The following is a 72,089-nucleotide window of genomic DNA, read 5'->3' on the forward strand; positions in this document are numbered from 1 at the left end:
AATGGTAAGATCCCATCACTACTAAAGGACCAGGTCCAGAAGGAGCTACATTTAACTTTATCCCCAAATTAAATATGGCACCCCAAATTCTCACTTCAGCCTTCAGTAGTCCAGGCAAAAGTCTTAAAACAGGATTTGGTATACATTTGGGCTTTTGAACAAAAGATCTTAAAAATCTGAATTAGATCACTTCTAAGAGAGGGAGATTAGAATAACAACCAAGTTGGGCTCTGTACAATAATTGAACAAGGGAAACCCTATCCAACTCTCTCCACTCTTTATGATACTCTGTGAGTCTTGGGTCACCAGGAGAGAATCAATAGCTCCTTCCTCATGATCAGACAGACAGTAGTGGGGTATGGCTTGGTCACTGCAGCTAATCAGTGTGCTGGGAGGCATGTTCTGTGTTGCCAAGCCTAGCTAGTTCTTTCTTTAATGAATATCCTGCTCCTGTTCTGGGGAGACTGATGAGGCAAGGATGAGAAACTTCCCCACAACTAACTGGATGTTGCTGACTCAGGAATGAAGTTTAAGTCAAAACAAGCCCAGGCTTTTTGGGGTCAAAACTAATCCTAACTCTACTACTGAATTGAGTATGGTCTTTGCACAACATACCACCATGACTGAATTAAGTGTGTAGTGAATTCAGCCATTATGTTGAACACTAGACCAGTCTTCCCTAACCCAGTATCCACCATCTGGGCTGGACTTCAACACCTACATTTGCTAGACAGTGGAAGCTGAAGTCCAAAATATCTGGAGAACATCAACTGGATGAACACTGGTTAAGATACCTTGGTGACTGGAATAGGTGTTTTCAGTCAGCAGCCATTTGTCTACACTTGTCTCCTGAGTCCCCATCACAGCATCATCTGTACCACTACCGGCTTGCAATTGCTATGAATTTTCTCAATGTCAGCACTGATTCATATCTAAGTGGAATAAATGAGATGATGAAGATGATATATTAAACTTGTACACTGCCCAATTCTCAATGACTCTGGGTGGCTCACAACAATCAAAGCAATTACAATAAAAGCAAAAAATAAAAAAATAAAGATATAAGATAGCTAGCATGATGAAGAGAAGGGTCTTGCTCTACCTCACTGAAGGCCTGGGTGAAGAGTCAGATCTTCACGGATCATCTAAATAACAGCAGAGTGGGGGCCATCCAGATCTTGGGGGGAACCTCATTCCAGAGGGCCAGGACTGCTACAGAGAAGGTGTGCTTCCAGGGTCCTGAGGGATGACATTCTTTCATCAAAGGAACCTGGAGCCTGCCAATCTTGCAGAATTGAATCAGCTGGGCAGAAGTTATGGGAGACAGGCAGCCCCTCAAGTAACCAGGCTCTATGCCATGAAGGGGTTTTATAGGTAACAACCAGCATCTTAAATTGCACCCAGAAGCAAACCAGCAACCAGTGCAGTTCATGAAGCGGAGGTGTTACCTGGACATACCAAGGCATGCCCATCACTGCCTGTGCGGCTGCATTCTGGACCAGTTGAAGCTTCCGGGTGGTCTTTAAGGACAGCCCCATGTAGAAAGCATTGCAGTAGTCAAGCTGCAAGGTGACTAGGAGATGAGTGACTGTCTGAAGGGCCCCCCAATCTAGGAAAGAGTGCAACTGGTACACCAGATGGAGTTGTGCAAAGGCCTTCCTAGCCACAGCTGATACCTACTCTTCAAGCATTAATCAAGCATTAAGATGTAAGTAAAAATCATGTGATATTACATGAAATATTCACACACAGATTTGGGGAACCTCAGAACAATGGGAAAAAACGGTGCATGGTCACTTAGTGAAATCATTTAACTGTTTTTCATGATCTATTTAAAAGACCACACAGGACAACTGTACATAATATTTTAAATACATTTCATGTTTTAATACATATTTATTAAAGATTAAAAGAGTTTAATTTAAAACACAGTACCAGCGGATAATTGGACACTAACCTGCTTTATCGTGGTAGCATTCAGCAAAAACAAGGTAAAGTTATATGCAATGTAAAGATGCCCTCTGCTGAAGTTAAACCTGAAAGAATTGGTCCCCTAGAAGTTCATCTTTGTATCTCTCTGGCTCTTCTTTCCATCAAACTCCAGCAAGTCATATCAACTGGAAGGAACCTATTACAGCATCATCTTCACTTCGTCATTTTTGCCACCATCAGCATCCGGAGTGGCAGTGTGTCTTCTACCCAAGTGTTGGGAGAGTTGATCATCCTTTCCCATAGGCTGGCTTCCTCTAATGTAGAGTCCATCCAGTCCACTGGAGTACCATAGCTTTTGCCTAAAAAAGTGTTTAAATAAATGAGATTAGCAGCACTTACTGATTTGTTATTTGCATGGTAATAATTTCAGAGAACTGATCAATAGCCTTCAGCAACATATAGTGGCTTTTGCATGGAAGTCCTGAACCGAGCCCCAGAATGAGGTTCAGTTGATATTACTGCAGCATCCTGTTTTTGGTTGTGTCTAGTCTGCTGTGATATTTTTGTAATATCTGTGATATTTTTTGTAATAAACTAGCAATTCTGCAGATTTTCATCCATCTTCATTGCAACCCAAGGAACACCTTGCATGTTGCTCCACAGTAGAAGCAGACACACTTCTGTCTTCCAGATACAATGAATTCTAATTTTCACATTTCCTGTCCAATGGCAATGCTGCCTACATTTTGTAGAAGGTGCCAACCAACACATCTGGTCCATGCTTATCCCCATGCTTATCACTATTCCAGAATATCCCCCAACCAGACACCAAAGTAACTGCAGGGGAAAGGATCCTTTTTCTACCAGGATTGCCCCATAAGCAGGAGTCCACTCACAGAAATCTTGACATAATCCTGTGTTAATTAACTAGGAGACTACTCAATGAATACATACATTGACAATAGATGCAGTAAAGCATGTAAGACAGGGAGAGCACAGAATATGTTTTTTAGTTGCATTAAAGGAATGCATCCTTTGTTTTTCAAAACCACAGGCTCTTCCTGATTCTTTCTGGAATACCCATCCTGTAGTCCTAAAGATAGAAGGGGAAAGGGGAAAGATAGAGAGAGAAAGCCAAAGAAGCTTTCATGCCCCTGCAAATACCTGTTCCAAGTCCTATTCTAAGTCCTCCCAGGAAGTGATTGGCAAGTTTATTATGATCCCAGACAGTAAGTTCTACACATGCTTCTTTCAAGTCTTCAGGCCTGAAGCCATCGTAAACCATGGTATGGTTGAAGACTGGATTCGTTGTCTTCGAAACAGCTCTTGTTTTCTGACGGCTCTTTCTACTTGTATCTGGAAGAACGGTACTTTGGACAACAGGAACAAAAGAAATGATACCAAGCACACTTTAGATGGTACCCTTTGCAGCAATACCAGACAAGACTTGTAAAGCAAGGAGAGAAATTACTACTTCTTGTATCTAAGAGGAAAAAAATTGGACAGACACAAACAATAAAATGCTCCTGTAAAATCTTTGTTGCTAGGGGGCTGGCTGAATTTTTACTTTTCAAAATCCCTTTTGTCCTCTGCTGCTATGCCAGTATTGCTACCTATTTTATTTGGTTTTATTATGCTTTATAATTTGCCACAAAATCCTGGGATTACTGGAATGCATGGTCTTTAATTATTTATTTATGTACTGTCACATCCCAGAACAACTCTCACAGATGGACAATAGCAATAAAAGTAATAAAACAGAAAGAAACTCAACAGAAATCCCCACTCCAATTGGTGATTTTTCAACTGTCCCACTGCGGTATGTCATGACTGAAAACCTATGTTGAGCCACCTTATGTGGAGAATTTCCAGCCACGCCCAAAACACCGCTGCCAAACTAGGCCATCCTGTGTATACTGACTGTACTTACCACTTCACAAAGGAGTTGAGCTTCGGGCCTCTAAGGACCGGGAGATCATTGCATTCTTTTACCCAAATGTGAACTTCCCCAGTGGCTGGAGTCTTTTTGCCTTTGAAACAGAGACACATATACCACCAGAATAAATCAAGAGGCATAATACTGGTACACTGTTCAAAGAATACAGATTCACGATTAATAAGGCAGTGCCATTAGGATATCATAACATTACTTTTTTTTAATCCTGTTTTATCTCTTGGGAGTTAAGGGCAGTGCATTTTTTAAGAAAAGTTAGAAATATTTAAGTTTTCTTTCTGCCTCTCAGGTCAGGGGATGCCTTATTCATTTATTTGTTTGATAGATTTGCAGCTCACCTTTCCTCCAGCATCTTAAGGTATGGTTCACAGTAGGCTCTCATACCACTTTTAGTGGATTAGACTAAGAGTAAGTGATACACCCCAAATCACCCAGTGAGCTTCCATGGCTGGAGACAGAACCTGGGCTCCCATGGTCCTGGTCCAGCATCTTAACTACCACCCAATATTGAATCGCTAGCCTCAGAAAGAAGGTGGACATACTGTACAGAACACTAGTATCTTAGGAACACTAGGATGTTCCTAGCTCCTAATAAGGCACCTTAAAAAATTCTTCTAAGCCATGCCTCTTAACTTTGAGACCTCCTCGTTTTATTATTAAGGAGGCTAGCTAGAGCAGAAGCAGCAGTTTTTTGAGTAAGCAGGCCTCATGCAATTTAATGCAATGATGCAGGTGCCATAAATAAAAAAAGAAAAAAGGGTCACAGTCTCATGAGATTCACTTCAGAAGGTCAACATCTGATAAGATCTCATGCCCAAACTTTTTAAATCTTGTGATATCTGGCAATCTGGTGAGATCCGAGGCACATTTAAGTTTTAAGAAACTCTTTCTGCAGACTTCTGCAGACATTATGGAGCTCGGTCTGTCTGGGTATGTGTGTGCACTATTTCTGAACTTTGAACCAGAAGGACAAAACAGTAACTGAAGTAAATTAAAAAACACATATGACTGCAATACTTACCTCCAGCAGGCTGTGGGACATACTGGAGAGCTATCTTTATATCCCCTCTGTTTTCAATTTCTAGTCCTGTTAAGGGGGTCTTCACCATTTGGAAAAACAAATGAAGAAATAAAACAAAAACAGTCAATGTCTATTAAAAGCCTAAAGCTCGTCACTATCCCCACTTTTATAACTGTACATACTTATCTTTTCTGAAACAGCATGCCCCAAATGGGTACAATCACTTGCAGTATGAAGGGGCCACTGAAGCCATCGAAGTCAACTACTACTTAGTGCAGGAATCCAAATGGAAATATGCCTGACAGCTGTCGATCTTCAACACATCCAATGAAAAAGCACCCTCCATCTCTAGGTCAGTGTTTTTCCACCTTGGCAGCCAGTTGGGGAACTCTGGGAGTTGAGGTCCACACATCTTAAAGTTGCCAAGGTTGAAAAACTCTGCTCTAGGTAACTGGTTCCCCCTTCAAAATGGTTCTACTGTTAGGAAATTCTGCTTAACATTCAGGCAGAATCTGCCTTCCTGTATCTTAATCCATTTTTCCATGTCTTGCACTGTGGACATTCCCTCCTTTTTGAAGACAGGGATTTTTATCATGTCCTTTGGCATTCTCCAGACTACCTCAGAGATAACATATAAAGATTTGGCCAGACTATAAGAACGTTTAAATACATGAAGTCTCTTGTGATCATACCATGATGCCATTCCATTTCACACCCTTGTATGCATTCATGCTCATCCGCTGACTGTGCTTCTAAGCAAGGCAATATAAAAGCACAACTTAATATACCAGATCTGAACCAATTTGTCCATAATATAAAATAATAATTCTGAAAAGAAAAATAATTCCTCTTTCTAAGAGATCCACAATAATTTCTGCTCAGAATAGGCTTTTGTTCCTAACCCAAACTGGAGATGTAACTTCTAACACTATAGGTTCCTAGAAGCTACCTATGGTTTTGTTAAGTCCTTTCATTTGAAATAATGAATATTAACAAAAATATTGCTCATGTAAATTCAGGTATCTTCACTGAGCAAAATATTTTTTTTACTTAAGCTACAACATGTAGCAAAGCTCATACATATCTTAATTTCCAAAACAGTAATTCTCTATCACAATGCAAAGATATTTGCTTAAGTCTTAATAGCAATATGCTTTACAAAGGCAGCAGTCACAGATGCTTTGTATTGCAGAATATAAAACATGATTTAGATGACATCTTTATATTCCTTATAATATTTTGGAAGATTGTAACGTGAAGAAGTGGGGGCAAAGGGACATGAAGGAAATTTGGCTCAGATGACACACTTGGAAAATCAAAAGCCATGAACTCACCCTCGGTTTCAATGGGTACCATATCATTTGTTTGTTCTGACTGTCATTCCAGTCCCAGTTTGCCAAGTCCAGCTCCACTTCACCCAGGAAGCTATTGCGCCCAAAAGTATCATGATGCCAAACTGAGATATTCAGTCTTTGAGTCTCCAAAACAGCCTTGTCTACTTTATACTGTAGATACACAAACAGACATTAAACCTAGTCAAGATGATGTCTCCTTTGATGAAGCTTGACTCCTGTGATTCATAGATACATCCCTGTAATTTTCATGGCAGCATTAGCATCCTGTCATCAACAGTAGCTGGTCAGAGGTTTCTGGAAGCTCATGAGCAAAATAGGGCAGTGTTAGAAATTTCCTACTGTTTTATTTTGCTTCTGAGTTCCTAACTCTATTGCTTTGGAATACATAACTTTTCATTTAGCTATTGTAGATAGTTGTGCCTGGCAGACTTATTCACCATCTTCTAATCAGCTTCATTCAATGATTTCAGTAATTCCAGCCCATGAATAATTTTATGATCCTCTGTCATTTCAAGATCTGGGTGCCCTCCCTATGAATAAAATTGCCTGAAATCTGATGATATAGCTAAATCTTTCAAGATTTTAAAAAATATTCCCCCAAGATCTCATGTGACCCAAATTTCACAATACTGCACACAGTACTTTAAGCTGCTGAAACGTCACAAGATTTCAGGTGTTTCAACCAGTGGATGCCTATTCATCATAGTTTTAATTTTATTGTTGATCCAGGATTCTGTCAGTTTTGATTTATTATATTTACTACTTTGTTGCTGTGTTATGATTTTAATTGTGCACCTCCATTACTCTTTGTGAAATACAACAGGATTAAAATATGGGAAATAAAAATAAAGCATTTTATTTAAATTAAAACAACTCAGAGAGTTTGTAGGTATTGTCCTTGTGGTTGATGGGCACTATAGTATTGATTGACTTTGTGCCACAAGTTGGTGTCAATCTTGATCAACCACACAGACTTTCTACATGATAAGCATGTTATTGATTCCCACTATATTACACTGGTTCTTAGTTATAATTCTTCTAAAGTTGAAAAAAGCTTTCTTCAGAGAGAATGGTGTTGTGATCAACTGCTTGGTTCAGCTGCCCAGCTTCCTGCACTTTGTACAGTTTTATTTACTTATATTTATATAATTTAGGAGCCACCTGGCTCCAAACGACTCCAGATGATTGAAAAGCAAGAAGCAATAAAAATTGAGGAACATACCAGCATCTGGAAGAGAAAACCATATACAACAATGAAAGAAAAACTGACGGGCTCACTGGCTACACTACCTCAAGGCCTGTGAGAATAGCCAGTTTTTCAGGGACTTTTGGAACACTGTCAGCATGGGAGCCATGTGGATCACTGGGGAGATGCTATTCCAGAGGGCAGGCGATATAAATCTGCAGTATCTACCTTAGATGGGACAAGCAGAAATGTACAGCCACCCCATCAGAAACAAGGAGAAAGATGCAAGTTACCCGTAATATCTCATTGTAGACAGGATTCAATGTTTTCTTCTTCACAGATGTCTTCCTTTTGCCCAGTTTATATTTTTCTGGTAGCAGGTAACTCTTCACATATCTGAAAATGTTGCATCACCAAATATGAGAAGACAGAGTCTTAATATGACTTCCAATGAAACCCAACACCAACATAAAAGTGTTTGGTAGAATATATTTAAGCTTCTCTTCAAATGAAATAAATCAATTTCATTCCAGACATTTCAAAAGAGAATCTATGATTTCTTTACAAGCTTCTTCTAAAATCTGAAATGGGAATATTTCTTATTAATATTTTTTTTCTCTGCAAATTCTTTTCAGCCCTGTTTGGGTTTGCATATTTATTGCATTTTGGTTCCACTTTGAAACATTTTCATCCCCCTTGCAATCCCAAAATCTTACATTTGACTATGGCAAACGAACCACAAGGTGGTAAAAATTCTGCTTTCGAAATTTACGTTCAAATGACCATTATGTAAAATGTACTTAAAATATTTTTATTCCACTTTTCTACTTAAAAGGCAGCTGTGAAACATGGGCCATTGTTTATAATTAATCCAAGAAAACACCACTAAATAACACTGGATCAGTCTATGTATCACTTTGTATGTCACTTTATATATATCACTTATTCCCTACTCACAACAGGAGTACAGCAAAGGAATTGATGTGGAACGTCTGTTCCTGCTCCACGTAAGATACAACATAGTTCCTTCTTTCTTAAGAAATGAATGTTTCAGGTTCTCTCCTCCAGTTTCACTTACGGATCTGAACGTTGCTTTTTAACGTCTGCAATAGCCAAATCCTTGCCCTGGGCAATAAAAATATGGAACTCCTTCAACTGCTCCACATAGTCAATGGCAAACTGGAGGTTCCCCTTAACATCCACATTGCCAAAATCTCCACTATAAACGCTCATCACACTGGTGCTCACCTGCAGATGTCAAAAAGCAAGAGAATAAATACTTTTAAAATGGGTGGCTTTGTAGGTGCTTCAGCCCAGCAAAGAGATTTGAAGTGCAGGAGAGAAATCCATGTCTGAATGGGTTGGAAGTAGGGAAGAACAATTTAGAAACCCTTCACAGATATTATTCAGTGGGAAATACAATCCACATCCAAATAATGCATGCTTGTTTTTTAGTAAGTAAAAATCATTAACAGTACACATGCAAAGAATAATTTTATAAAGTGGACCCAACAGAAAATATTTTGTCTGCTCCTCTCTTTAAGCTCTACCAACTGGTTTTGCCTTTGACTTTCCCATCGGTACTCAAAACTACATTATTTGGAGGTTTCTGTCCAGAACTATTGCATAATTATCCATTGGTCACATTTAGCATTTTGGGTTAGCATTTATTTGACAATCTTCAACTGTCTTGTTCTCCAAACAATGCAGTGAAAAAGGCAATATAAGACCTATTTTATAGATATTTGAGGTTGGGTCAATCTGCCCTGCAAGTTCAAGATTGAGAAGATGATTTAAAATTCTGCTTCAAAAAGCAAGTGCAAAACTTTTTTTTTACTTCATTACCATGCCTCTGGGTGAACTTCATCACCATTTGCTAAGAAAAGAATTCTACATCAAGACTAAGTTCAAAAACTTCAACACGTCTTCATGGTGCAGCAGCCACCAGAGACATTAATTCACAAATTCAGACGTTCTGTCACCAACATGGATTCCCATTTTGGTTTTCTGGCCAGTCACAGCAAACCAGAATGAATTCCCCTGTGGCTTTGCCCATCATCCTCACTGAGCCACATGAGAACTGAAATTAATTATGGCTTGTTTTCACAGTACTTAAGAACACTGCTGCCAACAAGCACTTTGAAGGGGCCTAATGAAAGGGCTGAAATATCTCAGATGAGAAAACAAAAGATTTTGAAAAAGGGGCAAAAACGTAGAGATACTCTCTAACCAAGCTGAGATTCTGGGCACTAAATCCTGGACATCACAATGCAGTTTTCTTGGCAACATTACAGAAGCCGCTTCTGCTTCTTCTGGAATGTTGTTTGAACTTCCACCCTGGGATCCTGCGTTGTCCACCGTGCAGTTACTTAGACAGGCCTGACTTTCCTTACTTTTCCACCTCAAAGTTCTCCAGATGCTGTCCCCAGACAACATGTTTTAAAACAGAGAGGCGTAATAATTAATCAACATCATTTATAAGCATTGCTCCTGAGGAAGTTAGAGACCTAAGAAGATTAGTAAAAGCAGCATTATTAACCAGAGCTTTTGTTTACATACAGAAGACAAGGACGCCAAGCCAGAAGAGCCACTAAGATTGGTTAGCGAACTTGGGCTCTTCGTGATTCTCCCATGTGGGTAACCGCTCTCTGATGCTGTATCTGTCTCTCTGTCATCGCTCTACAAGATATTATACAAAGGGAGAGAAAGAAAAGTCTGCACAGATGTTTGAAAAGTGAAGATAACAATCAGCTCTGCCAAGGTCTGAAGGCCTGAGATCCAGCCTTGTCAGGTTAATGAGGCATGCATAATTTGCATGCAAGAATTTAAGCAGCACTTAATAAAAACAACAGGAAGAAATTAGATAGTGCACTCAGAATATACAGCATTCCCTCTTCGAACAAACTTCAATCAATTTTAAGGAAAAGGAGATCAGCTGCCCTTTTTCACTGGCTAATGCAGCAGATAAGACAAGTGATGTGGTGCCTTTTTTTCCCTCAAGAATCAAGAATTTCCTTGATTCCATTCTGGGCCTATAAAAAGAGGCCATCTGTCCATGAGACAAAGAAACCAGTGTTGCAGTCCTCACAAGGTCTATAAAGTTTTGTTAAATCTGATCCTGTGAAGAAAGGAAATCATTTCTAATTCCAGAGTTCCAGAAGTCTTGCTTTTATGTTCCATGTTATCTAGGAACTAATGCATCTGGATTCGGACGACACATTGTGGCTTGCTTGGGGTCTGTCTTAGTGTATTCTGTGAATCCAACCCATTGGCATATTCCCAGCACTCCCACTACTGGACCTCATCCACTTCATTGACCAATATTGTCCTAACAGTCAGAAATCACACTGAAATGAGGAGTAGGTCTCTAGTGTTTATTACTGCTACATTAAACAGAATCCTAACAAACTGAAGAAGCGTGGGAAAAACCCAGACAGATAAACCCCGAAAGTTAAGGCGGGTCTGATCTGTGTCTCTTTGGATGGCTGCTTAATTCCTCAGTACTACGCATGCGTTTTCTCCCCTGGATAGAGGCCCCCTCCTGCTCGCCATCAGTACTCATGACAGATATATACATATACATATGCATATGCATATGCATATACATATTCATAATATGAGCTATGATTATTTGATCAAGAGATGATTGGCTAATTGATTCAGAATTTCAGTTTCTTCATTCATTTTGAGATTTAGATTTCTGTTAAGAGTTGAAGACATTTAGAATGGACTGAAGATAGTGGAAGGGCTTAGAATTTGTTCTAGCAATTGCAATGATTATAAAAAGCTTATTCCAAAACAAGAGATAGACACAGAGGCAAATAATGACAATGAACAAAGAGGGAAATCTATTGTTGAGCTACATGGAGGTACAGGACTGTCAACTGCTTTTTCCAACATGCTTTATTTATTGTGCCAATCAAGATGATAAGCTGTATATTCACAATTCCACATCCCTTGAAATCTGGAAGAGTGCTCTCCAGATCCTACCCCTTTCATGGGGTGCCATCTATAGGGAACTTGGGGTGAGCCCTTCTCAATTGCTTCCTCCCTTATGGCCTTCTGCAAAGCCATAAAGCCTTGACTTTTTAAGCGGGACTGTTGTATTTTACACCCTCCTTGTGGGTGAATCTCTTCTAACTGTGGGTTATTCCTCAGTGCTGAAAAGCTTGATAAACATTGATACAATTGCATATCAATGTAACCTTATTATTGGTTATTCGTTTGTAAGCCACTCTAAGTCAGTTTGAACTAGGAACTAAATAAATAATTAAAGAAATAATTGGGTACGTAATATAATTTGAAAAGCAATCAGAGGACTGCTTTGCCTTGCACTCAAATACACATTTTTATAATATGAATTACAATTTTAATTTGTCTTGTCAAAAAACTGCATGGCCATCCCTTTAGAGGAAAAAAAAATGTGGGCTATGAAACAATTAGGTGATTGATCAAGCAGTTTTTCAACCAGTCCAGATGCATAAGGTGTTATGAACCACTAAGAACAAAGTGCTGCTTCCTGGCAGAATTCTCCAGGACTTTATTACCTTTCTTACAATATTCAGACTTATTGAAATAAATGGAAATCTGCAAGCCTCATTTTTTACATTCCTGTTTTCTGGCTGAATTCACCAGATATTCTTACATATTTTACTAAAACAGCACGACCTTAAAGCAAATCATCATTTTTTTGTTTTGTTTTTTTTAAACAGAAGTAAAAACTTGCCTCATCCTGAAGAAATGCTGGGACCGATTTGCTCATCATCTTGATTTTTTCCGGACGTGAGAACTGACTGTCAGAGAAAGAAGGTGCTGTGGAGACTAAAAAGCAGCAATTCACATTGAGAATGCTAATTAGATTCTAGTCCTGGTAAAAAGATTGACTCATAAAGTGTTCTTGGGGGGAAAAAAATGAGCATGCTTAAGAAACATGCACATGCAAGTGGTGCTTAATGAAATCAGCAAGGCTTGCTGCAAAGAAGCACCAAGAACTAACACAGTTCATGATCTATACAAGTCCTTTCCAGTTTTTCAAATCTCTTCTAAAGTAAAGGATTTTCACCCCTCTTACACTTGTACTCCTACAACAATACAGGCTTGCAAAAATTTGCAAAGGTATGTGATGCCAGTGCTTAGATATACTTTATACCAGAACTTACATTTTAAATAAATCAAGAATTTGTGGCAAGCCTGGTTTATAAATAAATTTACCAATTGGTTATTAAATTTATTTATCCATTTATTAAACTGTTATCAACGTCTCTCTGTATGATAAAAGCCTGTATCCAATTGTATATAATCAAGGGATGATCTGAATTCTAGTCTCCCTAGTCCAGGTTCAACACACTTCCTAAATCAGGAGTGGATAACTTTTTGGAGGTAGTGGATTCAACTTACAGAGTTGACAAAAAGTTGAGGGCCATACTGGGTGAGAATGATCAAGCAAAGGAGGTATGGAGGAAGATACAACTCGGGTTTTCAGACATTTATTATTATTTTTTAACCACATTAAGTCTTTTTAAGACTTTTTTTTTAATCCGTTCAATCATGTTCTATTCTTGGAGACTGCCTAGACAAGTCCCTGTGATTTTCTTGGCAAAGTTTTTCAGAAGTGGTTTGCCATTGTCCCCTTCCTAGGGCTGAGAAAGTGACTGGCCCAAGGTCACCCAGCTGGCTTTGTGCCTAAGGCAGGACTAGAACTCATGGTCTCCCGGTTTCTAGCCTGATGCCTTAACTACTACACCATATGGGCTCTCTTTTAAGATCTACATTTTTATTATTTCCTGCTTCAAAACAGCAGGAAACTGGGATGCTAATTTTCATCAATCATGACTTGTTGAAGATCCACTCCTGTTATAAATGTTTGTATTCCAGGTAGTATATTATAAATATCCGTTCTTGGTAATGGAGTCTCCATACCGCATTACACTAAATTCTATTTAATGTTTGAAGAAGCCAGACATTGTAACACAGAACTGCACACTACAACCCTTACTCATAATCTTACATACTCCCTCCCATAATACAAACTAAAAAAGAAGGGAGAAGAAAGAGGAAGGGTTTTTTTTTCATAAACTGAATGTTCATCATCCCTTCTGGCAGATGAAGAGTGGGAATAGGAAAAAAAATAACAATAAAGCTCAACACTGGTACAATTATTCAGTGGACACAATGTTTTCTACAAACGAAAACCAAGCCCCATATCTAGCAAGAACACAGAAATCCCCAAATTCTGCCCTGATCCTTCTCTGGATTGAATGCCGTATAGATCTCTTTTTCCCTCCCAAAATACAGGAAGATTTTGTAACTGAGCTATCAATTCTTCATGATCAGGTTATTCCCTTCTTCTGCACTTAGCATCCCCTTCTCATGCTTTCTACCATTTGGTTCTTTCTGGTTGCTGGATGTTGCCTTCAGATGACAAATGGAATCATGCCTTGCGTTAAACACGCCAGAAGCTCTCAGCAATGCAAAATTAGTTGTTATTTTATAAGATACAAACAATTAACAGAACAAGAACAGACTCCAAATGCATTAGTGGTTAGTCAGTACTGTAAAATAAAATAGCAAGAAGCTGCAAAATGTTATGTTCAGGAAGGACCTTATTACTCACTTCCTGTTGTGTTGTCATTTGGCTCAGCTGGGTGATCTGATCAAAAATGGCAACCACAAATAACGTACTGTTATACTTAACAATAGAGTTAACAAGAGTACTCTAATTACAACTGTGCTGCAATAAACCTACAGAATCTATTATCTCACGATGGCTAATGATTTGGATGGCTTTAAAAGGAGACTGGCAAAATTCAGAGAGGGATGGTTATCAAGGAGTATTAGTCCTGAAGTCTCAATGCTGCCTCCAGATTGAAGGCACCAGGCCTCTAAATTCTACCCACAGAAGGGAGGCTGGGTACTGTGAAAAACAACAAACTGGATCAAGTCTTTGGTTTGATCCAGCAAGGCCATTTTCAATTCTTACAGATAAACCAGGTTCTCCTGCTCCTTGCTTCAGAATCTTTACCTACTCTATTTTCAAGCTATTCTGTAAAATTTCATTTATATTTCAACATAGGATATGGCTAAGACAGGCTGCCAGATGTTAAAGTGAGAGAAAATCTCTTGAAGAAGTGGTAGAGTACAAGGCCTAATTTCATTTCCACTATTTAAAAAATACAGAAAAAAAATTCAAATCCTGGGTGGGTGGCCTGAGGTAAAATTTTTAAACTGGTTAAAGGTATTCTTTTAACAGCACTTAGCATAGCTAATGAGTTCATTTGTTTTTAGGACAACAGGGAACGTTTTCCACAGCAATCAATCGTGGAAATAAAAAATTAAGCTAAAATGAAATCAGAACTGGTCAGTTAATCATGGTCAAATATTCTAGGAAGCTGAGAATGTTGTGTCCATTTTAATTTCAATTATGGTAGTATGTCATTGAGGGACGCGGTGGCGCTGCGGGTTAAACCGCTGAGCTGCCGATCGGAAGGTCGGCGGTTCGAAACCGTGCGGCGGGGTGAGCTCTCGTTGCTCATCCCAGCTCCTGCTCACCTAGCAGTTCGAAAACATGCAAATGTGAGTAGATCAATAGGTACCGCTTCGGCGGGAAGGTAACGGCGTTCCGTGTCGTCATGCTGGCCACATGACCCGCAAGTGTCCTATGGACAACGCCGGCTCTTTGGCTTTGAAACGGAGATGAGCACCGCCCCCTAGAGTCGGACACGACTGGACTTTACGTCAAGGGAAACCTTTACCTTTACCTTTAGTATGTCATAGCTTATGTAATATTTGGCACACATTTTATACGTACAGTACTTTGAGTCCTTATGAAGTCTGTGGGTTCAAACCTGAGCAACTTAAGCTGGACTGCAATCTATATTTCTGATAGGGCCTTCTTCATATACGACATTAAACAAAAATCACAGACTAACCAAAAGCCTAAATCGTGCAATATTTAAGTACTTCAAAGCCTAGCTATTAGCTATCACAGAAGACGCAGTATACTTAATGCACACATTTTACTAAAGCAGAACATTAAATTCATGCAGCTACATATAAAATAATTACCATCTTCAGCACTAAGCACTAAGTCTTCCCTGGCAAGGTTTATTTTTTCTTTATCTGCGCAAGAGGAAAAAACGGTGACACAATTAGATAATTCAGCTGTTCAGGATATCCTTGTGGGCTGAAGCCTCTAGAGATGGGAGGGAAGCAAAATGAAACTTGAAGCAAAGTCAGGTTCAAATGCCCCAAAAAAGCTTCTTTTCAAACCACGTGAACTCTCCAACAGGAGGAGAAGGATCCATATCAACATTTCTATTACAGTTTACCCTGCAAGCTATTAATGTTGCCAGATGAAGGGAAGAGCAGGATTTGAAAATGTCAACATGCCATTCACAAGAACTACTTTTTTGTAAAAAATATGAGAGTAGGACAGGATGATAAGCACCCTTTAAAATCAGCCTGTTGGAAGCTGCGCTTAGAATATATGTCCGATGCATGAATTCTGACAAGAGCATACTTCCAGAACATTGAATGCTGGATCAAGAGCTGCTTTCATCAGCCCATCATTTTTCCAAGGTGCTGGACTTCCCAGATGGCCAGGAAGTCTTTTCCATCTTAAAAGTCTGCCAAACCTATTCACCAAGGGTAAAAGTAGGATGACTATACAACTGATGGCTATACAACCAAATAGACATTTATTACTGAAATTTCGACACTGGGCAAAAAAGTGAAGAGCTATTATGAGTCTCGGGCTCTTGTTTACCCATTGATCAACCCATTTAATTTAGCCTCTTCCTCTGGTTTTTCTAATTGAACCCAAAAAACAAGATTTTATCAAATTTGTACACCATCTGACTCCCAATGATTTAATGACAATTAAGCCATCACCTGATAAGGCCTTACTCCCAGCATTATCCACCATGTGGGATAATGCAAATAAAATGCAGATACAGGTAGTCCTCATCTAGTGACTGCCTCATTTAGTGACCATTCTCAGTTACAATGGTGATGAAAAAGTTACTTTGCAGCCAATCCTTGCATTTATGACCTTCACAGGTCTGTAAAGCAAAGGAACGCTGAAGTAAGATCATAAGCACAGTCGCAATTTCACTTAGTGACCGCTTCACTTAATGACTGAGTTGCTGGTCCCAACTGTGGTTACTAAACGAGGACTACCTGTAATAAGAACTGGGATGAGGCATCGTGGATTTGGGTCCACAAACAGCTACAATGTGTATAAGCCACGTACATGCCACATTGCAATTTCTGAAACAGCCCCAGCAAACAAATTTTATTTGCTTTCCCAATCCCTACTGTAGATATTAAAGTTGTAGATGTATTTGCTTGTTGAAAACCTTTTAAGATATTTACTCCTTCCAAATGTAACACAGAACTACATCTTGCCAACGGTGGGCAGATTGGGACAAAAAGAAATGTGAAGGGCATGGAAAATGTCAGGCAAATGTTTTGCTCACTTGATGTGGCTGTTGGTATGTCCTCTAGACTTTTGGAAGGAATTTGCCTATTTGAATTCCTTTTCAGAGCCTTCATAACAGGGTTCAACTCTTCCTCCGAACCTGTTTCAAAACAAAAAACATGAGCACTGCACAACGCATAGACTTACGTCCCAACCACGATAACCAATCTTTATCTGTGTTAATTCATCCAAGTTTTAAAAATAAAAACCAAAGATTACAAGAATCATGCCAGCCCTTGTCTCCATCCCTCCTCATGGTGATCTGAAGTTACTTCACTATTCATTTTCTTACCTTTCCCCTTCCCTAACTGAAGTTGACAAGGAGTGCCACTGAATAAGACAATCCCGTGTTTCTTGTAATATGTAGCTCCACCCTTATAATGAAAGGTAAAATCATGTGCCTTCTAGACAACCATTTCTACAGTATATCAAGAAATATTTTTATCTGTTTGGCCATGTTTTCTAATGCTGTCACTTCATGAGTCGTTTCTGTGTCAGGTTATCACGCAAATGAGTAACTCAAAAACTCGGCTTTCTTCTTGCGGACTTAGTTGTGGTTGCCTTAGTTACTGTTGCTATGGGAAGGAAACTTTGAGTTGATAAGATTTTGTAAAAATTGAATGAGGGAGATCACTTTGTGATACTTGGGGCTGGGTGGAAGAGGATCAAAGCCAAAGGCTGGAGAGAGAATAAACCTTTGAATCTTGAAGAATGATGCTATTGGAAGACCCAAAGAAGACAGCAGGTCTAAGCTAAGCAAAGCAGGAAGCCGTACTGAAGTCATAGTGAATCTTCAAGCAGGCAGCAGCATCCAGTACCAGACAGGCCTCAAGCAACTCCTTCTGACTAGGAGGAATTTCTGCGAGCCATCTCGGTTGTTCAGATATATTAAGAAAGCAGATGCAGGAGGAAGAGCTTAACAAAGAAGAAAAGATTATATTGCACTCGTTTCTGGCTGTGCAAGATGGCTTGGAATAAAACAAAAAAATCTATCCCAAGTTTATTTTGCTGGGCACCATCCTCTTAACAACCATAACTGAATATGTTGATGAAGATTCTCAGTCATCCAGGTGGAAACGTTTCTACCAAAAAGGAAGAAACCCAGTTGCCATGACTCAACCTACAGACATAACTGAATATATTTAAGTCAAAACTGTTCACTCAAGCAAACTCGTCCAACTGTTTGAAAAGCAATGTTCTGCCATGGCAATTAAATAATTCATGAATAAACCCTTTGCTTTTCTTCATCTTGTGAAGTTGTCTCTAGGGGGCACATTTCTATCACTCCGGGAGCTAACATGAGCTTTGAGAAAGGTACTAAGTAGACATTCCATCCATGTATGCTGTCAGAGTGAAGGGGCTGTCTCCAATATTGATCATTCCTCTCTGCCAATCTAAGGCAGGAAACTAATCTTGTAGGAGGATGATCCAAGCTTATAACTGGCATAAAGTAATTCTTAAAATAGAATCATCCAGAACGTATGGTACCATCCCTGACTTCTAACTGATTGGACAAAAGGAAGATGTTAGGAGGCCAACGTAAATTAGGTTACTGTACAGCTGCAAAGATTTTTGCCCAATGTTCTGGAGTTTACTGAAAGAATGCCTAGGCATATTTCATCTCAGAGCAACATGCACCCCCATTTAAAACCTGATGAAGAACCCTATGCCCCATGACTCCTAACTCTGGAAATCTTTGCTTTAGGGGGAAAAAAATGAGTGGGTATCATCCAGGTGGCTTTCTAACAATCTTTATAAAACAGACCCAGATAAGAATAAAATAAGCAGTGTTTCTCAGCCTTGGCAACTTTAAGATGTGTGGACTTCAACTCCCAGAATTCCCCAGCCAACAAGGCTGGCTGGGGAAATCTGGGAGTTGAAGTCCACATGTCTTAAAGTTGCCAAGGCTGAGAAACATTGAAAATAATTTTTAAATGCTCACATATTGGACTTCTTTGGATTCCCAGACAGGATTTATTTTCATCTGAAAAATCTGACTCAAAATTCCTGGCATCTCCATCATCATCATTGTCATCACCAGTATGAGGGGCAGCAAGCTGAAGCTCAACTTCCCTTGTTTGGAGAGGACTTCCAGAGAGTGGGGTGCTTGACCTTTGCAATCCATGCCCCACACTCAGGCTTTTGTGGACATCAACTAACGAAGCATTGGCCATGGAAAGTTCTGTTTCTTCCTCTTCTATACCTTTCTTCTCTTTCTTATTGGCTGTGGAAGGAGAACCCTCCTGTTTTTCCAGACATGGGGTTTCTGAAGATGCTAGGTTAAGATGGATAATTTTTTGGAAAACCATATTCTCTGAAATGTTTGCTCCTTCTTCAATTTGTTTATCATGTCTGGAGGCCTTCACTGTAAGTGGGATTTTAAGTTCACTACGGTGATCACTCGACACCGTCTCTGTCAATGTTGGCATTTTTACAGGTGAGCTTTGTTCATCTAAATCAGGTGTTGAATGACAGGTAACTTTCTTGCAGTTGACTGTGGGAGGCTGAAAGGCAGCATCAGAACTTTCCCAAATTAACTTTTCTAAGTTAGACTTCAATGAACCAACATCTTTTGCTGGAGCAACAGATTTCATTACAGTTTCTTCTTGGGAAAGGCTTAAATATTCTGGGTGAGAAGGTGGTCTTTGAGCAGCTTCCTTAAGTAATTTCTGTAAGCTAGAATTAAATTCACTTTGCTGAAATCTGGAGGGTGCACTATTCTTGTTTACAGTTTCATTAATTTCTTGACCACCGTCTATTTCCTGTTGATTGATAAAGCCTATGTTCTGAGTAGACTTTCTGTTTATTTGTGCCTCGCTGCTACTCTCTGTATTGTTCTGGCTATGTGGTAAGATTTCAGAGTTTTCCATGAGTAATGTTTGGAAACGGGCTTTGAATTCAGCATGTCTAGAATTAGAAGGAACAGTAGCTTTTTCTATTGCTTCAGTTACTTCCTGAGTATCCAATGCATCTTTGGCATAAACTGAGCTCACAGACTGATTGGGCTGTAATGTGGTTCGTGTTACTTTAGGAATTTCTATGTCCCCAACTAACATTGTCACGTCTTCATTAAGTTTTTTTAAATTAGCTCTAAATGCTGCATGATCACGTGTCTTTGGTTTAATAGTTTTCACAACTGTTTCCATCACTTCCTCAGGTTGCTCATCAACTAATTCTCCCTGAATTCTCTCTTTATGGTTTGCACATTGTTTAATTGCTTCTGATGCGTCATCTTGCACTACAATCAGCATGTTGTCATCTTTCTTTGCATCTTTGCTTCCCACAAGTGTCTCACTCATTGTCTCTCTCAAATGACTGGACATTTGGGGTGAAGCAAACTCTTTCTCCTCAGTCATTTGTTCACAGGGCTTTTGCTGACCCTCTTTAGGAATACTATCAAGTGGTGTTTCCAAAATATTCTCAGCAGTGGGCAATTTTGCCGATTCTTTCAACAGACTGATGAGTTTAGCATTCAAATCGCTGCATGCTGTGTTTGGTGGGACATTATTTTTAAACACCATCTCAAGAATCTCTTTCTCAGGAGAGTCTGTTCTGTTCTGAACAGCACCACTGGAATCAGGTCGTATCAACTCTGCTGATGGAATCGGCAAGCTTTCTTCCCGAGCAGATGATCTAGGCAAACTTCCCGTGCTAAATTTAAATTCAGCAGGCTGAGTTTGGCATAAGTCATGTTTTTCAACAGTTCCTTCTCTTTGAGATTCCATCCTGCTCTCTTTTTGATCACTGGAATAAGAATGATGGCTGCGCTCCATCACCCTATTGAAAAAATTCCTTTTCTCTGACATAGGAGCTGCTGGTTCAGAAACATCCACTATTATATGATGACTGGAAGAGGCTTGTGCATCAGAAGTTTCCTTTAGCAACTTCTCCAAACTCTTATTTAAAGCATCATCATCAGCTTTTGGTGGGACTGAAGCCCTATTTACAGTTTCTACAACCTCACTTGCCTTAAGTACAGCTCTTCTATTTGTGTCTGCAGGGACAAAACTAGGTTCTTGAATCTGGTCACTGTAAGGCATTTGACCCTTTGCTACCAACTCCACCCGTGGAATCCCTTTCTCAGGAATTGGTGGATAACATGACTCCTGCGACTCTTCAACCGGCAGTTTCTGAAAACCACTGTTAACAACACTATGCTGTATTTCTGGTGAAACAATTTTTATTTCTGCATGTTCTTTTACTGGAAGCACATGGGAAGACTCATTGTCCCTTGTCAGGACATAATCTAAATGCATGGGTACAGTCACTGCTGATGGGGAAAGCATGGGTTCTCCCACATGCTTTGAAATCACAATTCTTTCCACTAAAGGTCTTTGGTGTGAAATCTTAACAGGGGGTGTTTTCATTCTCTCTTCCTGAAGAGGAAAACCAGACCTCCCACCTTCCAAAACTGCCTGGCTAGTTCCGATTCCTTCTTGTAACTCTTTCATGTAACTTCCAGTATTACTCTTACTCCTCTGTGGGATGGTCTCATCAGTCCTGCTCTGTAGTTTAGTCCCCGCATCCCAAAAGCTTCTCAGGCTCTGAAACTGGGAAGGGTTGAGCATCTGAGACTTGGATTCTTCATCTATTTTTTCTTTCAGTGAATGAATCTTAAAATGAGGCTTTGGTTGCAGAGTGGGTGGAATATTCCCTTTTTCTAAAGCAGTGGCCTCTGGTCTTTCATCCTCTTTAGAAAATGGCATCGCTTTGTGACTTGGTTGCAAATTGCCATCATCCAGCAATCCTGCACAGTCAGTATTTTTCTGGTCACTTGAAAGTACTTCATTAGATATATCAATGACTCGACTTCCTGTTGATTGATGCACCTGGATTGGCCCTCTGGTTCCTGAAAACAACTTGACACCATCATCTTCCATTTCAGAGTCCTCCTCACTTAGCTCAACTTTTCTGAAGGTAACTAAATTATATTTGCTTTGCTCATTGTCAGATTCACTTGTTACATATCCAGAAGATCCACCCATTGGTCTTATCCCACTGTATTCCTTTGTGTAGCTAGACATATTTTCATTTGTAAGATCTTCCTTATTTGCAGGCTTTGGAGTCACCTTCCCACCTTCCCAGAAAGCCCTAATATCCTTGATTCTTTTCTTATCTCCTATCACTGATGATTGTTTTAAATCATGTTGTTGCAAGACCAGGTTACCCCTATTGTTGGCATGGGGCATGCTTTCTGTGTCTAGAAAATTACAGTCCTTTCCTTTAGGTTCTTTCAGAGTTTCTCCAGATTTAGGCTCAACGTTTTCTTCTTCCAAGAAAGATTTAACATCTCTCTCTCCATCAGTGCATACCTGTGGGCTAGTTTTCATTTCTCCTCCAAAAGGAGCTTCAGTGCTTTTCAAGCCCATATGTGCTTTATCTTCAAAAGCTTTTAGTCTTCTGCACAAAGCATCTTCAGGTATGTCTTTCACACTGCTTTTATCCATCTTGTTCTCACTCTGATCAAAGGTCTGGAGATGTGTTTTCTTAGCGATATGAATATTCTGCCCTTGGCTGCTAGAAGCTGTATTCTGTTTTTCTCTGCTTTGATTCAAACTAGCTTGCTCTCCTAGAAACACATTGCTTGGACTTTCATTTTCCAAAAACGATAATTGTCCTGGTTGCTTTAGGACATCACCGAGCCTCAAGACTTCGCTCGCTGGCTCGCCTCTTTCATTCAGAGAGGGATTCAGATTTAATGTATCTGTATTTGGCCCATTATCTTCTCCCGTTACAGACAATTCCATCGGCTTTGGGGTGTCCATCTCTTCTGCAAATGCCCTTCCTTGAGGGGTTATCAAAACTGTTTCTTTATCGGCGGTACCGGAACTTCTTTTGAACCAGTCTAGCACTTTGGATATGGATTCATCAGTTGCCTTCAAATTCTCAGCAGCATGTTTGTCAACACTGTGACCCTCAACAAGTGCAGGCTTACCTTGTTCAAGGTCTGCGTGGCCAGTTTTTGGCATCTCAGGTTCTTCTGTCTCAGCCAAAGGCAACTCCTGGCCTACAAGAGACACAGCCAATTTTTCTTGTGAAACAAAGAAATTGTAGCCTACTCAGTTAATGGTATCAGTTCATTTCAAGCTGCATAAATCTGCCTATGAGTAAATACCTTCAAAGAAAAATGTACTTCACTTTTATATGGTGCATTTTGAATTAGAAGAGTAGCTGTCTTCAACAGCAGTTTTCCAATCTGTGAGAAGGAAATACTTCCTCAAAAATTGCCTGAGCTCTGAAATGCTTGTATTTTTAAAACTAATTTTAAAATGCGTTGTCCAACTTATAAGATTTTACATCAGTCAATTAAAATTTGTGGTCTTCATTATTATATAGGCTGTCCAACCGCATAATCAGGTTTTTTAAAAAAGTAATGATAGTCACATGCTATTTAATTATTACTTTATACATTCTATGTCCTGCATTTTCATTTTTTTAAACCATCTCCCTGAACATTAGGATTGTTAGAAATTTTTCCCTATACAAATTCTTCAAACATATATAAATGTTAGTATCCAGCAGAAGTCTTGAACAACCTAATATGTTTTGAAAATGCAGCTATTAGTGCATTTAGTAGAAGCAGTGTTTCTCAACTTTGACAACTTTAAGATGGGTGGACTTCAACTCCCAGAATTCCCCAGCCAGCATGGCTGGCTGGGGAATTCTGGGAGTTGAAGTCCACCCATCTTAAAGTTGCTAGGTTGAGAAATATTGAGTAGAAGAATCATAAAATCATAGGGTTTGAAGGGACCTTGGAGGTCTTCTAGCCAAGTCCCTGCCCAGGACAGGCATCTTCCTCATTCCATCCTAGACAAATGGCTGTCCAGCTTTTGCTGGAAAACCTCCAGTGATGGAGCCCCCAGGATTCCAAGAGACAAGCTGTCCCACTGCTTCATAGCTCTCAGATTGGGAAATTTCTCCTTATTTCATGTCTGGGTCTCCCTCTATAAAGCTTCCACCTACTGATTCTTGTCCTACTCTCAGGAAGTCTGGAGACTAAATCCACACCCACTTCTTGGTGACAGCTCTTTAAGCACTTGAAAAAATGCTATCGTGTCTCCCTTTAGCCTTCTCTTCTTCAAGCTAAACATAACCAGTTCCTTCATATTTTAGATGGAAGTTTTTAAATGCTTGGCCAATTTTTAAATTGAAATTTCTTAACACAAAAGCTTGGAAAACACCAACCAGCTGCTCTGATTCTCTTGCAATGGTAGTGATTACACCAGTTGGGCCACTAACTAGGGGAGCAAGTCAGTTTGTCCACACTGAACAATGGTTTCCCCAAAATTAGGAAACGAGAGCCAGGATTGGAATAAGGAAGGATTTTTCTGTTTAATTCAGATTATGCAATCCTAACTTGTACATCTCAACAAAAATAGCAGGATTCAAAGTCTTTCTTGTTACTTACCAGCTATATGAAAAGTCAACTGAGCCTTAAGTATAAATAACTTGCTAGTCCTAATTCTGTTTGGACTGTGTTGCAGCTACTTCCATCATTGTTTAATGCATTCTGAACAAAATAATTAGCAATTACACAACAATATGGTAGTGGTGAATTAACAAAGTGGCTAAGACATTAAAAGTACTAGCATACTCCCAAAAAGAAGATTGAACGTAGGATTACACAAGAGTGACAATCTCACTAGACGTTACCTCATTGGCTGTATTTCTTACCAGTGCTGCTTTGTGGGGTGGCACTTGGCTCAGGACTCAGCTGCTCAGTTTTGGTCTGAGACTGAACTGGAACAGTTTGCTTGTCCACAGTGCTGGGAACAATCTTTCTGGATGGTTCCACAGGAAGTACAGCTTCTACGGGAGAACTTTTTACCAACAATGGCAGATCTGAGTCATTAAAACTGTAGGAACCTGGAGGTGCTTCTCCTTCTTGAGATACTTGTCCATCTTTCACATTACCATTTAAAGCTGGTGAATAGGATCGTGGTGGCTTTGATGGACAAGATGCCCTGTTTTGATGTGTATCTAAATAATTTACTTTATCATTAGTCTTAATACAGTCGGAGTCTAACAAACTGAACTCCCCAGGTTCTTTGCCCTCATGCAACTCAAGATTTGGTGGACATTCATTTCTATTTATACTGGAAGAGAACTTGACTTGCTTTAGTCTTTCCAGTGAGTTTTGCGAGTAGTCTTCTCCTGAGGGAGGGCTCTTCTCTGCAACATCTTCAAGGATGGTGGAGGTTGGTAATCCACTTTTACTAGATGGTTCCAAGGTTTGACTAAGACGCAACACTTCAGAATCTGTGGAACTTGAACTTGAGCTTCGTTTGAGGATGCTCTTGGGTGGCCTCCCTTGGCTATTGATCTGCTTGATCCTTTTAGGCACTTTGGGTAAGGAATCTTTACTCTGCAAGGTGACATCTGAGGTCTTGTGGGCATTTTTCCTAGCTTTTGGTATAGGCATTTTTCCTGTCTGCCCTGGTTCTATAGAAGGTTTTTGTGATCCTTCTATTTTGCTGTAATTCAATAAATTTGCTCTGGATTGGTTTTCTACTGAAGGTGAATGAGTGACTGCAAAAGAAGACACATACACAAAGAAAGGGGTATAAGCACACTGCAAATATGAACCCCTTAGCAGTTTAGAGCAACAACATGCAACTAAAGACAGCATTATGGTATGTCTGGAAAAGAGATTATGTTAACATGCTTGTCAATCACCTTCTAAGGGTGCAAAGTAATGTGGCTTAAGATTTAACCTTAACCTATAGTAATAGCAAAATCAGAATTACTTTAGCATATTACATGGTGAAGAGAGAAGCAATTTTAAAGTGATACTTTGAATAAAACATATTCCCAGCAAATTACGGAAAATAGCCTAAGATGCTACTTATTTTGCTAGTTTTCCAAATGCAGGTGAGCAATCCCAAGTGTAATTTCTTCAATACGGTCCAACTCCATCCATCTGATTTTGCTGCATGCTAAGACTAGGCCTCAGATCAAGAAAAAAAATCGGATTAAGGTCAGAGAGAAAAAGATTTTTTAATATAATATTAAATTTATAATAAGTGCAATGTGTCTGGTTTTATGAGTTTTTAATGTTTATGATCAGAGCTCGATTTTATTGTAAACCGCCCAGAGTCCCTCTCTTGGGGGAGATGGGTGGTAATTAAATTTGAATAACAAATAAATAAAATAAATAATAAAATATAGGAAACACGGGCACACTTTAAGTAGTTATCATTTCTTTGGCATGCTTGTAAAGTATGGTGAGTTAACTGGCACATGGAGAGCCAGTTTGGTGCAGTGGTTAAGGCATCAGGCTTGAAACCAGGAGACCGTGAGTTCTAGTCCCGCCTTAGGCACAAAGCCAGCTGGGTGACCTTGGGCCAGTCTCTCTCTCTCAGTCCTAGGAAGGAGGCAATGGCAAACCACTTTTGAAAAACTTTGTCAAGAAAACTGCGGGGACTAGTACAAGCAGTTGCCAGAGTCAACATTGACTTGAAGGCAAAGAAAGAAGGGAAGGGAAGGGAAGGGAAGGGAAGGGAAGGGAAGGGAAGGGAAGGGAAGTCATACATCCAGTATATGAACCAGTGGCTACTCCACTCTTGCATCAATATAACCAACTCTTTGAAACAAATCTGGTACTAGCATTGGACAAGCAAAGCACTGAACAAACAAAAACATCATATAATTTGAATGATTATATGGAAATGGGTCCAGTTTTTATATAATTTTGTACTGCACAATTTTGTACATCCCCCCCTCCCCAATTCCATACAGTACTTTTCTTAAACAACTTTGTAACATGGACTTACTAACATGACACCAAAGCATACTGTAATATTTGTTCAGGGGTTTCATTATTCTATAGAAAACACCCAGAGTATTTAAAAAAAATATATTCACCTTTCTCTGTTGTTTCCAATGAATCAGCCATTCCATTTTCCAGCTGCTCAGTTTTTGCATTGTCTTCTGGTCCAGCTGAGTCATTAAATGGATTTTTCCTTTGCTGGAACGGTTTAATTTTACATTGTTTAAAAAGCATGGAAAGAAACAACAGTGGAGAAGATACAGCCCTCAAATGCTTTCAGATCACAACTCCCATCGTTCATCATCATTGGTCATTCTGGGTAGAGCTGATAAGAATTGGGATTTGACAACATCATTGATTTAGAAGGTTAAAAGCAACATTAACCCATGAATGACTATTAATGTTTTTTAACTAAGATAAATCTTACTCCATTAAGACTCACTTCTATTAAAGACGTTCTTCGTTACAACTGATGTTAAAGACCGGCATTACACAGCTGTGCAAACCAATCATACATTCTGGAAAGCAAAGAACCACATTTGATACAGGGATAAAAATTGCCTTCACAGAGTACAGAGAAGAGATCAATAATACAACCATCTTCTTAAATCTGTAACTTCTGCAGGATTGTATTAAGTCAAAAGATATCTTAAGTCATACAGAAACAGTAATTGTAGCAGGAGACCCAAATTAGTCTATTTTATTTTATTTTTTATTTTATTTTATTTTTATCCCTATATTATTTTTACAAATAACTCAATAGTAGCAAAAAATCAGAAGGAACCTTATAGCACCTTTTCCAACTAAAACATTTTATTAAAAGGCATATGTTTTTGTAAACTTCATCAGATGTATAAAGTGGCTAACTTTAGGCATTAAAAACAGCAGAAAGGTACACAGTAGATGTAATGAATGTTAATCCATATTAATAGATGAGAAATAGATGAGAAAATGCTTTAAGAAAAAGATTGATACTTTATTCAGTTTGGTGGTGATTTGGAACTTAAAATGGCATTGTAATGGTGGAAAGAAATAATTCCATTATCAACTCATATACTTCCTTCTAAAAATGAGAAAGGACAATATTCCAGAGCCCAGAAGAATATCATTCCTTTAAGTCTCTCCCCATCCCCAAGAGAAAATAAGTTAACATACATTCTCTGCTTTTCAAAAATATGAAGGAACCCTCATCGAACCATGTCATTAAATAAAAAGTTGTGGAGAGTCAACTGCACAAACACAAAATCTCAACAAAAACTGAACACAGAAGTAGTAACTACTTCAAGGAGACTTCCATTCTGGTTCCTTAGCAACAGTATGGAAGTGGTTTGCCACCACCTGCTTCTAAGATGTTTTTTTTGACTTTCCAGGCTAACATACAACTGGTGGTTTCCCATCCAAATTTTAACCAGATCTATCCTGCTTAACTTTTTTGAGATCAGCCAAAGTCCTAGCTGGACTTAGTAAGTTATATGATTACATATGAGGGTTCATCAATCACTTTGTTGTCTGCCTGCCAATGAAACCTGTAACTTCAACCAACTGAGTCCATGAGACACTTCTCTAATCTCCCCAGTTCAATAGATCTGGGTTGCTGCTCAGCTCTAAGAAGGTGATTTGTTTCCTATAACAATTCATCTCAAGGTATTATTTTAAAAAGAAGTAAAATCATTACAAAAAAACTAATAGCATGTTATTGAAATAGCAGGATTACATTTCTCCTGATCAGTCAAACTTCTGACTTTGTCCTACAACTATAACCTTATATTCTGGGAGGCATTGCCCACATTTTATTATTTAAAGACCTTCCTCCCTCCCTTCCTCCTTCGCTCCATAGCTAAGAACAAACTGTCCTTTCAAATAGAAAAATACCTGACAATGGGTCTGACTCAATACCATAGGATAGCTCTTACCTGAGCAAGATTTGAACACCTAGATTCTATGGTCAAGTACAGACGATTCCACCAAGTGCCTTACCTTGAGAGGACATGTGTTTGTGGAGCATCTGAAGTAGAAGCCATTGCACATGTCCTATTTAACTGCCAACTATGTGCCCCAGCAGGGGCTCAGTACCTTCAGACATTAATTGACAGAACCACATACTGGGACCGTAACAAAAGACTATGTTACTTCCTCCAGGGCACAAATACATATGTGGTCAACAGAACTGTTAAGTTTATAGTTAGGGCCGTCCAACTGAGAACGCAATTTATAGAACGCATTGGGGTGGCATGTAAAGGTGATGAATTCATTTAAACTCACATTGTTTCTGTATTTTATTACTTGTTTTATTCCATCTTGCATTTTTAACTTACAATTTTATCTCTATTTTACCTTACTGTATTTTATCATATTTTATCTCACCATAGTATATTTTATCTTACCTTGCTGTATTTTATCTGTTTTATGGTATTATATTTTATATTTTATATCTTATAGTGGCTGATGCCCAACTTTTTGATATGGTCAATTGACTAATCAATAAAGTTATTCATTCATTCCTTCCTTCTTTCCCTCCATATGCCTTTCAACAGTAATGGACTATTTTACATTTCTTCACTGCTTATGAAACAGCCAAGTCAGGCCCAAGAGAACCATTAATGTACTGGATTGCTCAAGGAAAAAGAAACGCCTAGGACCATGCAGTTCCACCTTGGGATTAGCATATGCACATAAATAATGCACAGCTAAGGTCATAAGATACTCTTGCCTCTCCTGATTCCTCCAAATATTCATTTAGGCAATTAACCTTTACTATGGATGATATTCTAGAGGTGACGGACTCGTCCCTGGGGGAGCTGGGGGTGTTGACGACTGACAGGAAGCTCTGGTGTGGGCTGGTCCATGAAGTCACGAAGAGTCGGAAGCGACTAAACGAATAAACAACAACAAACTTTACTGGATACTGATGATAGCCCACCTTAGATGGTGAAAGAGCTGGCTTCCTTGTTTCGTCCTGGGGTTTCTCTAATGTGTTGGAGGCTGCATTGAACATTTTAGGACTGGAAAAAGAAGAGAAAAGAAAAGAAGCTTAAGTCCTCTCCATGTCACCCACTTAAACAGGCTTAAGTGCCAGGACTTCTCATTAAAGAAACCTAAGTATTTGAAATTTTTTTTTCACCGCCAAACCATCCTCAACAAAGGGATCAGCTTTTTGAGTTTCAGCCATCATTATTTGGAGCAGGATATACATCCTACCCATCCCTTTTTTAAAACTCATTTTCCCCTTCACATTCCTTAAGAAGCAAAACGTTGCTATCATAAAATAATGTCCAATCAGATGGTCCAGAATGGAGTTTGTGAAAGAGTGAAGAAGAATTGTGAACAAATTCTAACTCCTGCTGTATCAGCTATATTTTAGCTATAGTAAATGTAATTTTTCTCACACGGGGTGAATAGTTCTTGTGCCGATGAAATGTTATGGCATTTTTCAGGTTCATATCATAATGCTTCAAGTTTCCACAAATAAAGCTTAGCTAAACAGAACTGTTACGTCTATACCACAATATCTGTACTGGTTGCCAGTTTGCTTCTGAACTCAATCCAACAATTTATGATTACTGTTAAAGCCCTGAATGGTTGGAGCCTAGAACTCTGGAGAACCTTACATCTTCCCCTCTTCACCTACATCTTCCCTACCTCATAACAACAAAAGGAGAGGCACTTCTCCGTGTCACTTAGGCTGAAGATATCACTGATTCTAACAGGACTTTTCAGTGGCTGCTCCAAAGTTTCACATGCAGTCCATCACTAAGTCCTCTTGTCAATCTCACCTTTCGGACAGCATTCATACCTCTTAAAATTTATCCATCCATTTCCCTATCTTTACAAAGCATTCTAACAAGTTCCGCAAACTCATGTACTTGCTCCAGTTTTTCGCCAGTTATAACTTACAATAATTAAACCCATTTTCCCTTTTAAACACAATCACTTTGTGCTTTGGTGCACACACTTTCACATCCATACTCCTTGTTACATAAAACCGCCGATCCAACATTCACTGCAAATTATTCTAGTCCTCAGCCAACAACATGGCATTATCTGCATGAAAAAGTCAAGACCATTTACATCTCCAAGCAATATACCTCTACTATCATCACAAGCATTCCTATGCCTTTAGCCCTAAATACACCAACCTCTGGTAAAACATAGGCCTGACAGTGTTCATCCATGCACCCTCCAAGCTTCCTGATCATAATGCTTTCCACAGCAGAGACTATTCTTGAAACCATGACCAAGGGATGGGATGCTAGGAGTTACAGCTCATTAGTATCTACACATGAAAGTCAATTTGGTGTCATGGTGAAGGCACCGGGCTAGAAACCAGGAGACCGTGAGTTCTAGTCCCACCTTAGCAGAAAGCCAGCTGGGGGACCTTGGCCCAATCACTCTGTCTCAGCCCTTGGAAGGAGGCAATGGCAAACCACTTCTGAAAAACCTTACCAAGAAAACTGCAGGGACCTGTCTAGGCAGTCGCCAGGAGTTAACTCTGACTCAAAGGCACAATAAATCATAAAGGTATCTACAGGGCGATAAATTACCTATTACTGTTAAGCTGTTACAGTGTGTGCACAGACAGGAAGCAGACTTGGAGCTCCATAATGACAGCAGGAACCCCTGAAAAACTGTTTTAGCAATCTGACCCAGTGTTTCTCGACATTAGCAACTTTAAGATATGTGGATTTCAACTCCCAGAATTCCCCAGCCAGCATGGCTGGCTGGGAAATTCTGGGAATTGAAGTCCACTTATCTTAAAGTTGCCAAGGTTGAAAAACATTGATCTAACCAGTCAAATGTATGCCAGTGTTAGGGATGACAAAGGGAGTCTCAGATGATACATGTACCTTTTAAAAGCTTTCCAGTTATGTGGAGGAGCTTGAGGAGCTTCTGTTTTTCACATTGCTCCTCAAAGGCCTTTCACCTGAAGATTACTTTTCTCTTTCCACCCACAAAAAGGCAAATAAATACTACTTGAGGGAAAAGAACAGCTCTTAAAACTAACAACCCAGCCCTCACTTCAAACAAAAGTGATTCAAACCCAAACATGCACACACCACACAGATATGCACACACTTGATCCTGGACACATTTATTTCTAGCTTGGAGTAGCTGTAGGTGAGGATACAGTGGAAAAAATATCCTAGGGCTAAAATTTGCTCTTCAGAAACAGAAAGAAAAAGCTTTCACTTGTAAACCAGCAGTTCACATATACCCTTTCCTACAAAATGTTCCAATAAAAGTAAAATAATAATTGTCAGACATTGCAAAGGAAGTATAAAAAGGGATTTTATATGTTTTCTACTTGATGTAGATATCCATTCTTAGCATGTTTTTTTTTAATCTGTTCAGTCGTGTCTGATTCTCGGAGACTGCTCAGACAAGTCCCTGCAGTTTTCTTAGCAAGGTTTTTCAGAAGTGGTCTGCCACTGCCTCCTTCCTAGGCTGGGAGAGAGGGACTGGCCTAAGGTCCCAAGGTCCCCCAGCCGGCTTTGTGCCTAAGGTGGAACTAGAACTCATGGTCTCCCAGTTTCTAGCCTGGTGCCTTCACCACTACACCACACTGGCTCTCTCAGCATCAGTATAGCTCTAGCCTAATTCATATGCAAAACGAAGCTGTAATGTAGTTTGCAACCAATTACGTGGAGGTCATTAAGCAAATCACTGTGGTCATTAAGCAAAATCAGTAGGGAACTGCATGGTTCACTTATTGGAATCTGGCTGGGAAGGTTGAAAACGGTGATCACATGACTGTGGGACACTGCGACGGTCATAAGTGCGAGGAATGGTCATAAGTTGGCTTTTTCAGCGCTGTTGTAACTCCGGACAGTTGCTAAATGAACGGTTGTTAAGCAAGGAGTATCTGTACACATTAGCATTAAAATGTTACAATTTTCTTCAGCATTCTGCCTGGTAAGGCAGCTTGATTGTGTAATGATTAAGGTGGATGACTAGGGCTAGGGAGACCCAGGTTCTAGTCCACACTCAGTCATGGAAGCTCATGGGGTGACTTTAGGCCAGGCCTCTCTCTCAGCCCAACCTATCTTACGTGGTGGTGGTGATGGTTAGCTTTGAGATCTTTCCTCCAAGGAATTCAAGGGGTGTACATGATCCTCCCTCGTTTTTACCCCTCATAAATCTGTGAAGGAGGCTAGAGTGAAAGAAACTGCCCAAGGTTCCCTTTGTCTGAGTGGATATTCAAACATGGGTTTCCCACGCATTCTAGCCCAGATAAAACCATTATACTGAATTAACAGAAGCTGATGCACTTGTAACAAAGCTGATTTTGCAATGAAATTAAGGTGAAAACAAAATGCAGGAGCAGTGAATGAATTAAATTCTAAACTGGGAGTCAGTGGCAGGTAATTTTCTAAACAAGTTTATATCTGACCATTACGTTATACAGACAGACAATCAGCAAATCTTTTGAGGTGTCCAACCTCTGGTTAGATTTCGATTCCCTCTCCTTATCTTCAGTGACACCCAACTGTTCTGGCGACGCGAAGATCTCTTTGTTGACGTTGTTCACCCAGCTGCTTTTGGCATTGCCCGACTTACTCTGACTCAGCTCAGCTAAAATATAAGACATAGACAGAAAACAGGGGAAAATTATCTTGTGTTTTGTCTACTCATGTACAGAGAATAGCCAATATACACTTTGAAGATGCAAGTGTTAAAGAACAGCTCCTTTATTGATCAACATTAAATATGAAACATGGACACCACTATTTTTTTTTACTACTGTACCATCAATACATTCACAATTCTAAATGCTAAATGATACTTAGGTACTTCTGTTCTATCCTATCCTATTGTTAAGAAAGACATCATTTTTAAAACACGTGAAACATTTTACAAACTCTCAGCACTCTTCCGCTGGGGAAAAAGCCCACAGTGATGAGTAAGATTCCTGTAACAGTTTGATATTTGAGAAGAATGAGTTATTCTATAGAAACCCAGTTATTCCAATGGCTCTTGAACAGCGTGGAGTATTGATAAATTATCCCTCTGAGCTTTTTCATTGTGACAGGGAGTCTTCATTCAATATGTCGACTTAGACACAATGGATTCTGAGTTGCTTGGAGAGTGGGTGGCCAGATCGATAGATCAATAGATGATAGATAGATTCATTCTTAAGGTACTAGTTAGGGAGAGCCACTGATCCTGCTGGCTTAGAATTATGGGAGTTGAAGCCCAAAACATCGAAGACGGCGGTAGGCTGGAGGAAAGCTGACTTAAATCAAAAGCATTAAAAGCATTTCCTCATTTTAGAAACGTAACAAAGTGTGTTCTTGATTGAAGATCTACCAAAACAAACACCTCTCCTCCTTTTCTTCAGAACAGCATACCTGTTGTCAAGGGCTTCCTTCTTATTGATGCCCGGATAATATCGGCTCCATGTATTTTCTCTCTGTGCCTCTTTGCCTTGGCTTCATAAAACCACTGCCCACTCATATTCTTGACTTGGGTATCATCTTTTACTTTTTCAGGTAAATGCCTAGAAGAGTAAAAATATGTGGTTATTATATCAGGGGAGGGGAAGCAAGAAAAGGTCAACTGCAATCCAATAGAACTAGAGAATGAATATATGTATGTACAGTATGTATGTCAATTCCCCATGCTCACTTGCACTGATAATGTTGCCTAGTTGGGTAATGAAATGTCTGCAAGTAAACAACCAAGCTCAGAGAGCACCAAGGACTCCATGTTTGTCAGTCCCCTCTTAAGTAGCCTTTCCCGCAGAATGATCCAAACTGTGAACCTCAGCAAGTTGGAGCACCTGGTTCATCTTGTCTAGACTTTGAAGCTATGCAGGGTCAAGCCAGGTTAGTACTTGGATGGTATTCCTCCATGGAATACCTGGGCTGTAGAGTGGAAAATCGAAGAAAACATCCTATCAGAAGGCAATGGTAAACCACTTCCATGTTATTTCCAAGAAAGCTACATGACTACTTGATGAAGTGACCAGGAGACCACCTCAGCAAGAAGATTTACCTTTTTTTTAATCAAGGAAGAGAAAACAAACAAAGGCATCAGAAACAAACATTGCATGCATACACCTACACCGATGCCTTGGGTTTCAATTTCCATATTTTCTAGCCAGCTCAGCCATAGGTACTTATGTATCTGAACTGTACCAACTTGGAAAGACTGCTTAGTAACAGCCAAAAGCTGAAACACCGATTCAGAGACATGCCTAAGCTCCTAACATTTCACAGATGAAAGTAGAAAAGATGCTATTTTCATATTGACTGAGGCACAACCATCCACGCCACCCATTACGGAGGGCCAACACCTTTCCTTTCTTTTGCAACTATTGCTGGTACACCAACTTGCAGCAATAGAACACATGCTTAACATGCAGATGATCTTGGGTTCCATTTCCTGCATTAGACAAAAAGACTCAATTCAATGCAACCCACTACCTGTAGATAATATCAAGTATCAGCATCGTGTTCTTCCCAGGGCATTAAAGGAATCTTGCCCATTCCTATGAATCCAAAATGCTTACTGTATTACAATGATCAGATCAGTGTAGGTACTAAAAGAACAGGTATACACCAAGAATGAAACAACTTCGTGTAATAGCTGCATATCCACCTAAAATTGTACAACTGTACAATAAAGAAGAGATCCTGCCTGTTCAGTCAGGTTCAGCCCTGGTTTCTCTCCATGATCCAGCTGTCTGCCAAGGCATTTCACTGTCCTTTCCTCTCAAGGAGAACAAAAAAACTGGCTCTTTGTGACTAACAGCAGTTGTTTAAAAGTCAACGAACCGGTCAGTCTGGAAAACTTCTGCTGCTAATACCCCTGAAACAGGCTCAAGATTCAAAAGGATTTTGATAAACTTGAACATTGGGCCCTACCCAACAAAATATTGTTCAGTGTTGAGAAAGGTAAGGTTCTACACTTAGGCAGAAAAACGGTGGACAGGTACAAGATAGGTGGTACTTGGCTTAGCAATAGTACTTGCGAGAAAGATCTGAGTGTCTTGGTAGACCACCGATTAAGGATGATCCAGAATGTACCACAACTGCCAAAAAGCTAATGCAGCCTATATCAATAGAGGTATAGTGTCAAGATTACAGGAAGTGATACTACTGCTCTAGGCTGCACTGGTCAGTCCACATATACTGGAATACTGTGCTCAGTTCTGGTTGCCACAATACAAGAATGATGCTGAGAAACTGGAAAGAGTGCAGAGAAGAGCAACAAGGATGGTAAGGGACTTGGAGGCTAAATCTTACAAACAGCAGTTAAAGGAACTTGGTATGTTTGGCCTAAAGAAGAGAAGGCTAAGGGGAGAGATGATAGCAGTCTTCCAGTACAAGAACGGAAGTCACAGGGAAGAGGAGCTAAATTTACTCTCCAGAATAAGTATGACAAAAACCAAGTGGGATGTGGGGTGCTTTACAGTGAGAGATCCAGACTTAAAATAAGGAGGAATTTCCCAACTGTGAGAGCTATTAAGCAATGGAATGGTCTGCCTCCTGAAGTCTCTGGTGCTCCATCACTGGAAGTTTTCAAGAAAAGATTGGACAATCACTTGTCTGAATGATATGAGGATTCCTGTACTGGGCAAGGGGTTGGACTAGGGTTGACCTCCAAGGTCCCTTCCAACCCTATGATTCTATGACTCTATGAAATTTTCTTACAAAACAGCTGTTTTAAGAACTGGATAAGGTTTTTCTGGTCAATAGAGATTCAGATATCTTAAAATTCTTTTGACTTTTTGCTCCTAAAGCAAAAGGACCTCACTTACACCTTATAGTAGGCAGCAGTATAAAACAACACTTAGATAGAGCTAGGGTCAGTTTCCACTGGTCTACTACGTTGCAACCAGAATAGGATAAGTCTGAGAGCAAAGAGGTACTATATTTTAACTAATTTTCTAAGTATATTTTAAATTCCAGAACACTTAGACATTTGCACCCTTTTCTTTCCCAAACAAACAGGTTCCCATAAAGATATTGTTCAACTGGGATTGCCCAATATATAACTATTGTGTTGTTGTTTTTTAATGCACCTTCTCTGTCTTACCTCAATGTGGTTCTTTCCACCTGCAGTTACGGAACACCACTTGAATAAATATGACTGTCAGAAGATAAAAATTCCACTGTAACACAATGCCTATCTTTATACTCCACCTGTTAATCCTAACCCTAAATCAGTTCTTAGAAAGGGTAGTGAAGAGCTCCAGGATTTCTGAAAATTTCCATCGTTTGGGTTTGGACAATGTTTATTAGTTAGAATTCATACCCACATTCTCCCTGCTGTTGCTTAATTCCTTTTGAAAGCCAAAATACTCTTAGCTAAATAGGCATGTTTCTGACATGACTGGAGTTATATGGTTTGAGATTGAGTCTCCTCGGGTGCCATTGTGTTACTGTTGTTTTATTGTTGGTTACTCTTATTTATTCATGTTTTATGGGTTTCTTTAATTCTGTGTTTGCCCCTCAGAGTGGCAACTGTGAGATGGGAAGCCATATAAATTGAAAAATTGAAAAATGGAAGGAAGGAAGGAAGGAAGGAAGGAAGGAAGGAAGGAAGGAAGGAAGGAAGGAAGGAAGGAAGGAAGGAAGGAAGGAAGGAAGGAAGGAAGGAAGTTCCAAATTGTAATCAAGTGGAAGCAGATATTTTACCAAAGCTGAAAACATGTATTTTTCCAACTAATGGCCATATTAGCTGATGATGGAGATAGTTCTGATATGCCTGCCTCTAAGGCCCTTAACGCAGCCTAGAAATGTTTCCCAACAAATAACCACTACATTACAAATGTTCATGTCACAGAAGGGGGAAATTCAGAAAACATGAGAACAGCTACCCAATTAACTGTCATTAAATTCAATTTAGGTTTTATCCTCATCCCATCTGCTCTTTAGAATGCCACCCCGGGACACTAATTGAAGGCCAATAGCAGCCCTCAGTCTGAAAGATTCTGAGCAGGTCTGTCTAGCACACTACCAGATTCATCCAGCCTAGGTTCTAGAGATGTTTGGGGGTAAGTGGAGAGAACACACCTGTTCTTGGCCTGTAAATGTCACCAGAATACACTGAAAATTGTTGTTCATAGCAAGACACTGACTCAATTTATAAATCTGAAATGTCTGATTCACTTCCCTTAATGTTGGATTCTTAGGAAATTGACAGAAGGTGTGGTGCAGGTAGTCAAACAAGAGCTGAGTCACTTAGACAAAACAGTATGTGACATTCAGTTAAAAAAACTTGCATGCTACATACAATCAGTGGGGGAAAGGGGCCAACTACAGAAGGTCTGCAGAGGAAATTTAATTTAATTCTCTTTTTTAAATATGCTATTTACTTCAGTTTAAAAGCTTTCATTGGCATCCAGGGCAGAAAACAGAAGATTGAGCATGCAAGAGGGAATGGCATGAAGCATCTGGAAAAACATAAACATGGCTAGCACTGTGGAGAGAAGCAGTCCTTCCTTTTCAGGAAAAAGAATTGACTATCCAATGTTGTTATATGGCCTTTTTTTCAGCATCATTGTTATTGCTAATATACTTTGCTTTTTACTGGCTGTGGTTTTCAAAGTATGTTTTAAAATTATTAATCTGTGATTTTGACTCTGATATTAGCTATGATGAGTTTTGGAGGCAGAGTAGCTAAAAAAATATTAAATGAAGGGCAAAATTACCACCCAGAGTCATTGCAATACAAGATGGGTGGTGAAGTAATATGATAGATAGATAGATAGGTAGGTAGGTAGGTAGGTAGGTAGGTAGGTAGATAGATAGATAGATAGATAGATAGATAGATAGATAGATTGATTGATTGATTGATTGATTGATTGATTGATTTAAGCAAGTTAGCAAGGAATCTAGGTTTTTTCCAGGGGGACTGCATATCCTTTTCTTAAAAATGCAACCTTGTGCGGTATCATTTCTATTAGAAAGTTATCTAGGCCTATAGAAAGACTGGGCACCCTCCAGACCAGAGGTGTCTGCAGGGTACATATGAAAAATATTCAAGATGGCAGTCAGAACCATGCAAACAAAGCTCCACCCTGAATTACAACCCACTAAACAAATCAATGTAACCTAACCATTCAATAGCCAATGTTTTTTTAAAATATACCACACCCTATCATAAAAGTTCAAAATATTTGCATCTTGGGGCAGGTCCATGTAAAATAATGCAACGGAGGACATACAAGTTCTCTTGTTTTCCAACTGTTTGGACTATTATGTCAAGAGACAGCTCTCATTTCTCCCTAAAAAAGTCAATGATTTATCTCATAAAGGTTGAACAAATGGAAATGTGTTCTGTAATTGTACTTGCATACTTTATGACATTCGTGAAAATATAGTATATAATGTTTTTATGACTTGGTTCATAATACTGTAACATTTTAGTTTATCAGTGATGCACAAAGCCACCTATTATGGTTTAACCACTTTGCTTGTTTAGTCAACAGTGGTGTGGGAAAATTCTGGTTTACAGTTGCATTTTGAAATATATCAAAATTTGTGGTGTATGACAGGGAAAAATAACGTCTGCTAGAAAGCAGTTTGGTGTACTGGTTAAGATGCCAGCCTAGAAACCTGGAGACTGTGAATTCTAGCCTTCCCCTTAGGCATGAAAGCCAACCGGCTGACTTGGGGCCAGTCACTTTCTCTTAGCCCAACCCACATCACAGGGTTGTTATTATGAAGAAAATCATGGTAGGGAGCATTATGTCCTGTAGGAGACATAGGGAATGGCATTCAGACTTGCAAGATTCTGTTACTACAGAATCTACAATAAAAGTAGTCCTGACCTATATGGTTTCTTAGTCTGGTCTACCTCATTGGGCTGACATCTATCTTGCAAGCCTGAATGTGCTTTATCTTTGTGTGAACTAGGGAGGGGCATGTCTGAGACACTTTCTCAAGCTATCTTCTTGGCTTGGGCTCAAGCCCATCTTATTTGACTGTTGCCTTGGTAGCAGCTGTTCCTTCTGTCCCTCAAGGCCATTCCCTATGCCATCTTCCTCAAAGAGGACTACAAGATGAGTGATGATTACTCAGTATGTTTATCACTCTTCATTTTCATTGGGTGAGGTATTGTTGGACATACATTCATGGCTTACATTGTTTTATCAGCATAGATCCAGTTGTAATTGTTGTTGTTTATTCGTTTAGTCGCTTCCGACTCTTCGTGACTTCATGGACCAGCCCACGCCAGAGCTTCCTGTCGGTCGTCAACATCCCCAGCTCCCCCAGGGACGAGTCCGTCACCTCTAGAATATCATCCATCCATTTTGCCCTTGGTCGGCCCCTCTTCCTTTTGCCTTCCACTCTCCCTAGCATCAGCATCTTCTCCAGGGTGTCCTGTCTTCTCATTATGTGGCCAAAGTATTTCAGTTTTGCCCTTAATATCATTCCCTCAAGTGAGCAGTCTGGCTTTATTTCCTGGAGGATGGACTGGTTGGATCTTCTTGCAGTCCAAGGCACTCTCAGAATTTTCCTCCAACACCACAGTTCAAAAGCATCGATCTTCCTTCGCTCAGCCTTCCTTATGGTCCAGCTCTCGCAGCCATATGTTACTACAGGGAACACCATTGCTTTAACTATGCGGGCCTTTGTTGTCAGTGTGATGTCTCTGCTCTTAACTATTTTATCGAGATTTGTCATTGCTCTTCTCCCAAGGATTAAGCGTCTTCTGATTTCCTGACTGCAGTCAGCATCTGCAGTAATCTTTGCACCTAGGAATACAAAGTCTTTCACTGCTTCTACATTTTCTCCCTCTATTTTCCAGTTATCAATCAAGCTGGTTGCCATCATCTTGGTTTTTTTGAGGTTTAGCTGCAAGCCAGCTTTTGCACTTTCTTCTTTCACCTTCATCATAAGGCTCCTCAGTTCCTCTTCACTTTCAGCCATCAAAGTGGTATCATCTGCATATCTGAGATTGTTAATGTTTCTTCCAGCGATTTTAACTCCAGCCTTGGATTCCTCAAGCCCAGCTTGTCACATGATGTGTTCTGCATACAAGTTGAATAGGTAGGGTGAGAGTATACAGCCCTGCCGTACTCCTTTCCCAATCTTAAACCAGTCCGTTGTTCCGTGGTCTGTTCTTACTGTTGCTACTTGGTTGTTATACAGATTCTTCAGGAGGCATACAAGATGACTTGGTATCCCCATACCACTAAGAACTTGCCACAATTTGTTATGGTCCACACAGTCAAAGGCTTTAGAATAGTCAATAAAACAGAAATAGATGTTTTTCTGAAACTCCCTGGCTTTTTCCATTATCCAGCGGATATTGGCAATTTGGTCTCTAGTTCCTCTGCCTTTTCTAAACCCAGCCTGTACATCTGGCAATTCTCGCTCCATGAACTGCTGAAGTCTACCTTGCAGGATCTTGAGCATTACCTTACTGGCATGTGAAATGAGTGCCACTGTTCAATAGTTTGAACATTCTTTAGTGTTTCCCTTTTTTGGTATGGGGATATAAGTTGATTTTTTCCAATCTGATGGCCATTCTTGTGTTTTCCAAATTTGCTGGCATATAGCGTGCATTACCTTGACAGCATCATCTTGCAAGATTTTGTTCAGCTGGGATGCCGTCGTCTCCTGCTGCCTTGTTATTAGCAATGCTTCTTAAGGCCCACTCAACCTCACTCTTCAGGATGTCTGGCTCTAGCTCACTGACCACACCGTCAAAGCTATCCGCGATATTGTTATCCTTCCTATACAGGTCTTCTGTATATTCTTGCCACCTTTAGTGATCTCTTCTTCTTCTGTTAGGTCCTTGCCATCTTTGTTTTTGATCATACCCATTTTTGCCTGGAATTTACCTCCAATGTTTCTAATTTTCTGGAAGAGGTCTCTTGTCCTTCCTATTCTATTGTCTTCTTCCTCTTCCGCGCATTGCTTGTTTAAAAATAATTCCTTATCTCTTCTGGCTAAACTCTGGAATTTTGCATTTAATTGGGCATATCTCCCCCTATCGCTGTTGCCTTTTGCTTTCCTTCTTTCTTGGGCTACTTCTAGTGTCTCAGCAGACAGCCATTTTGCCTTCTTGGTTTTCTCTTTCTTTGGGATGTATTTTGTTGCCGCCTCCTGAACAATGCTGCCAACTTCTGTCCAGAGTTCTTCCGGGACCCTATCTACTAAGTCCAGTCCCTTAAATTTATTCTTCACCTCCACTGCATATTCCTGAGGAATATTCGTGAGCTCATATCTAGCTGATCTGTGGGTCTTCCCTAATCTCTTTAGTCTGATCCTAAATTGTGCAAGAAGAAGTTCATGGTCTGAACTACAGTCAGCTCCAGGCCTAGTTTTTACCGACTGTACAGATGTCCGCCACCTTTGGCTGCAAAGGATGTAATCAATCTGATTTCTGGTGAAGTCCATGTGTAAAGCCGTCTCTTAGGTTGTTGGAAGAGAGTGTTTGTTATGCAGAGTGAATTGTCTTGGCAAAATTCTATCAGCCTATGTCCTGCTTCATTTTGTTCTCCCAGGCCATACTTACCTGTAATTCGAGGTGTCATTTGACTGCCCACCTTAGCATTCCAGTCTCCTGTGATGAAAATAACATCTCTTTTAGGCGTGTTATCCAGTAGGTGCTGCAGATCCTCATAGAACTGCTCTACTTCAGCTTCTTCAGCATTTGTGGTTGGGGCGTATATTTGGATCACTGTGATGTTAGATGGCTTGCCCTGAATTCGAATTGAGATCATTCTGTCGTTTTTGGGATTGTATCCAAGCACTGCTTTAGCCACTTGACTATTAATTATGAAGGCTACTCCATTTCTTCTGTGGTCCTCTTGTCCACAGTAGTAGATCTGGTGGTCATTTGATGTGAAGTGGCCCATTCCAGTCCATTTCAGTTCACTGACACCCAGAATGTCTATCTTTAATCTTGACATCTCACCAATAACCACATCCAATTTGCCCTGGCTCATAGATCTTACATTCCAGGTTCCAATGGTGTGTTGATCCTTAGAACATCGGATTCGCCGTTCACCACCAGCACCGTCGGCCGCTAACCGTCCTTTCGGCTTTGAGCTAGCTGCGTCATCACGACTGGGGCTAGTTGAGCTCATCCTCTGTTCCTCCCCAGTAGCATTTTGACCATCTTCCGACCTGGGGGTCTCATCTTCCAATGGTACACCGACATATCTCTGGTTGTACTGATCCATTTAGTTTTCACGGCAAGAATACTGGGGTGGGTTGCCATTACCTTCCCCAGGGATCGCATTTAGTCTGACCTCTCTGTCATGACCTTCCCGTCTTGGGTGGCCCTTCACGGTTTAGCTCATGGCATCATTGAGGTGCTCAAGCTCCAGCACCACGACAAGGTAACAATCCTTTGCGGAGCCAGTTGTAATAGATACAGACATTCCATTGTATATATTTATTTATTACTCACATTTCTATCACCGCCCATCTCCCCCTAAAACGGGGACTCTGGGCAGTTTACAATAAAATTCACCTTAAAACCTCAACATCATAAAATCACCAAATCAAGCCCTACAATACTAAAATAATAAATAAATATAAATATGGAATCCAAGTGGGAGATATACTGTATATAACTTGAACCTACATTGCATATAATTTATATCTGTATTACAAAATAAAGAAACTACAATATCTCGACTTCAGAATTCCCTGGCTCAGCTGGGACCTTTCATGATGGTAAGAAACAGAAAAAAGTATCAAGAGAGAAGCTTCAGTCTTAGATCATGCTCCTACTCACGTTGCAGAAAAATGGCAAATTGCATGGAGGTACGGCAGGCCAAAAAGGAAAGGAATGAAGGCAGTTTTCCTAAGCCTCAGTTTGAAATTTGAAACAATGAGAAGGATTGAGGCTGCTGTAAAACACGAGAAGAATATAAGGCAGCTAGTTTTGTTCACTTCAGACTGGAAAAGAAATATAAGGAAGCCAGTTTCTAGAGAGTGAGCAAACAGGGAAAGCTAGCAGGATTCTAGCAGAAGAGTTCAAGAGAAAAGTCCTTAAAATCTTTTCCCCAAGTGGATAATTTGTATTTGACTAGCTTGAGAAAAGAAGAAATAAGAAGCCTTTCTATTGGTGCCGCAAGAAACAGAAATTAAGATGAGTGAAAAAGAATCCGCAGTCATGCAAAGTGTGTGGCAAGTTTATATTCTCACCTGGAAAACAACCTGGCATATCTTTGTAGAAAGTGCAAGCATGTAAGAAGAGCAAGGAACGCCAATGCAGTGCAGTACAGTAGTTAAGATAGTGGACTGGGGACAGGGGAGACCTGGGTTCAAGTCCACCTGGAGAAAATCGAGGGCACAGAACTCACTTGGGAAAAAAAAAGATAGTGGGGACAGAGCACTGAGTGGCCACACTACATCTCATAAGAGAGGATCAAGATTCATCAGATCAAAGGAACAACTCCACACAAGGGAAGGAATCAAAGCCACTTGCACGAGCATAACAACCAAAAAGAAGAATGTAAGATATTCTGCATTGCCAGAATTAAGAAATTTCTATGAGGTTCTCACAGAGGAAACGAGCTCTGAGATTTCAGTAGTGATAGAGGACTTCCATTACACCTAGATATGTTGGGAGATTGATTCCACAAAGCATAGTTCTTCCAGGCTTATCTCGGTTACAGAGTTTTCCTTCAGAAGGTGGAAGAAATCATAAGACAATGAACTTTCCTTGATGATAGTGAAATAAAAGATGGAGTCAACGAAGAGGATGGAGCAGAAACGTTGTGGGAAAGCTAACACGTAATGCTAGGGTTTTTGAAAGGAGGATATTGATGTCTATCTCCCTTCAGATACAGTAAGTAGGACTCCATTCCAAAGAAGCTAACATGAAAAGTTGCTCAAAACTGGGAGTTCCAAAAGCACAACTACCAACAATTCTAATGAGGAAACACAGTAGAAGATAGCTGAAAAAACCAGTATGTGTACACAGAGAGCTTAATTAAGACCCGAGAAGAAAGAAGGATCCTGAAAAAGGTTGAAAGAGTGACAAGTCACTAAGGAAGAGTGCATATAAGGTACTATAGCATTGGAGGGTCAGTGTCAGAGCATGGGTTATTGGCTGAAGCAATTTGCCTGAAGAACGGGACAAGAAACTGAAAAGTCTGGTGCACGTCAAGGACTAATCCAGTGAGCAATAGAACTAAGATCTCCTGACTTGTATATTACAGCTCACTCAGCCACAGGAATTCTCTTTCACCAATTCTTGTGACAAGGAAAACAAACTCTTAGTTTGTCACTTTCCTACAAGCTACCTGATAATCCTAGTAACTTCTTGTACATGAAGATTTAGAGCTTACTTGTACCCCTGCCTTCCTAAAGAATTAGCAACCCAGCCCAGCTGAGTAATACAATAAGCAAACAGGCAAGATGACTTCCCTCTCCTTTGCATCCTGCTTAGCAATGGACAGTTATGCACAATCTACAAAATGCCACAAAGCCTTGTGCTACTCCTTGACCTTGCAATGTGGGCAAGCAGAAGATCCAGAATGGTCCTTCCTTTTCTTGCGGAGCATAGCAAACAGGTATTCGGTCCTTTGCTGTGCTTCGGAGTCGGAACTGGAACCACCTGGTGGTGTCTCTGTTTTTGCAAACATTTAGCTCTGCCACAAGCCACAAATCTCTGGACACCCCATTTGCAGCTGGGTCCACAAGGAGGATGAAGGTAAGCAATAAGGGGGTACACGCAGATGCAGACTGAGAGTGATGCACCAGCCATACCATTGTTCTTCTCAGTTTACATGCTCAGATAAGCCAACGGGCAGAATTTAAAGCAGAAAAAGAAAAAAAAAACCACTTGCTTTTCTAAAGGCTTCTGCCACAAAGGAAAACCTAGAAAAGCAGCAGAGGGTGTTTTCCTAGTGTAAACACAACCACAATATTTCACTTTCTCAGACTACATGGTGCCAGTGGCCTTGGTGGTGAGAGTCCAAAAGCACCAGTTTATTTTTAACGTATCTTTAAATCCACTGGGATCCCTATGCTGTTATTACGTCCACGTAACAATGAGCATTCCAGGCCTGCAGGCTGAATCCACAAATTGTTCCCTGTTTCATCAGTTCACTGAGCAGATGGGACATCTTGCAAGGAGTTTATTAGATCTTCTGCAAAGCCTAAAATGTAGTTAGCTATTTTGCTGTAACTCATCTCATAGCAAAAAGGTCCTAAGACTGGAATGCTGACAACTGCCACGGTCAGATTAGATCTCAAGCAAGGAAGCTCTAAAACCACAAAATGACCAAAAAAAAAGCAATAAGACATGTCATCGTCTTTGGCTAGAGACCCAATTTTCGTAGAATCCATGATCTCCATTAGAGGTCCTCTTGAATGTCCTATCATGAAAGGTGGGGAAAAGAAGGCCAGACTTTTTCAAAAACAGTTCCCAAACTGTAAATCTCCAGGAAGACCAAATTATCTCCATTTTTACATGCAGTTAAAAAAAAAAGAAGTACTGTTTGTTGGTCCTAATGAATTTTTATATTCTTGTGGTTTAAGCAATGTTTTATTTTTGTCTTTATTTTGTTATGTTTTATGTATTTTTAACTACTAAATCAAAATCAAACCAATCTTTAGTACAGACATAAATGAGCATATTGATTACTGTTGTTATTCATTGCATAGGTCACAATAGATAAAAAAAGCTATCCATAAATCCATTTAATAAAATCTCATTTTAATGTATGCACTGATATTTCTATGCTGTTTTTGCAGTCATATCTCAAAGTGGTTCAATTAAAAAAAAACACCTAGTAAAACACAATAATAGAAGTGAAGTTAAAACAATATAAAAACCATAATAATTAAAGGAGTGGAGAGAGAAAGAAAAAGGGAAATGCTATTCTTCTGTAATGTTCATAGAAGTTATTGTCTTCAACAGGTTCCTAAAAGTTGTAACAATAATTATGAATTTCAGTGGGGAGAGCATTCCAGAATGACACTGCCACCAGAGAAAACTCCTCCATAAGTAATTATGAGATTATGATTTGTTAGTCACTGTACATACAGCGTTTTTTATTTATTCAATCAAAATTGCCCTTTATATTTGTATTTCTCCCTCTTGCCAAATATTAAGATCAGGAGCCATCCAATGAAGATGATAAGAAAGACATTTAAAATCAAGAAAAGGAAGCTGAGACATGTAGTCCCTAATTAAGCTGCAGAGTTCATCCCAAGATATAATGAGGGCTACTAACTTCAATCACTGTCAAAGGAGATTGAAGAAGCCTGTGGAGAACAGATGAAGGGCTACTGGTCCTCAGAATTCAGCCTTACCTCCAGATTGGGGTGGAATGCCAGCTATAGAGGAACAATTGTTGGTGAAGGATATGTCTCCATCTCCTACTTGGGAGCACCCCAGAGGCATCTGGTTGGCAAGTATGAGAAACAGAGTGCTGGACTAAGATGGGCCTCAGCCTGATCCAGCACAGCTGTTTTTAGGGTTCCAGGGGTACCCCAAAAATAGTTCCCACCTGGAGTGCATTAAGTAATCTAAACAGTGAAGTTGAATGCCATGTATTTTTCTACAGGGACTGCTGCACAGGATGTTTACACACCAATTTATTTATACAACGTATAGACCATTTTTAAAATTATTATAAACAATCCCCAAATGAGACTTTCACTTTGGTTTGTACATTTCTGCCACTGCAACCAACAGAGCACACTAAGCACAACAGTTCTGTTTCATTCTACTGGACCAACTGGAAGATCCTGTCACTTCTGACTCTACGGATGATGTCACAGAATCAAGACTTACTTTTTGCATGCTTTAGCAAAAAAAAAAAAAAAAAAAGGACCCTTATTTATATGGTTGAACCATTTGCATAGCTGCCCACCTCACAATGGTGACTGTGGGAGTGGGGGGGATACAAAAACTAAAACCAAACAACAATTACACAGTTCATAAAATCAATATGCAAGCCCAGCCGGGGTTAAAAAACCATTCCCATTCAAATCACTCAAACAAAAGAATCAGTGAATGGGCTCACTTGACCTTATGGCCCAAATGCCTTTGAGAGCTTCCAGGTGTTTTAATGCCTTGCAAAAGGGTGGGGCCATCCAGATCTCCACAGGCATGCTGTTCCATAGCTCAGGCACAGTGACCAAGAAGAGACATATTTGCATTATGCCCCTACAGGCCTAACTACAGATAGTCCTCACTTACTGACAATTGGGACTGACTGGAATTTCAGTCGCTAAGCAAATATGACCCAATTTTACAACCTTTTTTTGTGGCAGTCCTTAAGTGAATCACCAGTTGTTAAGCGAATCACATGGACATTAAGCAAACCATGTGGTCATTAAGTGAATCACGCGGTTCCCCATTGATTTTGCTTGTCGGAAGCCAGCTGGGAAGGTTGAAAATAGCTATCATGTGACCACGGGATGCTGTGATGGTCATAAATGCAAACCAGTTGCCAAGTGCTCAAATCATGATCATGTGACAGTGGGGACACTGCAACAGTTGTAAATGTGAGGACTGGCCATAAGTTGTTTTTTCAGCACCATCGTAAGTTTGAACCTTCGCTAAACAAATGGTTGTTAAGCGAGGACTACCTGTATTAAAACAATTGGAACGAAACAAGTAAACAAAAACCAAACCCTCTTCCCAAATGGTGATTAATTCAGCAACTCTGAAAAAAGGTAATGGTTGAGCAATCTCTATCCATTCATGCCCTTGACCTAGCCAACTTGTCCAAGTGGCCTGCGATGTGGAATTATTTGTGACTGTTACCTGATTCTCTCCTCTTCAGTTCTCTTTAAGTCTGAATCTCGCTCCAGCACTTTCAAAATTGACTCTTGCTCTTCATCTGTAAGAAAGCTCAAGTCGATCATCTTGTCGGTTGAGAGCCGAGAAGGAAAAGAACTCTAAAAATCTTCACTGACAATGCCAGCAATTGTAGATCTATGAAGCAGAAGGGCCACCAGAGCAAGCACAGCTTAAAAACAGCCCCAAATTCTGTTGCTGGGTTTGAACAAGCTGTACATCGGTAGCCAAGAGTCTCTTAACAGGACGTTGCATTCCTGGATGGGGCTCATCACACTGATGTTATGTGGTAGGCGCCTGTTTCAAGATGATCTTCATCTGCAGTGTGAGAAGAAGAGAAACATTCAGTTCTAGTAATTTCATAGAAGAAAGCATGGGGGAGGGAGGCGGGAGATCAGATTGATATGTTAAAATTCCATTATCACAACAGAACAAACTGAACAGACCACAGTTTATTACAACCGGTAATCAATCCAAAAGAGAGAGAGAAAATACAGCAAGATATCCATCTACATATAGGAAAATGTACAGCATCTGTAGGTAAGTTTCAGATAGCATAAAAATTATGAACAGAAAATCTATAAAACCCATTGAGCTGAACTAAGCTAATTAGTTAACTAGTAAAATTATCTATAAAACTTATCCGCTTTATTTGCAACTTTACAGCCCCTGGAACGGTACACATAAGAATTAGTAAGAAGAAATGAAATGGAGGAAGTAGATTGCTTTATGGCATACAATATTAAAGTGGGATGAAATATAAATGTTTGCCTTGCTAAGCTTGATACTGTTTTTTATCCATAAGGCTTATGGATAAAATCTCACAATTTGTGTCAAAATTTTGGGGGCTGTAGCCTTCAGCAATCGGTGAACATAAAATTATTTCAAAGAAGAAAAGCAATAGAGGTGCACAGAGGGGGGAGAAGTTGATATTGATATAATAATATTCATTGAACTTGTATGCTGCCCAACTCCCAATGACTCTGGGTGGCTCACATCAAACAAATAAATTACAATAAAATCAATAAAAGATAAAAAGATGAAGCGAGGGGTCCCACTCTCCCTTGCTGAAGGCCTGAGTGAAGAGCCAGGTCTTCATGGCTCTTGTAAACCACAGCAGAGTGGGGGCCACCCAGGCCTTGGGGGGAAATTCATTCCAGAGGGCAGGCACTGATACAGAGGAGGTGTGCTTCTGGGGTCCCAAGAGATGACATTGTTTAATTGAAGGAAGCCAGAGTGCCCTAAGCCTGCAGGATCAAATCAGCTGGGTAGATGCTATGGGAGACAAACAGTCCCTCAAGTAACCAGGCCCTATAATAAGGTTAAGGGGACTCAGGCTATGTTACAGATCCCTTCTATGAGGGAAGTTCATCTAATGGGATCACAAAAAAGGGCCTTCTCCGTGGTGGCTCCCTCCCTGTGGAACATCATTCCCCCCCCCCCCCCGATATTAGATTGATGCTTTTCCAAAAGGCCCCAAAGACACGGTTCAGTCAGCAGTCCTGGGGACCCCAGGCTGAGACGAAGCCGATCACGTGGCTGATCTGATTGTAGCCACCGCGGGGTGTGTGTGTGTGGACGGTTGACGGGTTTTTAATTTAATTTTAATTTTTTTAAAAATGAAATGACATGGTGTAAAATAAAGTATCAACCTTTAGTTTCAGCTTTCTTTCCAACATGGATGTATAACCTGTTTTTGCCTCACAGAGCACCTTGCAGAATGTGGGGCCAAAATACTTCAGGATGGGGTCGTGGCAGCTTAAGGAGCCCAACATTAGCCCAATTTTTCTTGCTGCAGAGTTAAGAGAAGAACAGAATCTATTCTGCCTTTAACCTTATTTGTTTGTTTATTTATTTAATTTATCAAATTTACATAGCCAGCCATCTCACAAGAAGTGACTCTGCGCAGCGTACAGAGATATATAGATACATATATATATAGATATATATATAAAACAATAAACATGTCAAACACAGTCATATTAAAAGAGTTTTAAAAAATAATATACAATACATATATACATACATAGGAGATTCAATCAGCAACGGAGCCACCTCAGGTCCCCATGCCTGATGACAAACCTTCACAAAATGATACAAAAAGTGGGGCCCCATTCTTTTTTTCATGAGGTTATTTTTCAAGCCGTATCCTCATAAACCCATTGAATGACACCCCCCCCCCAAAATCTGGGGCCCCTGATTCACAATGATGGCTCCTTCACAAGCGCATAGAGTCATTTTAGGAAATCATGGCTGACTGCCATGGATTTCCTAAAATCTGGACTCTGGAGAGTTCAAAAGTTTAAATGCTCTATTAGTGAACTTGACTTTCTCTAATAAAAGAACTGCCCTTACACAGATTTTGAAACAATACAGATCTATCCTGAAAAACTGCAAAATACATTTGCCCATTTCCTTATGGTTAATAAGGATTTTTTTTTTTGATTGATTGATTATGCGCCATCAAACCAGCATTGACACCTAGTGACCACATAGATTTTCTTCACGATGATTTGTTCCCAATCTGGTCCTTCAGGTCTTCCAGTTGTGAACAAGGAAATAAACACTGAGTTCACGCTACTCAAATAATTATTTTGTTATAGCAGGAGAAGGGTGCAGTATTCAGATCCAAATTAGTTTTGGGTGCTTTTAATCCAATTAATGCACATGTTACACACAGTCTGTATTTGAATTTTAAATACTTTTAACTTCAACCGCCCACTACTTTGTGCTGAATATATCCCCCCTCTGTAAATAATATTGTGTATCGGAAAGAATGGCAGGAAACTGATCGGCTGTTGATCAAGTCGCTTTAGATAAAGACATAAGAAGAGGCAGGAAACCACAAGATTCTGAGAAGCCAGGGTCAACTGACAACCCTGAAATGGACTAATGGTTGAACAACTGTATAAGAAAGCCTTGTTTGTTTATAAGGTATTAATATGTTTCCTGCAAAACCCTAATTCACTTTCCACCAGCTTTTTGCACTGATGCAATTTTGTTTAATGAGAGAAATATAAGAGTTTATATACATGTTATAACAATCTTCTCCACCTCATGTCATTTATTTTTATTTGTCTGATATATATCCTCCAGGAGCTGAAGGCAGCGTACATAATGCTCCTTCTTCCAATGTTTCCTACAACAACCTTGTGAGATAGCTTGAGCTGGAAGAAAGGGTGACTGGCCCACAGTCATGAAGTGAGTTTCCATGATTGAGGGTGGATTGAAATCTAGGTCTCCCTGGTGGTGGTCCAACACCTACATCACTCCACCACACCAGCATTTTGGAAGTATTGAACTGTAATTCTTATAGTCCCCAACCATCAAGAACAATCAGGCTGAAGATAATGGGAAGTCTAACTCAACATTTTTGAAAGATCCCCTTACTGATACTGGCAATCAAGATATTTGGGATTTTCCCTTGGAGAACGTATTTGGGTAAAGTCAGAGGGAAAAGATGATGTCCCTGTAGAACCGGGTTACTCTTTTGAGCTCTAGATCTTAATCTCACAGAAGAAATGGTTTAGAGCCAACTGCCATTGGCTAGACCAACACTAAACAAATGAGCGACGATTTAGCACAACCTTCCCCAACGTGGTAGCCCTTTAGATGTGTGGCCCTTAATTCACAATTCCCAGCAGTGACCCTGGGGAATTCTGGGAGATGAAGTCCACACATTGGAAGGCCAGGTTGGGAAAAGCAACTTAATGTGATAGGTGAATTGAGCCCTACATTAAAAGACCAGTAAGTTAAATGACAAGGTCCCTGGTGATGTAGGTCAGATAGATACACAGTGCAATATCTTGACACAACCAGACCTGCTGTTCCTATACCTGCACAATTATCAGAAAGTTAGCGATAAAATTCTTTTCAGAGGCTGGGCTCCTAATGATTAACTGACCTAAAGTTATCACACTAGTACTAATTATATGAAGAGTTGAAGATCGTGTGATACAGTTTTGCCCTCTACCTCCCAGCTACGCATTTTACTAGCAAGATTTTCAATCTTGCAGGTAAAACGTTCAGCAGGGAGGAACAGGGCAAAAATGTCACACATTCTTTGAACATTCAAGTTTAGCTCACATCGAGAAACAGCAAATTCTACCACAACACTTACTACATTTCATCTGAAATTAATACTCACTCACTGGGAGGAGAAAGGAATCCAAGTGGAGCAGGAAGTGTTACCCCATGGAGCTGCACCCAGGTACACACCTTTCCACTGGTCCTACTATTTAAAGGTATCTGTGCAATAGAAGCTGGAGCAAAACACCTCTATTCTGTGCAAGGATGCAATGGAGCTAATACAGCAGCAACTTGAGATACCCTCAAAGAATTCAGAATTGACTTGTGAGCAAGACAGGCGGGCAATTCTTGGCCAAGAGACACTTATTAAGCATGCTATATAGCAAAAGGCACTGAGAATGCTAGGAAGTGTTTCCTAAGGTTGCTAATATTTTGCCCTAGCATATAGGTAAAGGTAAAGGTTTCCCTTGACGTAAAGTCCAGTCGTGTCCGACTCTAGGGGGCGGTGCTCATCTCCGTTTCTAAGCCTTAGAGCCGGCGTTGTCCGGAGACACTTCCGGGTCATGTGGCCAGCATGACGACACGGAACGCCATTACCTTCCCGCCGAAGCGGTACCTATTGATCTACTCACATTTGCATGTTTTCGAACTGCTAGGTGAGCAGGAGCTGGGACTAGCAACGGCAGCTCACCCCGCCGCGCGGTTTCGAACCGCCAACCTTCCGATCGGCAGCTCAGCGGTTTAACCCGCATATACGTCTCCATTTATTCCAAGATGTATACATTAATTTCTTCATGTTGAATCTCTCATGTTTTCCCCCCAAAAGAGCAGATCGACTACAAATTAACCCTTCTTTTCTTAGCCCCTTTGCCTTAACTTCCAAATCTTATCTCTGCTATTCTGCCAGGGATTATTTTTCACAAGTCTTCTGAGGAGGCTACATTCTGTCCCACACAAGACCATTAAATAAAATTGTGGCCCTAAGGATTTTAACCTTCTGCAAAATCAAAACATAACTTTGGGGCAGGCTACCAAGAGGACCTCACATTAAAGGAGCTAGACATATTTCCTTTAGAATTACGCTGCAAGAAGAATCCTTTAGTGTTTCCTTTTTTTTCCCTTACTTTATTAAAAGATGTTTAAAAGTACAACCCAGAAAAAGAAACAAACAGTGGTGCTTGCCCTCCAGAATAGTATGTTCTTGGGGTTGCTCCAAGCCTGTTGTCTTTTAAATGGGCTTGAAGATCCAGCTTATTCCCCAAGGAATTAGGCTAGGAAGTGTGTCTGCTGCAGGGATTTTATTAATGTTCTCAATGTATTAATCTATGGGTTATCACCTTCTTTTGTACCCAGTGTATTTATTGTTTTTATCTTGTATGCCATTACAAGTTGAGCAGCTTGTACATTAGTTTTATACATAAACAGATGAAATGTGAAAAAGAAGGGAAAAAAACCAGGATGGAGATGGCAGGAAGCAGCTGAAGAAGGAAAAAGTAGCTAGCAAGGAAAAATAATTTGGCAACCTTTGTCTCCTGAAGAGAGAGGTCCCAGAATGATTCAAAATCACTAAAGAGGAGCTGGCATAGAAATCATTATGCAGAGAAAAGAATGGCAAAGCATGGGTTCTGCCCTGAAGTCAGCCCTTTGAGGTAGTCCAGACAAGAAGCACAAAACATGAATAATAACATCACCATTGTTGTAAAGTTACAGTAACAGAAACTTGCAACGTGAAAGCATTTCTCCCCTCCTTTGCTTTTACTTTCCCCAAAACTAGAGAGGGTCCCTTCTGAGACGCTTCCCGCTTCCCTTTTCCTTCTGAGAGCTGAGATACCTTTTGCATGACAGTTGTCTCGTCTTCCTCCTGTCTCCCAAGGTCATTCCCACAGACCATTACAACTGCCAGTGCAGATTTCCAGAGCAAGAAGGTCCGAAAAGACAGAAGATGATCATGGTTGTTCTAGCCAAGAGGCTGCCCATTAAGTTTTAAATGAACATCTCGACTAACTCTTTGGGAAATTTAGAACCTATTTTATTTTATGGTAAGCACACTGTTATATTAGGAGGAGCAGCACTACTGAGTTTGGGAGATATTTAATCTTGGAATGGTGGGCAAATTAAGCCACAAAGCAAGTCACTACATTCTTTTAAAGGCAGAAGACAGAAGGGAGGGGGAGGAGGAATTGAAGGCCTGTGTGTATGGATTACCAGGATGCCTCTTGGATGACTGAAAGAGTCAATCTCATATTGAAATTAATATCTTTCTATATTTTGGATAATATCAATAAAGAGTGGGGGGGGGGGAAACCCATTTGGTTCACAGGAAGATGCTGTATTGGACTGTATTGGTGCTGTATTTTCTCTGTATTTATGACTAAGGGGTAAGCATGCTAAAAAGGAAAGTCAAAGGAGAGAAGCAAAAGGGTTAAATTCACCAGGCAAACAGTCCTTCCAAGCAGCAGTTAATATTCAAGCTAATTTTCAAAGGCATCCACTTCACAGCAGCCATTTATGTTTGTTCCTAATGCCTTTGTTTTTAACAATTCATTCAATTCTTATTAAATAATAATAATTTATTAAACTTGTATGGTAATTTAAAACAATACCACACCCATTCACAGGCAATTCATTTAGAGAAAAAATCCTCTTCTTAATGGAAAATATAATACAGGTAGTCCCTGCTTACCGACAGTAATTGGGACTGGGAACTCCATCACTAAGCGATACAGTTGGGGCTTCCGGTGGGGACATGGTGGACTGAGAAGCTGTGCCTGAGGGCTTAGTGGGTGGAACTGACAATGCAGCAATTTTTTTCAGGCTCAGTCAGGTTTTCGTTGAAGCCCAGGAGTGTTTTTCCGTAAAAAGGAAAACATGTGGAATCACCCCATCTGTCCTCCGGTTACTAGGTATGGGAGGTTTTCTGAAGAGAAGTTGGAATTTTTGAGGAGGGCAGTAGGACTGTTTGATTTTTTTCACTAAGTGATGCAGCTGTAAAGCACATCACGTGACCATGCTGACACAGGACAGCAGTTGCAGCAGACCTATTTGCCACCATTAGGCGAATCCTGCACAGTTGCAGTGTCTGCGGTCACATGATCACCATTTGTGACCTCCTGCTAGCTTCCCCATTGACGTTGCTTGTTTGAAGCCGGCAGTGAAGGTCACAAATGGTGACCACATGACCACAGGACACTACAATGTCATAACTGTCAGCCAGTTGCCAAGCACCCAGATTGCGATCACATGACCATGGGGATGCTGCAACAGCCACAACGAGGACCCATCATAAGTACCACTCATTCAGTGCCATCATAACTTTGAATGGTCACTGAACAAGTGGCTATTAAGCAAGAACTACCTGTACTTGTCCACCTATGAGTACCTTTTTTAAAATTTAGTTACCACACACACACACAAAATAGCCTTGTAGCACTTTACTATGATATAAACCTCCATGGACTTATTTTAGACTCATGAAGAAGAGAAACTCTTACTAACCTTGACTCAATTTTAGGGGGTTTAAAAATTGTATTTAAAATCTAGACTGCTGACTAACCAGCCCAATGTGGGCAACTTATTTAGCCTCAAAAATATATTGTGGTCTAGAACACATCTGCATGCTTTAGTGGCATATAATTAAGGCTTTGAGTATAAAGCTGATGAACACAGAGAAAGCTAAATTACAGTTGGTGAACATGCTGAATTTGGTCTACAGTATTTTTTTTCCACTCAGAAATAGCTGTGCTTAGATATTACAAACTCAGTTCAGACCTTGAAACATTTTGATTTACAGTCTTCTAAATTATGGCAGACAGAAAATGACTCATGTATGACCTTCTTTAAAAAAAACTCTAAACTTTTAGCATGTTGGCAATCTCAGATTAAAAGTTTCACACACACTAAATCCACATTTATTTTATTTAATTATAAGTCACATTTATAAGCCACGAAAGTTAGGACCCCTGTGTGAGTCTTAGGACTTACTTTAAATTTATAAAAGGAGCTAGTGGGTGTAATTTATCCATACCCATGTGTTCTGAAACAGTGCGCTCATCTGGTTCATAGGCCGGTTACTCCATTGACCCATTCAACAATAAGTCACAGTTTTTTGAATAATCATCAGTTGCTTTAGTTTGTACAACACACTAAGCCACAAACTTTTCCAAGACTAAAGAAAGCATGTTATGGCTTTGTATATTGGATGACCCACGATGTTAGCTCTTTAGCCCTTCTAGATGCTTCAACAGGCAATATATTGAGAGAGGGAGGGAGGAAGGGAAGAGAGAGGGAGGGAAGGAAGTCACAGGAGATTTAAGGCCCTTGAAAACTATATCCCAATCAGAATTCCATACATGGAAAGCTCTGCTAACAACCTGGTCCCAACATCTGGCTCTTCCCAGATCTTCAAGGCTTTCTGGAAGGCTAACAGGATTGCGAAGCAATGGTGCTATGTGGATCTACCAGGATAACTCAAAACTGCCCACACTGGACCAGCTGCAGCTTCTGAATGCTCTACAAGGACAGGCCCAAGTATAGCACCTGGCAATAGTCCAACTGAGCAGTGACTAAGGTTCAGGCTGAATCTTAGGAAGAGTTTCTTAAGGGCTTACAACAGTAGTAGAGTCCAATCCGGTTTATAGGCTCTTGGACTGATGGCAGGCAAACTTTTTGGGCCAAAAGACATATCTAGAGTCTAGAGCAAATCATGAGAACTCTCACAACATGACCATGAGGAGAAGGGCTTACCTTCCAATGCCCTTAAGTAGTCCCTAAATATTCATTTACCAGAAAATAAACTGATGAAGATGCTATCTACCACATTCCTCCAACCCCATAGGATTCCTCCTACCCCAACGTATCTGCAGTGGGCACCTATCAGTCACCATTTTTAAAGAAGGCTTATGAAGCCACATAGAACCCAGAGGCCTTCATGAAAAGCGACATGATGATAAGGTGGGGTCTTCTTACCCTGCCAATTTTCTATTTCTTTAAAATGTTTCAAATATAAATTTTAAAAACAAGTGGAACTAGGAGTCTGGCAGGCAGTGAGGGAGGTGTCTGAGGGTAGCACATTAGCTGCCTCTGCCCCTAAAAATCTGACACATTGGCAAAACACCAGAGGCACTTAATTTCTGTGTTTCTGTAGGTCCATTTCCTCTGCAACCTAAACAACAAAGAAGTTTGAAACAGGTTGCATATGGCAGTCTTCACCCATTTGGTACCTGAAGATGCAGTGGACTTTTATCCCAGAATTCCTAGCCAGCTTGGGAAAACTGCAACCTGTAGCACAAATAACTGAAGGAGAATTTTAAGGGGCAAGTTAAAAGCCTCTCACCCAAATACACTTGCGTTATTTATAAAGGGGGACTGTTTTGTAACCCCTCCACTCTTCAGTTTTGTCTTTGCCTCCAACGCTGTTTATACACCAATTTGGGCTTCAGTGTAACGTGTCATGGTCTCCAGGTCAAACGAACCCCTGAAAAATTCTCCTACGTAACGTTGCATAATGCACTGGATGATTTCAGTTTCATTGAGGGACAAAGAAAAGCAATTTCTCCAGTTTTAGTGGGATTGCAACTCACATATCCACTGCCAGATGCTACAGAAAGTCTAACTGGCCATTGTTGTAGAAGCATCTGTGAAGCCACCGCCAATTCTTTCCCATGTGCCAAACAGGCCATCTGAATTACAGAGATAAAGGGAGAGGAAATTCATAGTATAATCTTCCAGCAAGAGAGACAGATTACTCATAATGTTTCTAGCAGACATATTTTGTATCTTTCACTGCAGTGTTGTTTATCAAGAAGTAATTCTAACACATTCCTAAATAAATAAGCATTAAACTTCCGGTTCTTTTCCCACAATTTCCTTCCACGTTCAGCTCCCTATCACAGAGTGAAGAAGGGTTTAACAACAAAAATAACAACAGTTTCATCTGATAAACCCTTCACTGGCAGCACTGGTCCTTCATGTTGTTCACATTTCAAGCATACATTTGGAATGCCTTTATACATTGTAGATAATTTCTCTGGTGATGTGTACCAAAGGCTGTGTATTATGGCTGGCTGGGGAATTCTGGGAGTTGAAGTCCACACAGCTTAAAGTTGCTGAGGTTGAGAAACTCTGCTCTTCCCTTCCCTATTACTATGCAATACCAGCCAACCAAGAATAGCCCATTAATTTCCCACTGAATGGAAAAATGACATCAGTTGAGGGGCGAGCCTTCTTGCATTAGATCTCAGGAATTGACAATTCTGAGTTTGAAATTTACATATCTGGAGGGTGCCAAAGTTGGAGAAGCCTGACCTGTTTCAGAGCACATAAAAGCATCCCACTCCAACAAGCCACATCTTTGTGCTCTACCTTAACATTAGAGGAGAAGCATCTAATTTGGCTAATCTAAGCACATCTGTAGGTCAGAGATAGGACCCTCCAGATGTGGTACCCAACTTGGTGTCCCCCAAGATGTTTGTGAATATAACTTCCAAAATTCTTACATGGACCAGGCTGGCTAGGAGTGATGGGAATTAAAGTCAATTCTTTCCAATGTTCCTAATACTCAGGATTAAAGTTCAGGGTACAGTAAGTGTCTGTTTCTGTAAGAAGGTTCATTTTCCCCCTGGATTCAAGTCTGAGGAAGACAAAATAATCAAGAAGTCATTAAAATAAACAAGGGTAATTAATTTGGAGGTAAAAAAGCCTTCCATATTTCAATCCCTACAGCAAATTTTAGCTGCCTAGGAAGAGAAAGAAGCATCCAACTTGCATGTACTAATTTGACAACCTGGCAATTATACAAGTGGAAATTCTTCATCTTCCTTGAAAGTATTAAGCATGAGTCAGTTCACACCCCATAATTTTAGCAGGCAAGCTCTGCACGCCACAACCTGTAGAATTTGCATACTAAGCTCAGTACAACCACAATAACTGCCCTAGGCTGATATTTCCTCATTCATGCAGATTCTTGCAGTAAAAAAAAAAAAATCTGCGATTAGCTATCTCTAATATTCAGTTTGTTATCACAGCCAGGTTAATGTGACCAAATATTGCACCTGAACAGACATTTCTTAATAAAGCCAAAACACCTTTTCCACAGGTTGTAGCTGGTGCACAGGGACAAATATGAACCTCCCAACATGTTTCTATACACCCAAGAAGCTCCTGAAAATATTTATTATGAAGGGTCTTATAATTTTTAAAAAAAATGAGTAAGAAACTAGCATGAGCAACACAGCAAAAGTACAATTCTCAAAGATAATTTAAGGGGTCTATGTATGGACCCCAGAGACATTCTGAGGGAACAAAATGGCAGGTAACTGCCATCCTCTGTTTTATTTTTTTGATATATAAATGTTTTGTTCTATCCACACCCAATGCGGCAGCTCATAACATGCTCTCAAACTGCAGCTGTGTTCACTGGACCAACTAGCCTAGGTTATCATATGCAAGTAATGAAGCAGTGCATGCTGGTTGTTACCTTTTAAAGCCCTACATGGCATGGGGCCAGGCTACTTGTGGGAACGCTTATCCCTGATGGTTTCTGCTTGTCCCACCAGACTGGGCAGAGTGGGCTGCTCTGAAGCAGTATTACCTGGTAGATCCTAGGAAAGGGGGCTTTTCTGTGATGTTGCAATCTTATGGAGCAGCTTCCCCCTGGAGTTTCAGATGGCCTTGAACTTGCGGGCCTTCTGGAAGTTGATGAAGACCCAGCGTTTCTTCCAGGCCGCTAACAGAGCTCTGGCATTGGGGTGGGGTGGGGGGTGTTAATATGCTGGTACTGAGATTTTTATAGAGGTCACAACTTCGTTTTGCCTTAATTGATTTGGATAACTGTATTATGTTTCGTTTTCCTTTTGCCACTCAAGAGTTTTATTGGTTAAACAGGAAGATGGATGGATGGATGGATGGATATTTGTTTAGCAAATAAATCAGTATCTTTGCCTCTCATCCTAAGACATTTATTTTCTTTTTTTATTTGACATTCTTAACATACACAATGAACAAAACAATCATTAAACTTTAAGAATTTTTTTTAAAAAAAGACATTTCTTACATTTTTATAAAGTTAGTTATCTATAGCATTCAGACTATTGGTTTTATAGGTCTCTCCTGGGTTTTAATCCTTGTACTTCATAATTTGACGTAAATAATGTTATTCTTACTTTATTTTATTCTATCAATATGTTTTTTTAAAATTTTTACTTCTGTTTTAGAGTGACGTGTTATTAGTTTTATACTGGCCTGCAACCTGAATGAATGAATGAATGAATGAATGAATGAATGAATGAGACAAGCTAAAAATACAAACTAAGAAAGAAAAGAAAAAAAGGAACATGAAGCCATTTTTTTCACCTTTTTTCATCCAGAGTCCATACTTCCTTCTTTGGTCCTACCTAAGCACCTTAAGTACACCTTATAGTACTCCTGTAGGAACAAGCCTAACAATTTCTGCTATTCCTTCATTGCTCACTGCCCAAGGCTTGAAATGTGGAACTTCCAAGAACAATTCAATAACAACAGGCAATCAAAAGGGTACAAAAAGGCCTTACAGTTCTCACAGCGCTGAGCCTGAAGGTAGAGCTTAAGTTCTTTTATGTAACACTATAATATAGATCTGAGATGCCATACAAGTCAAAACAATAGACTATATTCTATTACGCCTTTGCAGTATAGCATGAAAACTAATGCCTCCCAGACACTGTTACCCGCATGGCCAATAGAAAGAGAACGTGGGAGATATAATCCAAAGTATTTGGAGGACACCAGTTGCCTAATGTTGCTTACAGCAGAATGGGCTGCTTTTTGGTGGTTAGAGGCCAAAGTTAACCTTTGGGGGGAAACCTGAGAACTGAAGTTGCCACAGCAAAGTTGCAAACTGTGCAGGGGGCGGTGCATAATATATGCAGAGGGGACCTAGATACGGAGAGGGTTTTTTCCCCTGGGTTTTGGAAGCCTTGCTGGGTTTTTCAGGTTATTTTAAGCCTCTTCTACACCCAGCGTGGCTGGCTGGGGAATTCTGGGAGTTGAAGTCCACGTGTCTTAAAGTTGCCAAGGTTGAGAAACACTGGCTTACACTCTAATTTTCAAGTGCTTCCTGTCTCAAAATAGTAGGAAGCCATGCTACTGACTATCATTAATAAAAAGTAGGGGGAGTCTACAAAAAAAAAAGGTGCTACAAATAAAGTTGTCCCCCCTGCTTTAGAGAAAAGATCTTCCACTCACTGAGCACAAAGCATCAAAGGCAGGATAGAGCATTGAGTGCAACCTCAATGAAAGTTCCACTGAGACCACAGAAGATCTTTCACCATTCATATACAGATAGTCCTCGCTTAATGGGACCAGAATTTCTGTTGCTAAGCAACATGGTCATAAGGTGCAACATCACATGACCGTGCCACTTAGTGACAGCAGTTCCAGCAGTCCTCAGTTATCATGGTTAAGCAAATTACTGCAGGTTGTTAAGTGAGGACCTCATGTGATCATGACTTCTGACTTCCTGTTGGCTTCCCTATTGACTTTGCTTGTAGAAAGCTGGCAGGGAAGGTGCAACATCACATGACCGCGGGATGCTGCGATGGTTGGAAAGCTGAGCCAGTTGCCAAGCACCCAGATCGTGGTCACATGACCACAGGCATGCTGTGACTGCTGGAAGTTCAAGGACCAGTCATAGGTACCACTTGTTCAGCACTGTCATAAATTCAAGTGGTCGCTGAACAAGTGGACATTAACCAAGGACTACCTGTATATGACAAGTAAACAATAGTTCATTACATCATAGAGTGAATGAAGGATTTTGGTGCAGTACAAATTTTATGGGAGCTTTTACCAAATTGGATCCCGAAAGAAATCTATGTGGTCGCTAAGAGTCAACACCAACTTGATGGCACATAATCAAATGACCAAATTGTCACAGAATTATGAGAGTACTACGGACATATAAAAAGTTTTCTCATAATTTTTTTCCTTTTAACACCCCCTATACAACTGAGAAATCAAATCACATTTTATAAGCCTACCAAACATACTGTGTGTGTGTGTGTGCGTCATGAGCACTGATGGTGAGCAGGAGGGGGCCTCTATCCAGGGGGGAAAACACATGCGTAGTACTGAGGAGTTAAGCAGCCATTCAAAGAGACACAGAACAGACCCGCCTTAACCTTTGCGGTTTATCTGTCTGGGTTTTTCCCACGCTTCTTCAGTTTGTTAGGATTTTCTGTCTAATGTAGCAGTAATAAAGCACTAGAGACCTATTCCTCGTCTCAGCGTGGTTTCCTGACTGTTAGGACAGTGTGTGTGTTCATACACATCATCCCAGGGTGTATCTTGACAGACTGACAGCTATGGGAGGAACTGCTGACCTCAATGTACTGCCTCATCCCAGGCTTTCTGCCCTGACCTTACCCTAACATATAGGTTACACATGCACTAAACCGTAATTTGGATTACCTTGTTTCATCTTAGTGGATTCACTCTACATATTCACACAATAAGGCCTAAGACTTGGGTTTATAAATCTGAGTTGAAGGCTGTCAGTCCTTTGAAGTAGTCCAGACAAGAAGCACCAACCATAAGTACTAACACTATCTTTATCTTAAGGTTACAGTAACAGAATTTTCCAAGTCTGAAAGCACCTTTCCCCTCTTTTACTCTCATGAAAACTAAGAAGGGTCCTTTCTGAGACATCTTCTCCACCCCCACCTCTCTTTCAGACTCAGATTTATCAGACCATTGTCTAGGCTGCGGCTCTTCCTCCTGTCTCCCAAGGTCTTTCCCACATCCCATTACAATGGCTTAGATGTGGTGCAAGCCTAGCCAACCATGGATTTAATGAATAAACCAAGGTTAAACTATGGCTGAATGTAATATGCTAATGGGATTTTAATTTATGGAGAGGATGGAATGTATTTATCAGCTTCTCCCATCTCACTATATATAGATATTTCAATTGAGCAGAAAGGACTATACCGAACAGCCCATTGTTAACTACTGTCAGAGAGGTCCAACGATTTCTTTCCATTCATGCTGTCAATACTAAGCCTGGCTGTTGTGGATATGACATTTTTGACCCTGTATCTGAATCTGTCAGTAGAATTACATCACCAAAGGTCTAATCCATTAGCTGATCCCATTTGTTTGAGCTTTTGATCACTCTTGACTTGTTTTAATGCTTACCCTTTCACACACATTCCAAGCTGGAATGAAGCAGCCATGTACATCACCCTTAGAAGAAGCAGGGTGGAACTTGGGGCCCCACACTTATCCTACGTTTCAGAAAAAAGAATTCAGACTACTAACAAATCAGGACATGACTATTTTGTTGAAACAAAAGTCACATATATTTCTCTCACGAAGGCGAGAAGCTTGATAGGAGGCTGAAGAACAAGGGACACCCACAACCTGTTTGGTTGTGTTCCTCAGTTCACTTCAGTTTCATTTTCTAAACTTTTGCTATGCCGCAATAAAAGGGAGAGGTCATCTCTTCCTGTCCCATAGAAGGTGCTAACCGTTTAAAGGTTGAACTGTGCTTACTCACGTTGGTATGGGGAAGGAGGGAACAGACAAAGAGACAAACATTCAGACCTGTTATTCTCCTCAGTGTCAGAAGGCTAAAATAATTCTTGAGACTGCATCTAAATCACAGAAGAATTTTTGGTATTGATGTTTTTGACATTTGTATTTTTCCTTTAACTAGGGCACCAGAAGATGTTAAGTGGTTGAACTCTTCTGAAGGGCAAAATCAGAGTTAACTTTCATTGGAATGTTACAGTCCTTAGATGATGTTTGCTGATGTGTTGCATGAGATATGCTGATCTTCTCAAGTTAGTTATATACTCCATCACCAGCCAGGTGCATAAATATTTCTCTGCAGAAGGCAAATCTCTCTGCCCAGGGATATATCCTTGCAAACATTAGGAAATCACTACACAAAACCCAAAGGCAAGGGTTGGGTTGTTGGAAGAGGTAGCAAATAAGATAGCAGATGTTTCCTATCCGCCTCCTCCAGGCCTGATGTGAAGACAGTGTCAGTCCTTCCGTCCGTCCATCCTTCCTTACTTCCAAAAGAAAATCAAACCTATTTTCATTTCTTCCTTTCCCTCTTCTTTCAACCCTCAAAAGAAATCACATACTCCTAAGGCAGACAGTAATTGTCATGTGGTTGGTGAGGCCATTGTGACTTACAAAAGCTGGCCAAGCCTACCAGAATTATTGCTAAGGGGGAAAAATGCCATAAGAGACCTTGACAAAGTCAATAGGGGATTCTTGAAATAGATGTCCTACTCCCAACTTGGAATATTTGGCCCTACCTACAAATTATTAGGTGGAGGAAGCTAGCAGGGAAGAGGAGTGCCAATAAGTCTTGCAAAACAATTTGTATCATTTCAATTAATACATTTGTAAGCTACATTGGGAAAGCCTGTTTGGTGTAGTGGTTAAGGCATCAGGCTATGAAACAGGGAAATCAGGAGTTCTAGTCCTGGCTTAGGCACAAAGCCAGGTGGGTGACCTAGATATGACATGATATGAGCCAGCTGGGTGACCTTGGTCCAGCCACTCTTTTTCAGGGGACTAGCCTTCTTCCCCTTTAGCAAAGGATCATTACCTTGTCGTGGTGCTGGAGCTTGAGCACCTCAATGATGCCATGAGCTAAACCGTGAAGGGCCACCCAAGATGGGAAGGTCATAACAGAGAGGTCAGACTCAAAGCGATCCCTGGGGAAGGTAATGGCAACCCACCCCAGTATTCTTGCCCTGAAAACTAAATGGATCAGTACAACCAGAGATATGGAAACTAGTCCAGGCAGTTTCCAGGAATCAACATTGACTTGAAGGCACAACCCCGCCACTAAACTGCATAATCTTTAAGTGTACCAAACCTAGTCTTCCCATCCTATCAAATTCTTTGAGATGTCAAATAAGCTAGTAATCAGGTTATTGATAATATCAATTTTTTAGTTACCTAATTAAGACAGAGAACCTAATAGCTGAGTAACATTAAATGTTATCATAGCCATATTTAATCTAGGGTGTATTTCTAATTTTCTAGATTAATCAGAAATCGCTTCAGGTTACTTTAGTAGTGAAAGAACTACTGGATATGCCCATAAATATACATTATTTACTTTGGGGGAAAAGTAGTCCACGTTAGAATGTAATGTTAAGAAGATGTCCTGTACTGTAGTAATAAAATCTTAGCAATTCCATCATGGAAATATCCGCACTTCCCCTATGCCATGCAGAAATATTCCCAAGGATCCAACTTGTTCTTTCTGTTTCAAGTTCATACTGCATAATGGAGTTGTTAATTTAATAGATGCAAGGCAAGAGAGGAGGGAACCAACATTATCTCTCAGCTATTGTGAGAATTCCTGTATACATCATCCTGAGCTCCTTGAAGAAAGGGCATGACAAGAGTTTAATGGAAATGCTCCATGGCATAACAACTCAACATTTATTTCACTGCTGCTAACATAAAAGTATCCAGAAAAAGGAAGAGAAGAGGGTATCTTCACAGCATCACAAAAACAAATCGTATCTGCCTTGGGGCAGATCTTATTTCAAGTGCTCTCTTCTGGGGTGAATTCAGACTAACTAGAATAGATGTTAAAAAGAAGGCAGTGAAGATGCTCTGGGAACTGGAAACTAAGTCTTAAAAAGAGAGACTGAGATAAGGTGAGCAGAAGGGGAGGGCATTCTTCAAATACCTGAAGAGTTGTTGCAGAGAAGATGACCGAGATATGTTCCCTCTTGTCCCAGGGTGCAGGACACAAAATAATAGTCCTAAATTACAAGAAGGCAAATTCTGGCTGAATTTTAGGAAAAATCTTCTAAGAATAACTAACTTAACTTTTGGCATAAACAGCTTCAATGCCCCTCTTTCAGTTCGATATTTCTACAAACTCCAATCCACCTACTGTGGAATATGTACATATAAGGCAGATGACCTACTGGTTATAAGACACTCTGTACTTTGCAGGCAGATGGCTGCAATTCACCCCTGTCCATCTTAGCTAAGTATGAAGTAAAGTAGATTTGGATTTCTACCTGAAGGGCAGGCAATCTCCGAGGGTTAGAAGGTACATCTGGAATTGTGAGAGCCCACGGCTGAGATTTACAAAAATACTTGTCATAGGAGTTTATCTATTTACCAAAAGATTGGCAGGGTGGCCAGGCACAGAACAGGACAATCTGGTGAGACCTTTTCAAGTCATCCCTTCTAGTCCTCCAAAGTGTGGCTCTTTTTTTTTTTTTCTGGCCAGGTGGATATACTTCCAAACAAAGCATGAAGCTGCATCACTTCCATTTTTGTAAGCACTGAATGCCTCTGGAGGCAATGACAGGTTCGAAATAATTCTTGGAGACATTCCTTTTTTTAACTCTATGCTGCCTGCTCCCATTTGCTGATTCTGGTTGGCTTGCAATGAATAATTTGATTTAAATTTACTATAACAATTGCAATCAATAGAATCAGATGCAGAAAAACTTAACTAAATTGATTATGTGCCGAAAACAGATAACGAGGAGGAGGCCAGCTTGAAATCAAGTGGCAAATTTCTGTTTTGGCACAGATACAGGAAATATAATTTGCAATTGATGCATAGGGTGTTCTCCTGAAGATCTAAGACTGTAGAATCCATTGCATGGGAGTACATGGTCTGGAAAATAGTCTGAGCTCAAGTAACACAGGGCTTGACTTACAATAGTGAGCATCTTGAAGTGATCCCACAAAGCATCAGGTTACCAGCACAGCTCTTTCAATGTGAAGGTGATGTGACATTTGGCAGCCACACTGTTGTATTCTGAATCAGGTGCTCCATTTGAAGGCCTGCATTTTGAAAGGAGACCACAAACATGTCTACAGGTAGTCCTCAAATTACAACCACAATTGGGACTGGAATTTCCATCATAAGTCATTAGTCGTAAGTCGAGTCACCACATGATTGGACCCGATTTTATGACTATTTCATAATGGCTGTTAAGTGAATCACTGGTTGTTAAGTGAATCACTGTGGTTGTTAAGCAAATCCAGCTTCCCCAATGGATTTTTTTGCCACTACCGGCAAAAAAGGTTGCAAATCATGATCATGTGACTGCAGGATGCTGCAACCAGTCATAATTGTGAGCCAGTTGCCAAGTGCCTGAATTGCAATCACATGACCACGGGAGTGGTACAATGGGCATAAGTGTCAGTACAGGTGGTAAAGCACTTTTCCGAGGCCGTTGTAACTTTGAACCGTCATTAAACAAATGGTCATAAGTTGAAGACTATCTGTACATTGTTTTCTTGTTGACTTCTGGAATTCATTTATTTATTGGTTTTCCAGTCTACGTACAGCCCTGATATTCCCTGGAAGTCCCCCAACCAAATACTATCATACTGAGCAGCTGAGCCCAAGCTCAGAGTAGGTATTTGCCACCTGCAGAGAGACTCAGTATATTTCCTAATTATATCACAAAGAATGCACTGCAATAATCCAACCTTGCATTGCCAGCCCATGGATCACCAATACCAGTTCCTCCTCTCCTTCAAGAATGGATGCCCTGGTTTTTCAGCTGAATCTGATAAAAGCCACCAGCCCCAACCCCCAATGACATAATGGAGCTGTCCAGCATCAATGTTGGCCCTAAGGAAAGCTCCAAATTGCAAAGCTGATTTCTAAGGGGAAGTACAACCCTGTCCAGATCAGGAATCATGCTAGACACTGAAATTCTTATTTGCAACAAGCCAGTTTTCCCTGTCTCCCTTTTTCAAAATTAAACAAATCTAAAAGAACTGCAGGATCTGCAAGGCCTACTTGATGTCCAAGGAGGTGTTCTTGGGCATTCTCTGCACAACATGTCCTATTCTTGATAAGAGCCATGTTGATTAATTTTCTGACTCAAGCACAATTCCCAGTAGAAAAAGCAAGAACACACATGCCTCACAGACTTCTTTCAAAGTCGTTTTCATTCCTGCAGGGTGAGTAAAAAGGTATGTTCTCCCCCTCGTTACCTTTTTTTCATTTTCTAAGATCTGTAGAACAAATCTCATAAGTTGGTCAAAAATGTTACTATTTTCAAATACCAGACATCTTTGGATTGGCTTTGAGAGAGGGAAATGGGCATAGCTTGAAAAACTGCACTAATGTAATAACACTCATGGACCTGGTTCACACAACACATTTCACTGGGTCAAAGAGTGGGATAAGTTCATCAGTTGTAGACTAGCAACTCTGAAAAGTAGTCCAGAAAGGACAGTTTTAGTCCCAGACAGCCCTGGAATTCTTTGAGGCTGTGACACCATAGGCATGTTGACATCATTTTCATGATGAAAGATAACCCAACCCAAAGCTTTGATGCAAGTGACATTACTGTGGCTTGTTCCAGACACCCATGCATATTGATTCACTGTTGCTTTGCTGGAAAGTTCACCACAATCCCATCTGAAATGAGATGCTAGGTATTTTTAATACTAACACAAAACAAAACTTCCAAGTAATTTTTTCAGGGTTAGGTATGTCCATGCCTTGCATTTCCCACTTCCAGTCTAAATGAAAAAATGCTGTTTAGTATGTGGATATTCTTGATGGTTGTTTTGTTCCCCATCTTATTACATCTTTGAAAATGCTAACAAGAACAAAAAAACCACCAATAAATCTATTAGGCTCTGGACTGCATATTTATTTATTTATATAGTTGATGAAATCAGCTTTATTCAACTATCCTAACATGATTCAAGGGGAAAAAATGTACTTTTTTCAAACTCCCATACTGGAGACTGCACCCATGCACTTTCCTTGCAACAGCACCAAAACCCCCCAACTTCTTCTAAGAAGTTTGTTCAACTTCCCAGCCTGTTTTCAAATTTACCTTGTCCATTATTTGTTTCAGGAAAACAAGGACAGAAAAGTGTCAACAGAAAAAAAACCCAACTCCAGGCCAGTAATTAATAGACCAGTGTTATTATTATTCCTGTTCATACAAGGTGGTGTAGAGGGGAAGGTGCTTAGGAAAATGGGGAGAGCCGGAATCAAGTCCACCGCACTGGTGGTTAGGGGCCAATCACTCTTTCAGCCCAGCCTAGCTTCCGAGGCTGGCTGAGATAAAAAATAGGAAGGGAGTGTTATGTATCCCATCTCATTGTATGTTCCTGAGGAAAAGTGGAATATACAGCCAACAAATAAATAGTTAAGTACCAGCCACCATTCAGAAAACCCAGTCTGTCTAAACACCATTTGGAGGAACCTGCAAATTGCTTCTAAAAACTAGTGTGCCTAACTAGGGCTATTCAAAAAATTAAAGCCCAACATAGACCTGTAGAGGTTCGCGCACCGCATCCAGTTGGAGACTCAGAATCTCCTGCAAGTCCCGGCCCGGTGGGGTTGCTTTATGGGTCACCGTGTCGTCTGAACCCGGCCCACGGGGCCAATTCAACAAAGACTATTTCAGCAAACCACGGTTTACCGTCCTATGCAACACCAGCCGCGCGACAGCCGTTTGGAACCGCTCTGCGCACTGTAAACCGACTTTCCCGAGCCGGGGCAACCCCACTCCGAGCCAGCACGGCTACGGATGAAAGGAATGGTCGTCCGCTATATCCGACGCGCGCCAGCTTGGGAAAGGCAGCTCGAGAGTGAGCCTCCCCCAGGACGCGGGAAGAGCCGCCGGGGATGCAGCGATCCGATCGCCCGCTCAGGGCCAATGCGAAGAGGCAGGGAAGCGGGGTTTGCACGTGGGGAGGCGGCTTCTCCGCCCCCGCAGGGGTCCGCCACCGCCCCCTCCTCCGTCGCTTGGCCACGCCCGCGGAAACGCACCTGGAAAGCGCCCCCAGTAGTTCCAGCAGCTCCAGCCGCCTCCCTGCCGCAGGCGCGCCGGCGCCGGCGAGTTCCCTTCCGCCTGGACTTCGCGCCCGAGCCGACCCGCCAGCTGCGCACCTCCGCTCGCGTTACCTCGCCGCGAGCGCCTCTCTCCGAAAGCCGCGGGGCCAGGGCTAGCCCCGGCTCGCCTCGCCCGGCGGACCGCGGCCCCGCCCCTCCGCTCCGCACCAATGGGAGAACGGCCGGAGCTGGGAGGTGGACCCCGCCGCGCCTCTCAGGGAACGCCAAGCCGAGACTCCCTCGCCGCGGCCGCGCTCCGTTCTTGCCGCCGGTCCTTCTCTTTCGTTGTCGCTGCAAGGAGATGGTGATCCTTTAACAATCTTCCTCGGCGTCATGAATATTAAGCATCATTCATATTATATGATGACATAGCATGACAACGTCATTGTGATATTTGGGATTTCTGTTACTCCTAATACAGCATAAAGTCAGTCTTACGAAGAGCCAGTTTGGTGTAGTGGTTAAGGCAACAAGCTGGAAACCGGGAGTCCCACGTGAGGCACAAAGCAGGCTGGGGAACTTGGGCCAGTCACTCTCTCCCAGCCCTAGGAAGGAGGCAATGGTAAACCACGTCTGAAAACCCTGGCCAAGAAAACTGCAGGGACTTGTCCAGGTGGTCTCTGAAAATCAGACAGATTAAAAAAAAAAAGTCATATGAATCCTTGAGGTCAGCTTGATAGTTCTTATCTAGCAGAAATTTAAGGCTTCCCAATTAAAAGCATTGCAATCAGTTTACTGACTCATTTTTCTAACACACGAAATAATAGGACCATAAATATCTAAACAAAACATGACCTTACAAAGCACACCAAACCACACACAATGACAAAATCCAAACTGAGATTAAGGCTTAGCATATTTGGTAAATAAACTAGGTCTGTACTGGCCAGGTTAAACTTCTTGTGTGAACCTCGGGATGAACGGATAACAGGGTTCACAAGGATGCTAATGCCTCCATTTTGTTCCTCAGTGCACAGACACTGAGCAGGTTGTGTGAATTCAATCCACATGGTTAGTGTAGGGTTCAGTGTGTGAAGTGAACCCAGAAAAGAAGGTTCATTATGGTTGATCTGGGTAAGCTGCAATCAGTAGAATTTTCGATGAAGTTACCATAATTCTGCCTTTTGTTGTTGTTTATTTGTTTAGTCGCTTCCGACTCTTCATGACTTCATGGACCAGCCCACGCCAGAGCTTCTTGTCGGTCGTCAACACCCCCAGCAACCCCAGGGACGAGTCCGTCACCTCTAGAATATCATCCATCCACCTTGCCCTTGGTCGGCCCCTCTTCCTTTTGCCCTCCACTCTCCCTAGCATCAGGATCTTCTCCAGGCTGTCCTGTCTTCTCATTATGTGGCCAACGTATTTCAGTTTTGCCTTTAATATCATTCCCTCAAGTGAGCAGTCTGGCTTTATTTCCTGGAGGATGGACTGGTTTGATCTTCCTGCAGTCCAAGGCACTCTCAGAATTTTCCTCCAACACCACAGTTCAAAAGCATCCTTCCTTCTCTCAGCCTTCCTTATGGTCCAGCTCTCGCAGCCATATGTTACTACGGGGAACACCATTGCTTTAACTATGCGGACCTTTGTTGTCAGTGTGATGTCTCTGCTCTTAACTATTTTATCGAGATTGGTCATTGCTCTTCTCCCAAGGATTAAGCGTCTTCTGATTTCCTGACTGCAGTCAGCATCTGCAGTAATCTTCGCACCTAGAAATACAAAGTCTTTCACTGCTTCTACATTTTCTGCCTTTTAGGATCGACAATAAGCAGTATAAGAGCCATC

General features: G+C 40.6%; 1 protein-coding gene across 2 annotated transcripts; it reads right to left on the reverse strand.

Moving 5' to 3' along the window:
- Nucleotides 1-454: 454 nt before the first annotated feature.
- On the reverse strand, nt 455-48,739 carry SYTL2 (synaptotagmin like 2). Of its 2 annotated transcripts, none has more exons than XM_063305892.1 (18): nt 48,395-48,739; nt 34,042-34,190; nt 33,133-33,265; nt 29,616-29,697; nt 26,791-26,893; nt 24,601-25,455; nt 18,869-22,933; nt 16,925-17,026; nt 15,513-15,566; nt 12,175-12,269; nt 10,008-10,127; nt 8,527-8,696; nt 7,742-7,844; nt 6,242-6,412; nt 4,908-4,986; nt 3,863-3,962; nt 3,097-3,302; nt 455-2,291 (listed from the first exon to the last, which is right to left on the reverse strand). In XM_063305892.1, the coding sequence occupies exons 1-18, from the start codon at nt 48,493-48,495 to the stop codon at nt 2,146-2,148; spliced, it is 6,834 nt and encodes a 2,277-aa protein (XP_063161962.1). In that variant the 5' UTR covers nt 48,496-48,739; the 3' UTR covers nt 455-2,145. The 2 variants fall into 2 exon arrangements, with proteins under 2 accessions (XP_063161962.1, XP_063161964.1); XM_063305894.1 differs by having other exon boundaries at nt 22,862-22,933; nt 48,395-48,732.
- Nucleotides 48,740-72,089: the final 23,350 nt, after the last annotated feature.

This window comes from Candoia aspera, chromosome 5, assembly GCF_035149785.1.
Source record: "Candoia aspera isolate rCanAsp1 chromosome 5, rCanAsp1.hap2, whole genome shotgun sequence".
In the NCBI taxonomy this organism is placed as follows: domain Eukaryota; kingdom Metazoa; phylum Chordata; class Lepidosauria; order Squamata; family Boidae; genus Candoia; species Candoia aspera.

Coding starts and splice junctions, on each gene's coding strand:
- SYTL2 (XM_063305892.1), bottom strand. CDS start 48,495: ATGATCGACTTGAGCTTTCTTACAGATGAAGAGCAAGAGTCAATTTTG. Junction 10,128..12,174: donor CAGCATTTCTTCAGGATGAG/GCAAGTTTTTAC, acceptor AATATCTTGTAG/AGCGATGACAGAGAGACAGA. Junction 7,845..8,526: donor AAAAAGCAACGTTCAGATCC/GTAAGTGAAACT, acceptor CAACATTTTCAG/ATATGTGAAGAGTTACCTGC.